The 72089-nt window shown below is 38.5% G+C and overlaps 3 protein-coding genes and 1 pseudogene across 6 annotated transcripts in view; 3 read left to right on the forward strand and 1 right to left on the reverse strand.

Annotated features, from left to right (window-relative positions):
* ntn1a (netrin 1a) overlaps window positions 1-2437 on the reverse strand; it is a 67890-nt gene extending 65453 nt beyond the window's left edge. The window contains exons 1-2 of the mRNA XM_008414585.2: window positions 2116-2437; window positions 957-2012 (exon numbers count right to left, since the gene is read on the reverse strand). Coding sequence (XP_008412807.1) covers window positions 957-1980 — 1024 coding nt within the window. The 5' untranslated portion in view covers window positions 1981-2012; window positions 2116-2437. The remainder of the gene's footprint in view (window positions 1-956; window positions 2013-2115) is intronic.
* Window positions 2438-7923: 5486 nt separating this feature from the next.
* On the forward strand, window positions 7924-36661 carry pik3r5 (phosphoinositide-3-kinase, regulatory subunit 5). Of its 3 annotated transcripts, none has more exons than XM_008414557.2 (18): window positions 7924-8228; window positions 20467-20582; window positions 23992-24107; window positions 24190-24258; window positions 24613-24751; window positions 25165-25234; window positions 26383-26560; window positions 26650-26815; window positions 27559-27627; window positions 27714-28573; window positions 29499-29624; window positions 31054-31185; window positions 31298-31391; window positions 31819-31895; window positions 32785-32878; window positions 34038-34120; window positions 35205-35320; window positions 35520-36661. In XM_008414557.2, the coding sequence occupies exons 2-18, from the start codon at window positions 20483-20485 to the stop codon at window positions 35668-35670; spliced, it is 2640 nt and encodes an 879-aa protein (XP_008412779.1). In that variant the 5' UTR covers window positions 7924-8228; window positions 20467-20482; the 3' UTR covers window positions 35671-36661. The 3 variants fall into 3 exon arrangements, with proteins under 3 accessions (XP_008412779.1, XP_008412797.1, XP_008412787.1); XM_008414575.2 differs by having other exon boundaries at window positions 7925-8228; window positions 26386-26560; XM_008414565.1 differs by lacking the exon at window positions 7924-8228 and adding an exon at window positions 8751-9241.
* Window positions 36662-39349: 2688 nt separating this feature from the next.
* pik3r6 (phosphoinositide-3-kinase regulatory subunit 6) lies at window positions 39350-67678 on the forward strand. 2 transcript variants are annotated; one of them, XM_008414537.1, is made up of 21 exons: window positions 39350-39488; window positions 51687-51762; window positions 51923-52027; window positions 52404-52495; window positions 52667-52735; window positions 53052-53184; window positions 54296-54365; window positions 54478-54676; window positions 55376-55523; window positions 56989-57075; window positions 57634-57874; window positions 58530-58817; window positions 60985-61084; window positions 61747-61869; window positions 62576-62683; window positions 62800-62902; window positions 63145-63212; window positions 63410-63500; window positions 63608-63669; window positions 64414-64520; window positions 64699-67678. In XM_008414537.1, exons 2-21 carry the CDS (start codon window positions 51723-51725, stop codon window positions 64853-64855), a joined length of 2391 nt encoding a protein of 796 aa, XP_008412759.1. In that variant the 5' UTR covers window positions 39350-39488; window positions 51687-51722; the 3' UTR covers window positions 64856-67678. The 2 variants fall into 2 exon arrangements, with proteins under 2 accessions (XP_008412759.1, XP_008412767.1); XM_008414545.1 differs by lacking the exon at window positions 39350-39488 and adding an exon at window positions 48601-48620.
* Window positions 67679-67808: 130 nt separating this feature from the next.
* LOC103467814 (uncharacterized protein C16orf45 homolog) overlaps window positions 67809-72089 on the forward strand; it is a 10185-nt pseudogene continuing 5904 nt past the window's right edge.

Consider the following 72089-nt stretch of genomic DNA (forward strand, 5'->3'; position numbering starts at 1 on the left):
ACTATAGATGAACCAATAAAGCAGAGATTGGATTAGGCCAGTTTTTGTTTGATTTGCTTTACTTAATGATTGGAAGGTCAGAAAGCTAAATGATAATAATAAAAAAAAGAACTTTGGGGTTTTTCTAATTCATTTTAATGGGTCAAACTGAAGAACTCTGTCCAATTTTGAATACAAACATATAAAGCAACAACGTGTACTGTGTTGCACTTTTTCTTAGCTGAAAAAAACCCTGAAGTATCACTGACTATAATTGCCTTGTTGTAAAAGAAAATATGCCTGATTCCCTAATTCTTTAGTTTTCCGCTGCTAGTACTTTGCCGTTTTTGCATGTTTTAGTTCTTTAAAAAAATAGAATGGTCAAAATTAGAATTGGAAAGTAAAACCTAAAAGAAAACCAGAAATTGATATCGTGAGGAAAAGACTGATTGTTGCATCACTAGATTATATGTTATGACTTTTTTGTGAGTGTGTGTTTGCATAAATTATTCTGAATTCTTAAGAGTCAAACCTTATTAATACTGACATTAAAGTCCATGATAAATATCTTAATAGTGAAGGGTTATATGCACATGTCACAGTAATCAGATTAGGGTATTATTTATTTATTTTCCTCAATAGATCAAATTAAAATTTGAAAAAAGTGTCTTTCTGGTTGGTGGTGGAAGATCTTGGTGAGGTAACTACTGTCGACGGTCCCGCTTCAAAACCTTGAAGCTTTCAAAATGCGCTTTTTAAAAAAAATAAATAAATAAGTGAGGTTTTGATGCATTTTTTCCCTCAAAAGCTTCTTTATTTCCCTGCACTTTTGTAATATTTCAACACTTGTTATTATTATTTCATAGATTATTAGTTAATATTATCATTGCTTCAGTCCTCCCCCCTCACAAGAGAAACTGAAAAATCGCTCCTCATCTGCCAGTCTCTCCAGGATGGAGGACCGCGGACGGACTCACCCACACACTCGTTGGCCTCCCGGGCTGTGGCTCTCTGCCACGGCCTGTCGTAGTGGAACGGCTTGCACCTGTCGCACTCCGGCCCCGCGGTGTTGTGCTTGCACTCGCACACCAGGTTCCCGTCCCGGTCCTTCACGCAGCGGGATGCGTGCCCGTTGCACTTGCACCGCCCGCCGACCTGCAGGTCCGACACGGCGTAGAAGTAGGAGTCGCGCGCCAGCTCCGAGTCGTCCTCGTTCTCGTCGCCGAACGTGTGCAGGCGGCTGAAGGTGACTTTGATGTCTGTAGCCGTGACCCAGTCCTGCAGCACCGGGGAGCTATCGAAGTCGTGTGCGGACGGGCGGCCGTCCAGCGTACTGAAGGCGATAAGGCCGCCGGTCAGCGGGTACATGTCGGTGTGGGAGTCCGTACAGACGGCCTCCTGCTCGTTCTGCTTGGTTATCGCGGCCCGGTTGGGCTTATTGTACATCTTCCTGCATTGAGCGGAGTAAAACTGAAAGGGCACCCAGGTTTTCCCGTAGTCCATGGATTTGTAGATAACCATGGATTCAGGACGGGGGGAGCAGAACTGCAGGCTCACATAAGTCACCTCAAACTTCTTTCCGAGGGACAGGCTCAGGGTGACGTTTTGTGGGAACTGGACGAAGTTCTCCGACTGCCAGCAGGTGAGATTGTGCGGGTTGTTCAGGTCCGTCAGGTACGCCGGCGGGTGGTACTTCTTGGGGTCGGAGGCATCGCAGGTGTGACAGTTCCGGGTCTTCTCGTCCCCCTTCTCTGCGGAGGTCACCACGCAGTAGCGGCTCGGCGTCCTGCCGCAGGTGCTGGACACCCTCACCTCCTTCCCGAAGGCGGCGTTGACAAAGTCCGGGATGCAGCGCCGCGGGTTGCCGTGTTCGTCGTAGCAGGGGTCCGGAGGGGAGGTCTGCGCCGCGAACAGGCTCATCCCGTAGCCGCCGAAGGCGCTCCGGCACAGCAGGGAGGCGGCGAGCAGTGCAGGCAGGACGGCATCCAGAGCCCTTATCATGGTCGGTCTGCTGGTCCCCAAAGTGTCTGTGGCTGGAGGAGAGAAGAGAGTCAGAAAATGAATGGAGGGGAATAAAACGCTTTTTTTAATAATAAATTGCACAATATTGAGGAAAACATATAAAGATCGCCTCACCTGGAAAGATTTAAAAAGATATCAGCTACTTTTCTTAATTCTCGCAAGCTTTTTTCTTCCAGCTGAACTTAAAGGAGTCGCTTGTGTCCTTATAGCGAGTCCCGCTCCTTCTGCCGGTCTTTTCAAAACTCCTTTCTCTCCCCCTGCCTGCCGCTCTTTCACTCCGAGATTCCAGCTTGGATCCCATGCATGAGGTCAGCGCATCCTGATGGAGTGAGGAGCTGAGGAGGGGGCGAGGCACCGGGCGGAACAACGACGTCCACTGGTGGTGCATCATCAGAAGACATCGGGGACGCGTCTTCGCCTCTGGAGGAAAACAGCTGGAACAAAATCAAAACGTTTTCTCACGGAAAGAAAAACCTCATTTGAATATGCGTTCTGATCAGCTTTGTGTGATACAATAAATCGTTGTATTTTGTTCTAAACTACATTTTTTTTTAGATAATTATAAAACCTCCCTTGAAAAGTCCCTTTAAATAGCCAACCAAGAGTCTCTTTAGTTACAACGTGTCCCTAATGTTTTATTTCTCTTATGCAAAATAAAAGCGCAGACTTTAGACACGCTTTGCACCTTCCATTTCTTGAGTGGCAGCTCTATAAAGTTCTGCTGCAGCTCCGCTAAACCTGTTGCATGCCGCCTCCAGACGTAACACCGCCATCTGGTGGCAGCCGAAGAAAACGCCACCTTCGAACTACAAGTAGGTGTGTTTTAGAGCCGAGTCCTGGCGGGGGAGACACAGCACAGTTTATTAAAGTACATTCAGACATTGGACGGGACTGAAAGGAGATGCTTTTGCATGTTTGAGGAGATAAGTTAAGACTCTCTTTCACATACTTTTTATGCATACATTGCATAAAAAGTCAGATAATTTTCTCCTAATTGACTGACATCAAATCAGTCTAAATCTATTCCGTTTTTAGGTCGATTAGGATTACCAAAAATAACCTCTCTCTGGAAAAGTTGCAGAATAATGAGAAGAAATGTAATGTATGCCCTTTAGATGTTTATGTACAGTTCCTTTGTGCTAAACTTGCCTTAAATTCAAATTGTTTAATCAAATGTTTTGTGTAACATTTCTTAATAACTTGTTGGAGTTTGGTCCAATCAGCCAGGCAGAACTAGCATGAACAAGTCAAGTTTATAGACGCACCTTTTCAGTTCTGACCACACATGTTCTACAGTCCTACAGAATGATGGACTCTCCAAAACTCTGACCTGAATGTTCTTAAGCCATTTTGTAACGTACTGCCTATAATTGTCTTTTCATGTGACACTATTTCAAGAAGTACATCAATCCCTACGGTAGCAAAACATCCCCACAGCATGATGCTGCTGCCTTGGTACTTTATGTCCTCTGGGTTACAAGTTCTTTTCTTCCCAATCTAATGCTAGTTATTATGGCCAAACACTTCAGTTTTGCTCCATTAGATAACGGAAAGTTTTCAAGTCCTGTAATATTAATGACTGTGGACATTGACAATGAAGTTTTGAATATTTCATAAAAAGCCTTTATGTCTGAGACCTTTTAATCTGACGCTGTTTTTTCTGAGACCTTTTGGTTTGAGGTCGTTTTTGCTGAGACTTTTTATTTTGCTGCCATTTGGTCAGAGGCCTGATGACCCTTTGGTCTCACATCTGAGGCCGTTTGTTCCAATGTGTGAGGATGTTTTCTTGAGACCTGAGGATGTCCTAAATGTGAACTGCACCGGCCCAACTTTACATATTGTGTTGAAACTTCAGCTCATGGAGATCATTTTTGTTTTGTACAATCAGGATTAGAAATTGTTCATAACTTGCCAAGAAATTTTCTCCCATGCAAAAGACTTTGTCTGGTTCTAAAGAAGTATTTGTTTTTGAACTGTCATATCAGGTTCTCAACAGATAAATTAGCCTGAATTTGAATATCCTCTCAGTTAAACCTTACATGTATATTAGAGCTCAATCAACCAATAAGAAATTTTTAGGATCCGAATAGTCTTAACATCAAACGCATCATCATTATGCGTTTTTTAAAGCCACGTGAGTGAAGTCTTCATGTCCTTGACTTCTACTTCTAAACTTCTCTGTTTCAGAGAAAACTTCTCTTTTCTTTTTTTTTTACGGTAAACCCTTCACAGAAATGAGAACAATATAAAAATTCACAATACATTTCTTTTTAATGATTACAAGTTCTGCTAGATCGATCTGTCAGGACAGCTCCACTGATGTGACAATTTATGATTTATTTTTATTTTACAACCTTGAAGTGCACGTTTTGTTCAGTGTCAGATTTTTTTTTCAACTTCCTTTTTGCTTTTTGCAGTCACTGTTGGTGCATCACTTTAAAATCTTTACAGGAACTTTGCTTTCTTTGGCTTTTACTTTTAGTTATGTTTTGACTTTTAAGATTCCTTCTTACTGATTTATATTGTGCTACAACAATCGCAAAAAAATGTACATGTTCACTAGTATTTCATGTTGTTTACTCAGCTGATTTCTTTGCAAGAATTATTTCAAGAATATATCTCAAAAGACGCATTTTATGGCTTCCTGGAAGTCTTTTTCTCTGAAACTTAATACATTAGGCCAACTGTAAAAAGTATATGTATGGACATAAATGCATATAAGTATACAATTTAGTTTCCATTTGCAAAAGAACTACAGCTTTTTTTTCAGCAAGACAATGACCCAAAGCTAAAACTCTACAGGAACAATATGAAGACATGATGGATTTAATTCAATTCAGTTCAAAAAATACTTTATTAGTCCAAAAAGGAAATTAATGAAAGCAATAAAACGGGGATAAAATAACCAAGGAAGTGGACACTTTTTAATATGCATTGTATGCAAATGAGTCTGAAGCCAAAATAAGGCATTTGTGAATACTAATAACGGATAAAACAAAAATATTCCAGCTAAAATGTTTTTCTTTTTAATTATTCCTCAGTAGAAGGTCATTTGAAGCATAGTCTTATGGAACAATGCTGGTTTTATAACAGTGGGTAATATTTGGAATAACAACATTAAACAGCAAAAGGTCATGTAAGAAAAACATGCTGGTGAGTCAGATAAGGATAAGAGGCTAAGAACACCGTGGAGGACGAATACAAAACAAAAGGAATAGACAGAAAGAAGCAGAAGACAAACCAAGTTTAACTATAGACAGACGCTGAAATTCGGCCTCCATTATCACACTTGTTGGGTTTCAGGTTCAGCCCTAGTAATCCAATCTTTCAATGACATTAGACATCGTTATGTAGTCATCTTTTCTTCAAATGAGAGGTTTCTTTTACATTATAAGCAACAAGGATTTTTTCCATTTGAATAAAAGACGGCTTGTTCCTTTTTCTATTTAAAGGTAAAGGTCATTTTATTTATATAGCACATTTTCAGCAACAAGACAATACAAAGTGCTTTACAGGAATTAAAAGGAAATACAAACAAAATAACAAACCAAAGGAAAGAAAAAGAATAAAAAGAATCTAATGTTGATCCAAAGTAAATAAACTAAATACTCCTATTCAGGGTTGGTAGATGAGTACAAGTAAATATCCTCTGGTCTGATTTCTTTTCTGGTTTGGAACAATAGGAGTCTAAACCGTAGTTGCTAAGTAGTTTTTCTGGATTTCAAGTTTGCTCTAATCTCTGTTCTGGGTTGCTAGATAAGTGTAAGTAAGTAAGTATTCTCTAGACTTTCTAAGTGTGCTCTAAATTTGTAAAAGTAATGAGTACTCCACAGTTTCTAAGCAATAATAAAAACTAAACATTCCTGTTCTAAAAGAATTTTTTTTTCTGGATTTTCTATTGAAACACATTTACTGTTTGTTTTAGACCAGAGGCTGTCAGAGGCTTTATGGGGCCAAGAGCATCATTTGATTTGGGGCCATTCCAACTACAATAAATCGCCTTAACTCAGCGAATACATCCTTTAAAAAACATTGTGGTGTTTAAAAGTTACTTGTAAATAAGAAACAAAAGCTAATACAATATCAGATTTCGGCATGAGTACAAATACATTTTTTCTATCTATTTTCAGCAAAAGTTTGCTTATTGTGAAGGACTGTTTTTCAACTAAAGAAACAGGTGAGATGACATCAATATCAGTATTATACAATGACTTTTGAATGTGTCATTTCCCCAACAATCTGTGCCAAAAAGTCCTGGAAAGGCGTCAGCTGGTATGACCGCCAAACCGTTTAGCATGACGTTGCCCTGAAAATGAAATGGACTCTTTCTTCCATATTCTGAAAAGCAATTGGAATCAGATGTATCGGATGTTAATGAATTCAGAATCCATGAAAGTTGAACCTCTGTTGTGCTTACTCGTGTTTGCATGGGTTACTGTAACTGCATTTAGAGCCCTGCAAGAGAAGGGGAATTCACAGAAGCCCTATTAGAATAATATGTAAACAATAAGCAAAGCAGCCAGGGAGGAAGTAGTGTTTTCCTGACAGAGGTGAACGCAGACAGAAAATGGAGTCAAATTGTTGAATTATCAACCTATTTATTGCAGGGTCACAGGAAGAATAATGCTGATAAGCAAGTGACATTACCGGAATATGATTTTGCAGCTGGTGAAAGGAGCAAACGATATAAGGTTACTTCCAATCAGCAGTAGTTCAGTGTGAGGATTTGCTTTCACAGGTTTTCCATCAGTGCTACTGTGATACCACTTAACAAATTACAGGAATCAAAAGTCAAAATGGCTTGAATTAAACTTCATGTTGTGTAATGTTCATGGTCATAATCAGAAAAACAAGGTATTCCCTTATTTGTTTTCCCCTTTTGCCTCCTTGTAACCACAAACTTCAATGTGTTTTTCTGGGATTTTATGTGATTGAACAACACACAAAGTAGCACACATTATGAAGTGGAAGGAAAATTATTCATGTTTTTTTCTTTTTAAGACTTTTTTTGTTCCAAATATTGATCTAAAAAGTGTGATGTGCATATTTATACAGCCCTCTTTACTCTGATACCTCTAAATATTACAGTGCATTTACCAATTGAAATCTAAATGGAGTCTATGACTACATAGACTCCATGTGGAGGTCACAGAGAACCAGTCATAAGACAGCAGTGATGCAAAATTGGAGTGTAAATCCCCACAGCATGATGCTGCCATGACCATGTTTTACTCTGGGTTTTACATGTAGACTAAAAAGACCTACACTTGCCTCATCTGAGCTTTTTTTTTCATATATTTGCATCCCTTGATTGACTTATAGCTAATCTCAAGCTATAAGTCGTTACGGATTTCTTCCAATGATGACGTTCTTCTTGCTCTGTTTCCATAAAGCCCAGATTTATGCATACATAAACAATTTCCCGCCTGAGTTATGAATCTGCAGTTCTTCATGTCCTAATGGAAACAACAACATTCATATTGTGAATAAACTGCATGTTGGCAGTATTTACCAACTGGATGACTTGTGAAACCAAACTAAGTGGATTTAGGCTGAACAGCAGGCTTATCAAATGTGTTCTTTTTTAAATATATAATTAACAGTTTTGTACAACTTTTTATTGGTTTATGACACAAAACCCTAGCAAACCTATGATTACAGAAAAAAACATGAAAAAGTTCAAGGCAGTAAAATACTTCTGGAAAGCACTGCATGATCAGAAAACTATGAACAAAGGAGTTCAAAGGCTTAAATGAAAATCACACAAAACAAATGACTTCCTTTCAGTGGGGTTTGTTCAACATCCCTGCAAAAATTCGCATGCAACCTTATGGAGACACACACACACACACACACACACACACACACACACACACAGCAGCAGCCTCCGTCATTGTGCTCACATGCACCTCGGTGGTACACTTCCTGTTTGCCTTGAGCCGCAAGTGCCTGTGAAGCGCAGAGCAGTCAGAAAAGCGGCGGATTGAGAGCATAACGGGCTGATCCCTCTCTGGTTTGACCTGAAACCTCTCGGCCCGGCCCGGCCCGGCCCAGGATGTGGCTCTTTGAGGCTGTTGAGTTGTGCAGCGGGCGGGTGAGTGAGTGAGTGAGTTAGTGAGTGAATGAATGGATGGAAGCGACGCCGATAAGGACACACTTTTTGCGCGGACTTATTTGATTCTTCAACTACACGCAGACGGCGATGGAGGCTGGGCAGTGAACAGCAGGTAAGGTGACGAATTTGTTGTCGCGACGGTTGAATGAAAAATGACAGCTTGTGTTTAATAGTGAACAGGATTTAAGTTTGGCTTCTGATTGCACACGATTTGCTGCAAAAAATATACTTAATGTTGGCTGCTGTCATCTTATTCCGTCTCATCAAGACGTTTTGAAAAGCCAGCGCTCCTCTGTTGTTTACTGTCAAAACATTAAGTGCCGCTAAAAGCCGTGTTGTTATGGGGAAACGCAGATACCCCCCACCCCCCTAAGTGCTACAACAATTTTAGAGACTTCTCCTTTTCTCCATTTATGATTCACACTTATCAAAGAGAGGAAGTCGAGATGATGTAGAAAAAAAGAAGCACGTGTAAGTTCATTGCCCGGAAGTTCTTGCGTGGCTTACCTGCAACAGGAAAGAGGAGCTGATGGGTGTCACAAGTGGGCATTTCTGGAAAAAAAATGTGACGATTGTCTTGTACCTTCCTGTTGCTGGGTGGCCTCAACTACCTGATATGTTCCACTGTTTGGGACATCAGTTAGACTTGCACTGACCGGCCACTTCATGAGGATACACCTGTTTGAATTGCCTTTGTTGCCACAAATTGTGAGTCAGACAATATTGTGGCAGGAATCAAAGCATCTAGTCTTGGTGAAGGCCACTTGCTGACATTAAGTGAAGGGCTGGGAATGAAGAAGAATGGATATTTCTTCCATCTAAAGAGGATTCTTTGAGATTGCGATAGTGCATGCATCGATTGCTGGGACGACTTTGGTGAAAATATAATTATTGTAGTGAAAAACAACACTACAGTAATTAGGACTGACTGCTTACTTTTTATATGTCTAAGCCTTCCAGGAGGACTTGCTATTTTTCAATATCAAGAGTATTCTAAAGGGGTGAAACTCTCTAACTGTGGTCCTCAAGAGTCTGATGTCCTCTATGTTTTTGGATGTATGGTTCCAGAAAAAGGGATTGCTTCATCTGAGTCGGCCTACAGGTGGAAGAGAGGAAGATCTGTGGGTAGGTTGTTCATGAGTGATGACATGATGGAGCAGGAGACACATGCATGAATTTTGGTTGTTTGGGCTGTTGTTGTCTATAAGAGGGAAGTGCTAAAAATCCCCACATATGTATCCCTTCTGACCTACAGTTCCTCTCTTGAAAAGTCATTGTTGAAAATTTGGACGTAGACCACAGAATCAGGCCGAGAACATGAAGTACCAATAAGAACGATTTTTATTTGTTGTTGCTGTTTGTGACAGAAAACGCAACAAACTAGGAAAGTTTACTGCCATTGACTTCAGTTTTAAAAAGTCTGGCACCATGAAAGTGGTTGTAAAGCTTAAAAGTTTACTGAGGTGGTTAGACATGTGAGAACCACAGTTTTAAATGTTTTCCTTCTTCAACAAATGGGAGGCTCGTTGACAGGCCTCTGTAGAACTTGATAAATTTGCCTAGGATTTAATTAAACTGTATATAACATGTACTAGAGTTTGAAGCCACTAGCATAGACCTGTTTTTCATTGAGCTGGCCATTTTTCATGTGTGCGGAATGAAACGATGCAAAACACTGTTAGATTGAGAAGAGGTGAAGGGAGAGCTTTCTTGGATAAAACACTATGAAATCTAGCTATAATTAATATTTTGTTGTCGAATATTCATTTGTTTCAAAATCCACATAACTGAGCTGTTTCATCTTCCCAAGCTGGTTCACAAGGTGGCACAGCAGCAGCATTGCTGACACATAAAGACTTAGCCTGTCCTGTTCTATGCAGAAAAGGTCTCCATAATCCTGCTGATGATCTATTAGATTTAGATGTACTGAAGCAGAGGCCCCTCTAATAGCTGCAGGTCACTGGTCGTTGGACAGCCCTGCTCTAATGTCTATAGGAAATGTAAAAAGGTCAGTAAAGCTCATGTGTGTGCAATAACAAAGAATTAAACATGCAGAATAGCATAAATCAACATTATCCATTTAAATCTCCTCTTCTGCCTGTTCTACCCTTTGTCACTGCTGAACTGATGCGTGGTGGGTGGTACCAACACCCAGTACTCCAGTAATACATCTCTGTTGGTTAATAAAGCTACAGGTCACTATGACTCATAATGAATTGAGTACTATTTGACAACAATTAACTGAGATAATTTAGAGAGTGAAGAATTTTGTGTCTTATTTCAGTACGATCCAGAGTAAACTGGTCACAGCCCGTGGTAACCTACCTTGTTGACTGCAGTTGATCAACAAAGAAATCATGATTCAAAATGACCAGGAATGGAATTAGGCTGCTTTGTATACATTTGCATGAGGCAGATCCCTGTTTACAAAACCATTAAGGTATTTTTTTTTAAAGAAAGTTTCCCCCAACATGGTGGCTACATGTTGCTCTAGCCTTAATGTAGATAGATAATGTTGATAATAGAAACAATCCTGCGCAGAATGGTATCCTTGTCATCAGCATAAAATGTTGATAATGTGACAACCCTCATTCTCACTTTATTGTTTTTCTGCTGCCGAAATGTGATAAAATTCATGCAGCTAATCAAGCCAATACAGGAAAGTAGACTCACATTAATAGATTTTGTAACTGTCTTCTACCATTCCTTTAGACCTCTGCTGAAGGACCTTGTTACCTGTTATTGATTGAGCTCTGAATAATGTGTTTGACATTGATGTTTTTGTCATGGAGTGTCATGAAAGTTGTTCAAAAGAGGTCGTCAAAGACATACAGTACGAACTTCCAAATAAATGTCAGAATGTAGTAAGCTGTTTGAGAGAACATATTGGTAAACCATGCTACATTTCTGTGTCCAAGTTTAACCGCAGTTTAACAACTTTCTCATCACTGTGGTTAAATACGTAACAAGTCTCAGTTCAAGACTTTACCATAATGCCCTCAAAAGTGCAAAGCTGCAAGTTACAGGAAGGAATTCTAAGAATTTTCTGAATTACACAATCAGCTTGGGTACAACCATCTTCCACTGTTGAGAAATAAAAACCGTAGGAGTCCCCTTGAGGCAGGACAGACAACGTTGCCGTAAATCCTGTTTGTGTGGAGGAGATTTTGACACAGATGGTGCGCTTTTTTTTTTTTTTTTTCCACCACAGATATCAGATTAGGCGAGAGAAGGAGGTTGCCACACCGATCCGACTGAGGTGAAGGCAGCATCCAAGTGCGGCACCGTGTTATTCACATAAATGCTTCCTGTTTGTCGCTACAACTGTGGTATCGGTGAAATCTTTCACGCTCACCTTTACGACACATACTGCTGTGGTCGGCGCCTCCGTCTGTGTGAACATGTGCATCTGTGCACATGCACTATGTACATCTGTTGCTATTAAAGAAAAGAATAAGCGGTGATGGAAGCGTACTAAATTTTTCTCCCGCATCACACCGAAACCACGACCATGTGTCTTTCTGACATGATTGTGTTTCTGCCATTTGTTTAATTTGTAAAGCTTATGCATATGAAGAGGACAGGTTGTCAATCCTGTTTTTTCCTCTGTCCTGTTTGGGATAAGGCAGTATTACTCAATATTCCTGGACATAACATTTGCATTTAAATTTTCATCTGTTTATCAGTGATTATAGAGGAAGTAAAGACATGTTATACAGAGTGGCTTTCTGTTCTCAGTGAAACAAGCACTCTTTATTGTCTGTGCTGTAAGTACAGAAGTGCTTTCACTGTAAAAGGAGAGACCTCTGCACACTTTCACATCCTATTATAAAATAAGCTTGACTCAAAGAAATAGGATAAGCTTATTTTTTAAAAAAACCAACCTGCTTAAAAAGGTTTCAGCATTTTTTTTTTACATTAAGCCTAAATAAAAATACCTCTTAAAAGCTTTTTTTAAGCTCTCGAGGAAAAAACATAAGATTACAGACAAGGTTATGGGTTGAGTTCAATGGTCTGTCCACTACTATTAACACTTTCTACTGTCTTAAATAAATAATTCTTCCTGTAGAATAATACACTTTAAAAAGTGTGGCAATCAATCTGGACGGATTAATATCCCATGATATTCGCTTCTTTAAGCTTCATTGTTGATGTCTTCTCATCTTCGCATGTCTTAACTCTGTATATTACATATCCTGGTTGACTGTATTGATTCCAGGAATCAAAGCACCTGCTTGTGTATTATGTGCATAATTATACATTCAGTTCATAAGACCAGGCTGTTTGTAAAATAGTTTTTAATGAGAACAAGTTGAAATTTCAGCAATATTTTGAGAAAAAAATATACAGTGAAAGTTACACCAATCGCCAACTGTGAGTTCATATCCGTGGGAATTAATTCAGCCCAGATTTGATGAATACATATACACTGGATTACTCTGTGTTGGTATGAATAAAAATGCTTTAAAAGAAACTTTTTTGTTGTATTTTCACAAACTGAGGACATAATTTAAAATTGAATCCTGCGTTTTAAAGGAGAACTATTCATTGTGGAATAGAGCTGCACAATAGATTAAACTGGAATTAATATACTTGCATTGCGAGTATATGCAATATTATAATCAATTTTATAAGGAGTGCTTGAATGCAATGTTTGGAATGATACTCTATTATTTTATTAGTGTCATTCATTAAAGATCTGCGTATGTGTACAAGGTTCAGACACTGGAGGCTGAATTCAGTTCTCTCACCTTCGTTTTCAGGGTTAATAATAACCAGAAGAGGTGATGGCAGTGGAACAGCTCTTTATTAGACAAACCTCACCGGGATGCGAAATGTTGTGTGTTTTCATGTTGTGGCATCTCATTGCAGTTTTCCAGTGCATTTGTTTGTAGCATCAAAATGCTACTTTCTTTTAAGACGCCGTTCACTCAGAGACGAGACTAGGTTTATCTGCGGAAACGAGTACCAGAGTGTAAAAATTTAAATCGTCAGTTTCTTTTTTCATTGTGTACATGCGAGGCACGTCTTTTTTGAAGTTATCTCCATCTCTCACTGTTTACTGGATGTGGTTCATTCTCATAACAAAAATGGCGCTGTTTGCGGTTTTTTTTTTTTGTAGCAGTGTTACAGTGCCACCTGTTGGCCCGGCATACTTACTACATTTATTTATTTATGTTTTTACGAAAATTTACCTTGTTGATCTCTGTCTTTCAGTCCCTTTACTCCATTCTAGTTAATAAAAATTCCCACAGTTAGCAGTTGTTATACAGAAGGGAAGCCCTTGATTACAGACAGGCTTTGGAGTTGGACTGGGTTTGTTTCCTAAAGCTGTAGGAAACCAGTTCACATCCAGCAGAGTGAGAAAGGGGCTTTAAGAGCTCTGTGGGCCGACAGCGGGGAAAAAAAAAAAAAAAAAAAGGCAGCGACACTTACTGTATAAAGATCTTGTCCTTCTAGGTCTGTGGGAGCATATCTAGGAGTGTGATCACACTGCAACAATAGAGAAGCACCTGCTTCCCCAGCAAAGGAGGGAAGTCGTCTTCCTGTTAGGAAGCAGTTGGTAATGGCATCAGTGGGAGATGTGGGAAGTCGCTTGCGAGGAGATGCAAGAAGATTCAATAGAAAGAATGAGAACGAGAGAATCACACCGGCTGGAAAAGTTCAGTTAGTCTGGAAAATACATGTCCTTATTATTATAAAGCACGAGAGAGTCAGAGACTTTACACTCATGCTCTGCTATTTGATGTGGGACTGTGTAACAGAGGATCCAGAAAGGATCTCACTTTTGCATCACCGCCTTTTATTCCTTTGTTGCGTTTTTATTCATGGCTGTAAGAGTGCGGTCTCACAACTTTGCCTTTAGCATTTTTGGCTGTATGGCAGACAAATTGTGATCTCCAACAATGCCAGGCTGCTACAGATTTGTTGGTAACATGGATCAGTTCTACGTTGTGAACCCACCATGTTTGTAACATCATTAATAGATCTAATAACAAAAAGCAATAACGTCAAACAATCCCTTGCAAAAACTGTGTAATCTTGATGTAAGTTGTGTGAAATTGGGCCAACATTGAGTTTTACACCCTTCATACCCTATACTATACCAAACAAGGATCACATTTGGACAGTGCACTTTTCAATCTTCAATCCATCACGCATAGTGTTTGCAAAATGGACACAACATTAACTGGACACATTGGACCTAATTGCAGCTGGACCAGATGTTTCAATTTGGTTTGGACCCATGTAAACATACTTTTATAGATACCAACATAACACAGGAAAATAAGAAGCAGTGTGAAAGGAGCTCAGAGAAATCCCAGTCATTTGAAAAGAAAATCTCAGACTCTATGTTAACTTTAAGGGGTTTGTGCTGCCTTGGACTTGCATTGAACTTTAGTAATTTTTTGCTTCATCTCTATTCAGCTCTGCTTGAATAGAGATGAAGCAAAACGGTGGATTTAAATCCGCTACTATTAAATTCTCTCTTCTTTCAACACTCAACCAAATATGTTGTCTTGTTTACATAATGCGATGTCAAAACGGATGGCTTTGATTGATTTGGCAGATGTTTGCATCTGTGAGGTGAAAAAAACAGTGGATATCAAGGCCAAGCATCTCCCATTTACCCAATGCCAAGAGCGATATTACGAAATTAATTTCAAAATCACAGTCCGTTCCACAGTTTTGCAACGCCCCTGGTAAACCTTAGCGAAATCTGTCACATCATAGGCAGCGACATGTTTTTGTCTGACTTCTGCAGAGTGTAGCTTGTAAAAAAGTGGAAGTGAGCTTGTTGACTGTCAGGGACGCACATCGTACATCCTCTTATGAAACGCCACAGACTCATACATTTGTAGGACCAAACTCTGTAAACAACCTTGTGATGACAGTGCTGTTTAGTCACCGATCCAGGTCATGTTCAGTAGGGTGGGTGTATTTGCTTTGAAAGTGACTAACAAAGACTTTGACTACTAATATGTCAATTATGTTGTTTTTTTTTAAAAATCTGTTTAAGAAGGCTTTCAAAGAAGTTGCAAAAAAAAAAAAAGTCTAGTTTACCCAGAATCATACTTTGGTGACTGTACTTTCACTACCCCATCCAAAAGCTTGTCATCTTCATTATTTTTCACATGTCCTCATTGAACCCCATCCTGGATGCAGGAGTCAGTAGAGCTGTAACTTATTAGTTCCTTCCACTCTCACCGGGCTCGTGTCCAGCTCCGTCCTGCCCTGACAATGACCGGAGCCCGGAGCAGAAGTGTCCGCCACGCTCGGCCGGTAGGCGCTGCTCAGAGCCATCCGGGACGAATCTCAGACACAATACAACTCGGGGAGGAGGGACAACGCAGAAAAAGTGCTGCTTTTCCATGCTGTTTCCATACACCGTCGACGGTATTGTTGCTGAACAGTTTTGCTGTAGGGAAAAAAAAAAGAAATAAAGAGTGCCGAGGGTGGGATAGTGTTGTTTCGGTTCTTGCGGCCTCTTGAACTTGAATTAGCAGACGCTTCCTGTCCTGCTTCTGCATTGAGGTCTGTGGCTGGGATGTTTTTACAGTACAGCAATAATCATCGTGTGAGAAACTAAAGACGGCTTCTGTGGAACGTCAGGCGTTATAATTAGGAATTACAGAGAATTTCAAACACGGCCCATTGTACACATTACAATTTTCATTTCGAGATTCATTATCAGAATGGGGAAGAATGTTGAAAACGGGAGCATCGCTCCATCTGAGCAACCATGAATTCGACATGGTTGTAAGAGGTTGATAAGCGAAGACAGTTTCACTGCTGTCTGATTCAGCTTTGTGTCCTTCAGCTGTTTGACATCTGTTAATAGTTCACAATAGCTACACAGTGTATGTAAAGCTCTTAATTTTATTCCAGATGAACCGGTTTAAACTTTGTGGTTTATTTTAGATCTTTGGTTTAGCTACACTTTGCCCCATAAAAACTGTTAGAATGTTAGGATTTCTATTTAAGAAATATAATAGTGCAACAGGATACAAAATATTTTTTCTACCCTTAATAATTGTCCTTGTCAAGAGATTTAGGTAAAAAAAAAGTCCAAATGATGACAGAGTTCACATTTCAAACTGTCTTTTTCTTATTATTTTTGCAATTAGCATGGGTAATGTATTTAGCAATTTAAAAGCAAAGTTGTTATGGAATGCAGAACCTTACTTGATACCAAAAGGTTATTAAAAAAATCCATTCTACAAACAGTTACAAATCTAATTATTGCAGAACAAAACACTTGAGATAAAACGGAGCACATTCTCCTTTCTAGTGAGAAAGTCTCACTGTCTGACTGTCTTGCAGTCTGAATGAACCACAAACATCAGCTGCCATGATGCAGAAAAAAAAAAACAGTTTGGTTTTTGATTGGTTCTTGCATCTCTCTGATTCTGCTGACTTTATTTTAAACATCTGACTAGAATGATAGAAGATATTATTAGAAGTGTTTGTGTCCTCCATGATCTGACACAGGAGCAGTTAGCAACAGTCAGCATCAGGTGACTGTTGTTCAAAGACGTGACACGGAACCACATCAGAACCCTGTTTGGGTCGTTTCCTTCAAATGACATTTTTAATGTCCCTTCCTTGTTGACTTGAAAGTCCAAGCTTAAATATTAAACACAAAGTTTGCCATTTGGACCCAACAGGCAAATACTACCAACCCACAAGTTTTGCACCTCTATAAGCCACCAATCTCCTTTGGCTATGTCAACACATTCATCTGCTGGAAACTTTCTAGTGAGACAGGGTTGTGCTTTATCTCTAAGTTAAAGGTTTTGAAAGTAATACTTGACATATGTTTAATTACTGGAGTCTTTACTTCGACATGTATTCATGAAGCATGGAATGGCTGAGGTGATTTTGGGATTTTAAAGTGGAGCCAGTACGTTCCCTAATACTGCACTCCATTTGGGCATCAATGATGAAATTTCTGTGTTCAGAAAAATACAAGGGGAAGAAAAGTCATGCACTGCTAATAGTAGTTAATATGGTTGTTGTTTTTTTTGAGGGGGGGGTTACCAAAAAAAAAAAAAAGAAAAAACAGATTTTCTGATTTGTAACAAAAACACATTTTCACTTGTTTTAATGTTGAGGTTGCTAGTCAAGATTCTTTTAATGCTTTGTGGATGAAAGCAAGACACAATATTACAATTTATTTTATTATTTGTTTTTTTTTTAGAATTTGTCCAAATGGGTTTTAATGGCACTAGAGGCCTTTTGTTAAAAGTAACTGGACAGGAAAAAGGGCAGAAAGAGAAAAGGGAAGATATGCAGCAATTGGCCCGTGGGCGGGAATTGAACCGTGTTCAACTGCATTGAGGACTGTAGCTTCTCCATATGGTGCACCTGCTCTACACTGAGCCACTGGACATAATACAGTTGTTGTTTTTTTTATTATTTGCTTAGACTTGTAAGGTGTTTGTGTGTAGATGATGAGAACCTGGCCGATCTCTTTTCTGTTTTCAGTTTTACTTGCCAGCTGATTGATCTGTTTTTCTCATATGATGATGTGCAGCGTTTCACCAGAGGCCAACCTGCATAGCGCACATGTGTATGTAAAGGTTTTATCTGGCCGAGTGGGAGTGTGTAGCTCGTGTGAGTAATTCATTAACAGTTTTCATTTTCCAGTCACGCTTTATGTCCTTTTCATGTAGTGTGGGGAATTTGTCAGTGTCAGGGGAAATTTTGAGAGCGCAGCTTGACACAATTGTTTTTCAACTGATCACTCATCTCTAAATCTGTCTCTGTGTGTCTTCACTCTGGCAACTATAGCACCAGATCACTCTGGTGCTATAACTTAGATTAAGAAAGAAAAATAAGACAAAGAGTCGTTCTCAAAACAGAGAATGACTCTTTTTTTTAATTAGTCAAAATAAAAAAAAAAAAACAGATGAGTTGTTTCACTTCTATAATCCATTGCCTTTAAAAGATTTTCTTCTGGCTTAAGGAAGTTTTTGTTCTGCTTCTTAGTTCTGGGCATTTTTTTAGAGTATTTATATAGAATGAATTGCTTTGGGAAAGTTTCTATGAGTCACCAGAAGAGTTAAAAATATACAGAAAAGTCACCAAATGCATCATTGGGTCTCTTACTCTTCAACTTAGAGTGGTGGATGTTAATCAAAAGGGCAGTATTGTGTAAAATCTACTTTTCTGACCTCTGTATCATGCTATACTTTTTTCCCCTCATCCAAAACATACCTGCAATGTTACTTTGATTCTTTCATGCATGTTTGAAAAGTCCTTTAATTTCAGCTGTGCAAACGCTTCGGGGAGCGAGTGACGCATTTAGGGAAAAGGTTCCTCCTAGGACCTGAAGTTTCCAGGCTTCTGAGCGTCTGCCGCACAGACCAGCTTGCGACTCAGTCAGCTCCTTCAGACTAGCCAGCAGCAATTGGCAAACACCTGGTGGAGCTGCTCATCTGCTGAGCTCTTTAGACCATCTACTTCTCAGTGAAACACTGGTTAAAACGTTGCCAAAGGTGCGATGTTGTGATGACTTTCTGACGGTTGAGGCCCAATTTCAAGGCCTTATAGTAGACAGTCAAATTTCTTCTAAGTCATATTTGATTTATACAGAATTTTTTTAAACAACTGAAAGTGACATAGTTACTTTATAGTGTCTTTATAAAATGACAGTCCCCTTAAAAATGTTCTGATAGTTTAACGACAGCTGACTTGTGTAATCACCACACAGATCAAATCCAAACTACATACACGTTTATGTATATTCATAAATGGAACTGAATCAGAATTTTATTATTATTTTTAAATCAGCTACACAAACCTACAAGATAAGGATCAGCTTTAAACAACAATAGATTGGCACCATGTCCTCTTAGACTTTCTGTCAGGTTTTAATTTTTAAAATCTAGTAATTCTCTGTGACTTTGTTCAGACCAAAGGAAGTCTCAAGTAGGCGTGGATTTTAGCTATTTGTGGGCAGTTGTGGTCGATAAACCCTATAAATAATATGGGTTAATAACTACTAAGTTTGCTGCAGCCTTAAAGGAGCCTAATGAGGGCTTTCAGTAATGCTATAATTAAAGACCTTTAAATACAGGCCTGAAAAAAAAAATATTTCCTTTATTTGCTTGTGACTTAAATATTTACTGACAGTCATTTTTCTCTTGTATTACTGTTAAGCCACTGCTTTATTTCTCCAGATATCTCTGTTGTGACCTTGTACAGACAAACACTGGTTCAGTGAAGTGAGCTATGATCTTAAAAATACAGTAGGAATTCCTAAAAAATCTTGTATTTTTCACCGTAATCTGTAATTTCAACATATCACACTGTACTTGCCATGGATTTCTGGTAAAAATTAGACATTTAACTTTGGTAACTTACTACTCTTTTCAATGACGTTGAAGATCCTCTATTGATCACAAATATTTAATACATTTTTGTGCCTGATCTGGCTAAAGGTCAACGTGAACCAAAGGGAATTTATACAAAATGAAACCCCTGCTGTTGCCACGAAATCAGTGGGCACTCGCGGTCTTCTAGCAAACGTCTGTTTTTACCCGACCTCTGTTCTCCCCTGAGATATATGGGTTGGTGTTTTTGGTTTGGATTTGGAAAGGCTGCAGCAGTCGAGCTGCCGCATTAAAGCCTCAGTTTATGGTTTCAGAGAGATGAGCAAGATTGAGAAATCACTGTTTCATATATAATGAGATGTGTTCATAACAGAACTGAAACAAGTTGCCACACCTGGGTTTTCCTCAGTTGGTGCATAGAAAAACAGACAGATGTAGTGATGGTATAGAAAGCAGAAAAAAAAGTGAAGTTCATCACATATGTGAGCCTTTGATGCTCTGGAAGTATATGCAGCTTCTCCGATATTTAGCAACAATTCACTTCTTCATTTTTTTTAAATGTGCAACACTATTTCATTTTTATCTTTTTAAAAGATTTGAAATAAGTTGCAGTAAGTTTAGTTACTACGCTGGAAAAGTTCAAATAAGTCAACTTAAAGCTATTTGGATTGCTTGAGGATGGCGTGGCCTTTGTAACTATAGCAACTAAACTTTTGAATAAAAAAAACCCATATACATTTGTTCTTCCTCTCACTGAGAAATAACACTTTATGGTTTGTGTATCAACACGGCCTCATTTTCATCTTTACCGGGTGCTGTGCCTTTATGCAAAGCGCTGACGATGGCACAGGAGCGTCTCCATGAAAAGGGAGAGGCTGTGTTTTTTAAGGTGACACGATCGATGACTGCGGTGACATTTACCAGATAATATTCCACTGAAAACATGAGTGGGCTTGGCGCTATTTATTTTGTTGGTTAATAAACGGCATTTCTTCTCATGCTTCTCGGCAGTACCTGAGTGGTGAAGATGCAGCACACCACATGCACAGAGGACCGCATCCAGCATGCCCTGGACCGCTGTCTGGACGGGCTGAGACAGAGTCCCACCGCGGAGCACCACTGGAACGGTAAGAATCCAGACACTAACAAATGTTTGTGGAGTTAGCTTTGGTTCAAGTGGGTTCGACAAGAACGTTTTGAACTGTTCCTGTAATGTAAACCACATTATGACTCTCAATATCCTTTTAGATTTTTTTTAAAAAGTAACTTGATTTCAGTTTTTTCTGGGAGATTGTTGAAATATGTGAAGCTACACGTGAAGGTTTGTGCAGTTGCACCTGGGCAATGCATGGGCTTGAAACAGGAGGACAAAGTGGGAAATTGACCTGTAACCAAGATGCATCTCCACCCACGCATGACTTTATTTTGTTATCTATGAAACTTGTGTCCTTACATTTAAATTTAAAGGCAAAATAGGGAAATTTAAATCTTAATATCATATTTGGGGAATTGAGTATTAAAAAAAATCCCAGATAGGCAAATATTATGTAAATAATTTTATAGAAAAATCTGTAAATCAGTGAATCTGCGTTATTGAACTATTAAAAAGCCGCATCCACTGTACTGAAGAGATAACCTCTTACAAAATATTGACTTTTTTTTTTGCCTGCCACCTTTCACTTTCATATCACAGCGAAAAAAACGTTCATCACGTTGTAAACTGAGCTGCCCATAGAAAACGATCAGAATATGTGTGGATTAAAATTTTTATAAAACTAAAATATTAACAAGACCTTATTTATGTCCTGAGATCTGATAAAAGTAGAACAACATGATTTTTCATGTCAAAGTGATGAAGGTCTATGTAGCTGCTGTCAGCCTGACTTTTTTAGTACAGTGTTGTCTATTTCTATGGGCCCCAGAAATGAGGGCAAGGTGGTTTAAGCTTGACTGTGTATTTATGTCTGAGTGTCTAATTTTTAAACATGCAAGAATATTGTTCCTAATTGTGGAGCAACATTCTATGAGCGGATATGTTAATTGAAAATCAACAATTTTTAGCCGTTTGTGTGGTGGAGTGTGTGATTCTCAGCCGGAAAAGCAACAGAGGCATCGTAGGTAACGTGAGTAAACAAAGCAGCTTTTATCTGCTTTCAGCGGTAAAGTTGGCATCTTCTCCATCGCTTATAGTCGACATGTTGTATGAAACGATGCTTCTCAAATGGCTGAAGTACCGCAATGGATATTTGGAGTGCCAAATGATTAATATTGATATTTCAGATGAAATATTCACAATACTGTGTATGAGCAAGTTTTCTAGAATGTAAAGCCAAAAGCAGAAAGAGCCGAAACGGATGACATGTCAAGCACTTTGAACTTGGCTTAGCTGGAAACGCAAAAGACGAGTGACGAGGAGAAAATTATGAGAATTTGCCACATGAACTGAGGGAACTGACGACCTTCAGCTGCTTCTGCTGTGTTTCACTTACCTCTGAGGTCGGGACTTTGATCTAGGAGTAAATGAAAACCCAGGCTGTTTTAACCCCAGTTTAAACTCTACAAACCAGTTTGGTTTTAGAACTGATATCTTTATTCAACGGGCCAATAAAGCCCGTTCAATCTTTCGTTCAAAACTGAACAATCTTTCAGTTTTGCACTTTGAAACACCAGTGCTGTATATGTATATAAAGCATTGAGATAACCATATTGGATTTTGAGTGTGTGGTTGGTTAGAAACCACAGACATTTCCCCCATTTATTGGACTTTTTTTGGCATTTACTTTTCAAAATTTAAACCTGGCCATTTTAACTTCTAAGTGAAAATAAGATGCATAATTACACTATATAGTCCTACCAATGAGGGAGTACATGCGCTAAGTAATGTTTGATTATATGACACAACACAACAAGAGTACAAAGTCAAACTCCCAGGGTGTTTTTGAAATGTGTGTCAAGATTGCAGTATAGAGGAAACTTGGTACATACTGTGGTGTTCGGGCCTTAGGCTGTTTTTAAAAGCGTTGTAGAAAATTTGTGGGATTGCGCTTCCGTTTCTCAGAAATTAAAAAGCTGTCCATTTTCTGAGTAATATTTACACCAGAACCTCAAGATTGACTCGTGCAAAAGGCAGCGGTTTGCTCCCTCTTAGCGCCCTACGCTATCGCCACAGGCATCCCAAGCAACAGCTCTCACTGCACATTAAACGCATAGATGTTTGAGCTTGTTGTTGCTGGCGGCGGCACTGTTGCTTTCAGATCTACCGAGCGGCGTATTATTGGGGGTTGGAGGAAGTAGCGTGAAATAGACAGCTGGGAGGAAGTGGTTGGCACACACCGCACTGAGTGAGGCGTCATGAGGTGGGAGTTACAGCGGTGCACAGCATAAAAAAAAAAAAACAGGCGGAGGATCACATCAACATTTTGTCGCACGTACGTCAACCAGTGACACAGAATGATACACTGCAGAAGTACATAGCAGGGTTTTTACCTCGATCGACCCAAATCTGATTGAAACTCAAGCTGAAGCTTGAGGTTTTTTCAGGGCATCCTTCTAAGGATGCTGTAAGCCTGCAACTGTGATTGCTTACTTGTTTGTACTGTTCGTGTAAAGTGCAAAAATGATCAGATTTAAAGCGTACCAGTATAATGTAAAGGTGGAAGCTTAATTTTTAAATTAGGCGCCCTGAAGAGCTGCCAGTAAATCGGGTGATTACGAAACAAATCCTTCAATGTTTTTTTTGCAGATGTCAGATAACCGTCTTAGGTATTTAGAGCAGAAAGTTCCCGATGTGTCATCTACTAGTATTTCTGCGTAACATCAGTAAACCAAGTTTTGTTGTTCCCTTGGAGTCTGAGCTCTACAGATACATGCACACTTGGGGAGTTGTTGTTGCAGAGGTACTTTCACCTTTCAGCTGGCTTTGTAAGTGTGAAACATATCAAGTGAGTGCGGTTTTAAACGGGGTAATCTTGATTCTCTGTTGTTGTTGTTTTCGACTTTCTGTTTCAAACTGTTGAAACACTTCAATTGCTCAGCCAAACAGAACATTTACTTGTTCGTTTATCAAGCACACGGTATTAAAGTTTTGTAAAGCTTTGCTGAGAGGGTCTATTCTAAAAGTTTTAACTGTCTTCTCGTCACTCCACAGATTTTATTGTAGCTCGTCTTTATTTTTGCAATTCGTTGTTGTAAATCTGTATGTTTAGACGGTAAACTTATTTACAATTTTTTGCAAAAGGAAACGCATCTTAGATTACAAATATAATACAAAGTATTCTGAATATGGTTTATTCTTTGTCATGCAAACTTTGCATTGGTCTTACAATTTATTACTCTGTTAAAAAAAACCTTTTTAATTATGGGTTTTATTTCCTCTTTCATCTTGCATTGCTCCTCTTTCTATTTCTATTAAGTCGTTTAAAATCAAGCACCCTATTTATGCCTACTGTATTTAAAAAAAAAAGATTGATCTGCTAACTCTGTCCCATTATAGCACATGTGTGTGTAAAGTGTGTGCTGCTCTCTGTCGCATTTCAGTGCTGATGTGCTCTGCGGGCCAGTCGATGAATCGCTGGAGCTTGGAGGAGCTCGTCAAAAGAGATCCTGAGAACTTCCTCATCCTTCTGCAGCAGATCATCAGGAAGACTAAAGAGGTGACCAGAGATCATTCACACTGCAGAATGATTTTAATCCAGTGGTCACTAAGCTTCTCTTTTTCCCTGTGTGTGAGTCCAGGCTCAGGAGCAGTGTCAGTATGAACTGGTGGCTCCCCTCGCCATCATGTTCACTTCCACTCTGCTGCAGGTACGGCCTCTCCAAACGCAAACGTCGTCGGCACAGCTGACCTTTTTTAGCCAAAGAAAAACGATTTACCGTTCGAAGCACACGTAGGAAAACTCTGTTCGTCAGGTCACCTTTTGTAGTTCCTCTGTTGAAACCATCAGGAGGTTCGTTTGAAGTGTCGCACGCAAGCTAGAAAAAAAAGGTTCAAAGTGATGCACCTACAGTCACTAATTACAACAAGCAGTGGAAATATAAGAAAGGAAAAATAAGAAATTGCACTTTTACATGCTAGTAATGTAGCTAATATGTTCATGTAGCCTATCCTGGAGCGCTAATTTTGTTTAGCTAAATTTCTCATTTATGTTTTGGTTGCAGACTCCATATTGTCCCCCAGACTCTGAGCTCCTGGAGGAAGCCTTGGAGGTGTTTTACAGCTTCCTCACTTGGCCGGAGCCGTACTGCAGTGTGTGCAGAGAGCTCCTCTCCATGCTGCAGATGGAGATCAAGGCACCTGGTACATACAAAGACACACCAGTTTCAGATTCTTTTCGTTTCTAATGGTTGCAGTTATTAGGAGAGCACTCCCCCTAGTGGCAAGTATAGGCTTTGCATTTAGGATGATGATTTTTGTGGACTGCAGCATCAGGGCGGGGACAGAATGATGTCCCAGCTTCGGGATTTGTGGGCACTTCTTCTTCTTCTGTGAAAGCGGATGTATCTGTAACCTCTACGGAACAAAAATCAGGAACAGTGGAGCAGTGAAGTTTACGGAAACCACCAATGGAAATGCCATCGGATAAACTGAATGAAATCATTTGAATAATCTGAATGAATGTCTGTTCGGTAATAAGTAGGTATACCTTGCAGGTGGTTGTACTGATCTCGACTGATTATTTTACATTTTTTTGTCTTTTGCTTTTCTCACAGGAATTTCCTTTCAGAGGCTGGTTAGAGAAGAGCAGGGTCTGAACAGCTCGGACTATACTTCAAAGACCATGTATGTTCACACTGTATAGTTCCTAACTGGAACTTAACATTCGCTACAGACTTTATAATGTAAAACAAATTCCTTCCGCTGTAGCATATCGAAAAATGTACATAAGAATCGATGGTGTTATTCTGACAGGCTTAAAATGTATTTTAGATGACAGACCAACAACAAAATCTGGCAAATTTCCACTTATCCATTTTTTTTGCAATGTTGTAAGTTGAACGTCCAGTCTCAGGTGTTTTACTGCCTCCAATAAGTAGTCTATCAACTCTGAATTCATTGTCTCTGCTGAATGAAATGTATCCCCATAACATGATGGTGCCAGTGCCACCATTCACCATCAAGGACGGTGTGCATTTTCCTCCATACTGTGTTTTGCATGCAAGTCAAATAGTTTGCATCTCCTTTGATCAGAACACTTTCTTCCCCTACACAACTTCTTATGGTTTTCTCCTTACCTCACCAGATTTGTTGAACACTCGGTTTGTAGACGCCATGTTTTTGATATTGTTTTAGACTTTTTTTCAAGGGTTATAAGAAGAGTTTTAAAAAAAAAACTCTCCCTGACCTGTATGCTGTGTTCTTTGGTCTTCATGATTCTTTTTGTTCTCTAATAAACTTCTGAAGCCTGAATTTAAGCTGATGTTAAATTCAACACAGATTGACTCTGTGTACTAATCAGGTTTCTTCTGAAGCCACTGGATTTTATTTGAGGCTATCAGACTAGGTTCATCTACTTCTTCCCACTTTTTGAGTGTTGATCTGTCACCTAAAATCCCAACAAGCTTGTGGGTTTAACATGACAAAATGTGAAACGCTCAACGGGTATGTATAATTTTGCAAAGGACTACTCATGTTCTGTCCAAATTAGAATATGATTTAGCTCTTCATCTTCTGCTTTCTAATTTCTCATGGTGCTTTATCTGATCTGATGTCACACTTTAACACAGTAAAACATGGAACTGCTGCCCAAACTGTTTCCTCCAACTACTTTAATAGTATTGTCTGTTTTTGGGAGAGCTGTTTTGATCTTGGAAATCCCCCCTTCTCACCCTTCTTCACACCGATAATCTCGTAACAACCGTGCAGCATCCTGTTTGCATCACTCACTGTGTGACACTAAACTCTGCCTGACTCCACCTCTCTGCCGCCAGCAGTACTGTGCTGCTGATGAACCCCGATGAGGTTCCTGCCGACTTTCTCGCCGTGGCCGAGCAGCTGAGTCGCATTCAGCACTCGCAGAAAGACACCTACATCACCCTGATTAAACACGCCTTCCAGTCCGCGCTGGGCACCAAGTATCCTCTGCAGATCATCCACAAGGCCCTGGAGGTACGCTCCCAAAGCTGGAGGCAAAGTGCTTTGTGTACAAGAAAACACGAGAAACAACACGCTTAATTTGAAATTTTTACTTTCTGTAGCCAAAAACTGTGAGCGAGCTGAAGGAGATTTTCTCCATGGTGAGCGACATCTTGGAGACGGCCGCCATGAGCGATCCGGGTACAGCTCGAAGTCACGTCATCCAGGAACTGGAGCGTTTGAGGAAGACATTTAAAATCCCTTCTTCTAATGGAAGGAGGTCTGATGGTAAGATGATGCTTAGCAATAAGCGAGAGGTTTAGGATATGACTAGAAGGATTGTTAACATTTTCCTAATCCAAGGAATCAATTCAAGATCCATGACAGAAAGAACTGGGCTCTTCAGAAGGATAAAACTGATTAACTTGGCTGTAGCAGGTTTAGCTTCCTGTTATTTGCTGAAATCTCACCCACTGTGTAAATGTAGCTGTCTGAATGAGCAGCTGGCATTCTTCTGTAGAAGCTTCTAACACCTTTCTGCACTTCCTGTGGCTTCATTTTAAAGATAAACACTTTATTTGAAGGGGTTTGTTTTGTTTATGACATTGCACTGTCATAAACAATGTTTTTTAATTGCAATTTATTTGCATAAAAGTCATTATTTACCAAATAATGGTAAGTTGACACTTCTAATGCAACTATTGATGCAAATTTGCATTAAAAGTGTCAGTATATACCAAATGACACTTCATGATGGTCATAAACATTCATGAAGACGCCTTCATGTTCATGACAGTTGCTATGTCATGTTTATGACAGTGTAATATCAGTTTCCACTGTGTTCATTCAGTGGAAAAATATCCAATCTTTGATTTTGGTCACACCGATTACCAACCTGGGCCAGATGAGTAAAGTCAGCTGATTCTAGTCATCAGCCAATTTCTCTGTGTATCTCCTGATCTAACGTAGAAAGATGTTATCTTTAGAGCTGGAATCTGACCGTAACCCACTTGTCCTTTGCTCATTTCCAGGAAACCTTCAGACTTTACCTTTACCCACAGCCAAAACGTACATGTTTCACTGGGAGAAGGATAACTTCGGTAAATTCGGCAGCTTAATACAGTTACAGTCTAGATGTGTTTATACCATTTCCCACAGCTGACGTGAACGTTTTTGACTCCAACAGATGTTCTCCACACCATTTTGGAGCTTGACGTGGATGAATTTGGCGCCTCTGAGGAGGCTGTGGAGGAAAAGGAGGACGACTCTGATGACCAGCAGGACGGGACCGAAGATGACGAGGAAGGTCGAGGAGTGGGCTCTGCTCTGGTTGTCGCAGACGACTTCAACGGCAGCCACCGCGTCTCTACCTTTTCCACCATCTCCTCCACCTCTACCACCTCCAAAGACTCCATGTTCTCCACCATGTCTCTGGCCTCCGAGTCCTACCCGCCCTCCCTCTTCTCTGTCACGTCTGGGATCGACAGCGACTACTTCGACGACTCCGACGACTACATCAGCTCCTCTCCTGTAGCTGAGAAGTATTCTCCGAAGTCGAGCAAGGTGTCGGCTCGCCTCAGCCAGCACCTCCACCGAATATTTAATAAACCCAAGAATCCCAGGATGCTCTCCAGGGCTAAGAGTTTGGGCAACTCTGAATCTAAAGACATTCTGGTGGTGCGGGAAACTCGCTCCAACTCTCTGCCCCAGCAGGTGAAACTGTTCAGCTCTGATTCTCTGCCAAGGATCCAAAGCCAAGCGCTACGACACATCTGCTTCCGAAGGCGGCCCATCCTGAGCAGCGATGAGGATAATAAGAGTACCACGTTAAGAGTGGTGGTGTTCGGTGCGGACCATGTAGCGGGGAAGGTGGCCCGGGCTTACAGCAGCCTGAGGAAGAAAGAGAGCACATGTCCTCGTCTCACAAGAGCCTTTAACCTGCAGTTCTACTTTGTGCCGGTCAAGAGGGACTCGGGAGTCGGTCATCGGAGGTCTTCCACTCCTTTGCTTCAAACTGGATCTCCGAAAGGATCGGGCGTTCCCTGGGTGAGTAGTAGAAAACTGATTACATTATTTTATGTCCTATATGGATTTCTTATCTGTTTATTTAAAAAAAAAAATAGATTGGGAAATTCCCTGATGTAAACACAGCACTTTTCTGTCCAGGGTCAGTCGGTTCCAGTTTCCAGATAAGAAACTGAAAACTACCAAGCATAAGATAAGATTAGAAAATGCCTATTATTAAATGTAAATATTGCGCAATGCAAATGTTAAAATAGTTTTCCAGGAAATTAGAATAACAATTTTTATTCATAGTTCATCAAAATGAACTTAAAACCCAAGTCAATGAAACACTTAAAGATGAGATGTTCTTGCACTGACAGTCTGGAGGAGTGAAAAGATTGAAATTGAATACAATATTTGGAAATATTTAATTACTTTATCTGGTAAGCCAGCCAGATTTCAACTGAAATTTCTTCTGTAAATTCAAAATTAACGTTATGGTTATATAGATATATGTTTTTTAATTGATCATAGATGAACTGAGAACTCTGAATTTCAGTCTTTTGTTTCTAACCTTTGTTACTGCTGCCTCAAAATCATACAAAATAAAGGAAGACAGGACACCAGAGTTTTTAATTTTAACTTTAAATTAAATCACAAATTAGCTCATGAAATATGTCAGTCAGTAAATCACTAGTGTGTAAATTGCAAACCTAAAAACCAAAACCCGAACATAAAGTGGTGAAGTTGGATTCAGGGATTTCTTCTCTGAGCCCATGACAGACTGAGCTGCTGTCTTTACCAGGCCCAAATGATCAAATATACCCAGGTCATTCAGTAACATAGCAACAGCAACACAGAGCAATAAACAGGCTGAAACAATAACAGGGTTTCACAACCTGCCTAGCTACTGATGCTGACATGGAATGTGAAAGTGAAGTAACACATGTTGTTTTTGCCTTATTAGGACCAGAACCACACAGGCACAGGCGACAGCACTAATGACATTGCACATCTCCTGGGCATGTTGGACCCGTGGTACGAAAGAAACACCCTCAGTCTCCTCAAGTTGCCTACCAGCGTCGTCTGCCAGGTACAGAAGGTCAACTTCCACTGGTTATTTTCTTTCTTCTTTTTGCATTCTGTGACCTGACTTTTGGCTACTGGAATTTATTTGAAGTGATAAATGCTGAGGTGTGCAGTGACTTCATGCCATGTTATAACTGCAAACCTTAATGTGTGTTGCTCTATAATAGAGCAACACAAAGTAGTGCATAATTGTGAAGTGGAAGAAAAGGCACACATGGTTTTCTGATTTTCTTTGGACACTTTTTCTCTCTTACCTATTAAAGTAACTGGAAAGTGTGTGACACAACTTCAAACTCACCATGGCTTTCCACCTAAATTAGAGTGGATCACGATGAGATTTCATAAAAGAAACAGCCAAGATGTCTATAGTAATTCGGATTAATTGTTCAGAAAGAAGAGTCTGTTGACAAGACCACTAAGGGTGAACTGCACAAATCTTGGCTTTGAAGAGATCCACTTAAAAAAAACAAAAACCCAGAAAAGTCCCATTTGTATTTTACTAACAAGCTATTTAGGGGACACAGTAAACAAGTGGAAAGTTATGCTTTGGTCAGATGAAACCAAAATTAAGTTTTTTGGTATTTATGGAGAAAGGTGTACACACACCAATGCATGTCACCCTCAACACATTATTCCCTCCATGAAACATGGTGGTGGCAGCACCATGATGATGGGATGCCTTTGATTGGGAGCTAAATGCCAGGCTGTTCAATTAGCCTAGACATACAGCCAGAGCTACAGTGAAACTGATTAGATATTCTACTCAATGTTAAAAAGGTTCTGTCAAAGTCCAGATCAATTGAGAACATGTTACAACCTGAAACTCCTGTTCATCGATGCTCTGGATGTTGCAAAAAAGAGGTGAAAATTTTGGTTTAGATGTACAAAGCTGGAAGAGAGATACAGGAAAACCTGTAAAATACATCTATTATTGCAGAAAGTAGAACAATGCATTGACTCAGTTCTCTTGCCAAGCCTGGCGGTTGGGGACTAGGGCAGTCATTCATCCAGCGGCCCGTCGTGTTTTTGATTTTAAAAATGTTTAAAGTTGACAGGAAATTTGAAAATATCACTTAATAATTATGTGCCATTAAAAGATTGGAAGATTAACACCTGAACACCAACTACAAAGTCTTAAAAAAATGCAAACATTTTAAAAAGACTTAAAAAAAAAATTAACAATGCTTAGCCTGGTGGGGGTACAAGCTACGCCTGGTGGCCCGCCAGGCTTATAATCCAGGCATTTTAATTCCACTGTTCTCTCACATAAAATCCCCCCAAAAAATGCATTAAATTGCAATAACATGACAAAAATAAAAAGTTCCTGGGTTATTACTTTTGGAATGTGACTTAGTGATGTCTGACGTCATGCTTCAACCTTGCTCGCACTGCCCTGCCTGGAACTTTACACTCATATTTAAATGTTGTTTCAGCAAACCTCAAAAACTGAGTCGGCCTCCTACGATAGCTCCTACGAGCAGCGCCTGCCCATCCTGGCCGACTTGGTGCTGTACTACTGCCGCTACGCAGCACGGCCGGCGCTCATCCAGCTTTATCAGGCCGAGGTAATTCGCTCTCACTCAGCTGTGATGCACACCCTTGTTTCTTTAAACATCCTCCTCAGTGACATGCTTCACCACCGTCCTCTGAGTGATTCTCACACTTCGGGTTTCGCAGATGATGCTGGCGTGTGGAGAGAGGAGGACCGAGGTGTTTGTTCACTCCCTGGAGCTGGGTCACACCGCAGGAACACGAGCCATCAAGGCCATGGGTGAGAGAGGCACGCAAGCAAGCGCATAACCTAGCAACCGCTACACATTTTCATGCAGTTAAATGCACCATCGGTTATAAATGAGCGGGGGCTGTATTCATAGAAGAGGAACATCTGCTTTTTGTATAACACCATGAACGTCACTTCTCCTTTCACCGCTTTAGTTACTGCTGCTTGCACTTCTGGTTTTTTATTTCCAAACAGAAGTAAATATTCAGGGAAAGCTGATCACACCCTTTGCTTTGCTGCTAATGTATGGGGGGGAAAATTCCAGTACCAAACATCGCATAAAAACATATTTTGGTTTAATAGGTACTGTAGTATATGTAATAATGGAATACGTTATGCTTTAATATATAACCAAACTGTTAGCGTGATGTTGGTTTAAACGTAGCTCCTTTTTTTTCTTCTTTTTTTTTTATTCCAGGTGCTGCCAGCAAACGCTTCGGCATTGATGGTGACAGAGAAGCAGTGCCTCTTACTCTGGAGGTGGTTTACAACAAGGTAAGGCAATCACAAGTTAAAACTGCATTCTGTAAAAACTGTAGTCTTATATGTGTTTTTTTTTCTGTTATAAAGCACACCACTATTTATTTTTTTACTCTTGCTGATTTTCCTCTTTTAATAAATTTGCTGCTTTCAGTTTCTGTCACTTTTACTAAACTAGCAAAATCGCATCCTCAAAACGAGCGCTCTGTCCTGAAAAAGGCCGTGCTCACATACTTTCAATGTTTTTGAAACATTTTTACTAGAGATGCACTGAGAAATCAGGCAGTGACCAGAATCAGCTTAGTTTGATCTTGTTTTTTAGCAACCACACCTAAAAGCTACCAGGTGACGCCGACGACAACACTCTTCTGTGCGGACGCTGTTACCGAGGGAGAAAAACTACTATCGCTAGTATCAATATATAAACAATAACAGGGAAGCCAAACAGAGTACAACAAAGTTGCTCTTTCTGTTGTTTAAACGTCTCAGTGTTATGGAATATGGTGGATTTGAAATGTTTCAAATATATTCTCTGTATTCCAGCCTGTAAAAGGTGCTAAGAAGAACCATTTTGAAAGGGCAATGTTTGATGTTATATTGATAAATTCATGCTGATCAGATGTGAAAAACACCAACGTTATATGCATGATCATTAAAACCGTGCCCACTAGTTGGGTATTTGTGATGCACATCTCTTTTGTTTTGAAAAGACAAAACTTTCTCACATTTCAAGCACAACTCCAGCTTGTGGTAAAAAAGAAATCTCTGTTTCACCCGTCCAATCCCTACATGTTGTGTCCATCACAACATGTAGTCAGATCTCTGTTTTATTGACTCCCATGCTGCACTGTCAGTGTTCACTGCTGTACAGTGTCTTTTTCATCCATCTTTCCTTCTCATTCAGGTGGTTGTTAGTGGAAGGAGCCAGTGGAAAAGAGAAACCAAAGTCTGTACTTCAATGAACTTGATCAAAGCATGCAAGAACCCTGAGGAACTAGGTAGACCACTATTTGATGCTCTAATGTATAGCTGCAGATTTTTGTGTATGTAATTTTGTGTTTATAACAGACAGAAGATTAAAGTTTTTTTTTATTAATAGCAGTATTGTTCAAAACCTTTGAGTCGCACACTGCTCTTTTCTTGCATCCTTCTATGTATAGTCTGGAACAATGGTTTTGCACGCTGTCTGAAGGACATTTTGTGTTTCTCATTGCGGTTTTGCTACTTTTTGCACTCATTTTCAGTCCAGTACAAATAATCATATTTAAGTTAATGCCATCGAGCCTTTGTTTGAATTGTTCCAGAAGACTTCTAAAAGTAAGAGATGAGCCAGTTTCATCCACTAATAATGGGTAACTTGGCAAAGGACCAAATTAGATATTTTGCAACCAGTAGTCTGTCAGAAAAACCCACTTTGTTAGAATTCCCTTAACTAAATATAGGACAAATAACAAAGATGCAACAGTCTGACATAATTTAAAGAGCATTTTTATACCAACAAGGGGATTTCCAAAGAGCTACCAGCTGAAAACTTGCACACAGATGTCTGTGAGGTCCTGGCAGCTTCAGGACTGACTGGTTAGTGGCATCAAGCCTTGCCGAGGTTATAAAACATTAATTTTCTATCACAGTCACTGCAGTTTAAATTTATGCAATGATACTCCAACAGTTTTCTCTAGCTGCATGAAGCAAAGAGTAGCGCATGTAATTGCAGGACCAGCAGATGGATGAAAGATGACTGCTTTAATTTTCCCTTGCTCACAATAAAGTCAGATTTGACTGGCTGGTTTATTCTAGAGTAGTTTCCTGTTGTTAGGGTGCCTAACCTCTGTACAGTTGATAAGCTGTGAGCCCGTTTGACTCGATGAGACTTATTAACAAACTCCTATTGGTTGGTTGTACTTGTGTTACTCCATAGTGACCAAATCTGGGAAAACGTTCCCATCAAACTGAGAAACTCAAATTAAAGATTTGATTTTTGTAGCATTTCCACAGCAGTGTTGCTTCTGCAACAAGAGATTAATTTGTAAAAAGGAGTGCAAGTATATTTGTTGTATATACTTGTCACTTTTTCACATATTCCCATGTCGAAGGCCTTGACGTGTGTGAAACTTCTGAGGAGAAAGTGCACTAAATGTTTACATAAATCTGTGTCAGATTCAAAGATGGAGTGTCTGCAGCTCACCATGACTGAGGTCCTGAAGAGACAGAACGGCAAAAGCAAGAAGGGCTACAACCAGGTAAGCTTGACGTGACATCAGCCCGTCTCTGTGGTCTGTGGTTTGAACGCTGTCGGGTAACGGTGTCGCAAACAACGTTGCAGCGCCGAGCCTACAAAGACGCAGACCTGAATTTGACTTTGATAGCATCGCATGCTCTGATTTCACAAATAAAACACAAATGAAAGCAGTTTTTCACACAAACGGCTCGATAGAGCAAAAAACCCACAACACAGAATATTTGTTTTTGCGCTTTTGCAAAAAAAAAAAGAAAAATGTTTTCCCAACATTACAGCTCAGTCTCTCACGCACTTAAGAGTTTTCAGTCATTTTAAAATGATGTGTGTAGGCAGGTTTCAATTTCTTATAATTAATTAAAGTACAGCAACTCTGTTTTCTGCACAGTGCCTTGCAAAAGCATTCATGTCTCTTAAAATTTTCCGCATTTTGTCTTATTAAACGACAAACTTCTATGCTTTTTATAGGAATTTTAAGAAATTTGTAATAATTGTGAATTGGGACAAAAATGATACATGGTTAAGTTTTTTTTCTTTTTACAAGAAATTATCTGGGAAGGAACAAGTGCATTTAGATTCATCCTCTGATACCCATAAATAAAAACCAGTTTAATCTATTGTCTTACCTCAAGCTATGTTCAAACAGTTTTGCAATTATGCCATACTATTTGAATAACCATCTACAGCTTCAATAGGAGAACCTATGACAGGACATCTATTGGCTGTGTGCTTCAAATCTGGCCATCATGGAAGTTTCCCATTGTTAAAAGAAAGCTAATGAGAAGTTCTTTGTGCAAATTTGCCACAAGCCATTTTACAGCTAGCGTGTGAAAAGAAACTGCTCAGCTAAGATGGAACCCAAATTTGACATTTTGTTCTGCATGTGAAACACTACGTCACAGTAAAAAACTAACATTGCTTGTATTTCTTTCACTGCACAGTTTAGCACAATTTTGTGTTGGTCCGTCACCTACAATCCAAATAAACCACCTTGAAGTTTGTGGTTCTGTAACGAGAAAAATGTGCAGGTTTCTAAGTGCTTTAACCAACCCGAAGATTTATTGCTTTTGTTTGGCTCGTCTTTGCAGCAGCTCACCGTGACTGAGGTGAAGGTGGACAAGGTGCAGGTCAGTGGAGCTGGAAACACGACGTTTGCTGTTTGTCTGGACCAGGATGAAAAGAAGATACTGCAAAGTGTCACCAGGTATGGAATCAAACGAGAAATCAATAAAACGGATTCCTTGATATAAATAACACCGCTACATGCTGAGAAATTAACTTCATTTTTCAGATAATTTCCCATCTGTTCTCATTGTATTGTCTCTTAGGGTGTGCCGTTTTCTTATCTGCTGACTCATGATCAAGTGTTTTCTAACTCTTGTGTGTCCTCCTGTCTCATCCAGATGTGAAATATCTGTGTGCTACAAGCCTGACAGTTCAGCTGACTGGAGGCTAAGAAAATCGCAGGCCTCTGCTCAGATCCAGCCTCTCAACCCAACCTTCTGCTCTCTGCTCTGCCTACCCATCGTAACCTTCAGCGGGGCTCTGCCCTGAAAACGTTCATCACTCGTTTCACTGGATTCTGCCGGGAAGATCTTCAGCACTGTTATTCATTGTAGACTTTGCACACACTGCAGGAGGAAAAGCACTCAGGACTTTTCGTTGTTTTTGCCTGTTTGATGTTGTTTTGTTTTTTTTTATTAGTTGGATTCAATCCAATATGGCTGACTTTGAATGCAGGTTTTGGAAACTGAGCATTTGCACAATGAACTCCAGGCTTGGCTGTCCTCTGATCACTCAAGTACTCTTAACTTATATTAAACCAAGAGTGTTTGGAGACATGAGGGGTTTTATCTGTGCAATGCAGGCCTTCGCTGTTATGAAAAAACTTTTTAAGTTTGACTGCTTTGTTCTCAGTTCCTTTTTTTTTTAGTTTGTTGACAGAACTGACTTTGACCATATTTCCATTAGAACGTACAATGATTGATCAGGGTAAATATTAAAATTATCAGGTAAGATGGGATTTACACTGGCATCACCGTGACGACATGTTTTCGTCAAGCCACATGACCATCGATTCTGAGCCGTTGCAGATTATTTGACAAAATCTGAGAAAGCACACTATAAGATGTACAACATGTAAAGTATTTGCTGTTAACATATTTCATGTACTATAACTTTTATTTGATTCTATTGTGTTTTTATGTGTATCATAATCTGATAATATTTCTCCCAAGGAGCTACTTCTGTCACAGTTTTAACCGCAGCTATAAATATGACCACTAGGCGTCTCTGTTGACTTTCCATTAAAGCTCCACTCTATGGCACATGTACACATAATTTGAACTCTGTAAGTACTGTAATATATCACAGGGGGAAAAAAATTACAATCCAACTTTAAGACGATAAAATGATCAAGAATAGAGATAGATACTATGGTGCTGCGAAATGCACTTACACGGACATCTTCCTATGTAACTGATTGCCGATAACTGCACTTTCTAAACATGTAATACAGCGTGTAACAATAAAATGTATTTTGTAATTTTTGGGAGTTTTTCTTTCTAATTGGAAAATAATGTATTTATTTGCGAGTGATATTGCACCCATCATAAAAACAGTCACATTTATTCAAAAGGAAAGCCCTTCGCACTTGCTGCTGTTTATTTCAAATGCCTTAGAAAAGTGGCTAATGGGAATATATATACATACAGGTAAATTACAAATCATTTCAGAACTTTGTCTCTATAATGTGGCACATTTAAGCATATAATCTGTATTTAACTGAAAAATATGTTGGAGGAAACGATGAATAAATTGCACTGACCTGCTTGCATAACTGTTCACATCTCTAACGCCTTAGTGCCTGGATTCATTTACAATGATATATTTTTAGCTTTTTTACCATCAAATTCTATATTAAGCAGAGATTTTTCAGTTTAATTATAGAACTTAGGATATATATACATTTTTTTCAATCACTTTGTACAATTAGGTATAATTAGGCCTAACTGACTCCTTAAGAGGCAGGTAAATATTTTTTATAGGCTACCTGTGGGTCAACAGGCACTACTGGTAGAAATATATCACCTTTTTGAGTGACAGTTTTGGATGCATTTACAATGGCAGTCTACAAGGGGTAAAACTAATACTTTCTTGAAGCCCCCTTTAAAGCCACACTTGATCAGTTTTCTAATGTCATGAACTTTTACCTCTTAATATACTGGAGGCTGTGGAGTCTGAGATGGAGCTCTGGGGTATTTTGTAACTTCTTTGAGTATTGCACAATATAACTGGTGGAACATCTTTTTCAGGACAGTAATGGACTAAGTTAAAGTGCTGCCAAGCCAAGTGTGGTAAATCCTCTGTGTTTCAGCTTCTGCTTTCTTATGCATTAAGCAGTAATTTTTCAGTTTCAGCAGACATGCGTTAGAAGCAGCTGCACTTCCTTCTAATGTGGTCTGGATTGCACTATATTTTAAGTGAAATCAGCTCAAATAAGGCTGTGATTTCTCTTTTTTTTTTGTTTTGTGCTTTTACAGTATTTTGTATTAAGGGTGTATATGCACTGCAAACATTGTAACTATGTAGGACCAAAATTGATACAGCTCACAAAAATGAGTTGAATTTTTTTAATATTATAACTACAACTGAATATATATACACACACAAAAATCTGACAAAAACAATTGAAAATCCTTTATAATTTAAAATAAACACATAATTATATGTAAAATTTATACACTGAAATTGTATTCACTGCTTTTAAAACATATCGAAGGGTGAGGCTAATAATGCTACAGACAAGGTGATTGATCAGCAGGTGCCCTGTGAAACGTCTCCAATCAAATCAGATTATGCTGCATATAATCTGCATATAATCTGCATCATAGTTCATCCGAACTATGATGTTATAGAACATCATAGTTCGGATGTTCTATAACATCCGAACTATGAAATAACTAAATACTGAATTAGTGTAGATTTTTTAAATTGATGTTAACTTTACATTTTTTATTGTGTTATTAATTTGTTATTTATCTTCTGATCAGAATGTCTTTTTTTTTATTTGGCACTGATTGGAGTCATGCAAGTTATCTAAGAATAACTTTGGTGATATCGAGCCCTCAGTCTAATATTTTGTTAAAATCAATAGTATTACATCATTATTGCATGAGTTATATTAGTATTGTTATTAATATAGTACTTTGCTCACTCACCAATGATACTCTAAATGCAAGCAATATCATTTTCTTCTAACAACCAGAAATATATTGTCTTATCCAGTTCCTCCCAGATTAACCTCAACATGCTGATTCAACAGATGAGTCACTTGGTTAAAAAAAGTGAGGATAAGAGTTTTATAATGAGTCACCTGCAACACGCAGAGCTTTTTCACTTGTTTCTAACTTTTCCTGAAGTGCCAAGCTCATGTCAGTGTATTTAATCTGTATTTTGATAGGACATGTTGATAATTCAGCTGGTGACTGACGTCACAAACAAAACAGAAATCTTTGGTGTTTGGTGCTCTCAAAGAACACTTGCACCTATGAAAATGTAAGACAGTCCAGTGAGTTAATAATGTGCAGGCAAAACCTATGGAAAAAAGATGCTTTGCTTCAAAAACTTTATATTTTGTTTTGACCATAGTAAAACAGACAGACATGACATGTAGGACAGGTGAACACAAACAATGGACTTTCCATTTCACCACTCTCCCCATCAATAAATAGCACAAAATACATCTGAAACCTCCAGCTTGCTAAATTAGTACAACCTAATACACTGTTTTGCACTGTTTTGTCTCTGCTCATAAATAAATAAAAAAACAAGTAAAAAAAAAAAAAAACACACAGCAGACTATTTAAAAAAAAAACTATACAAGAACCTGAAACACAGGACTTGGAGATTGATCCATTTAAATAATCACAAAGGATTTTTGTCATTACTTATTACAATTTCATTTAAATTCTTAGTCATATAAATATTCACCCAATTTACTTCTTGGATTGTGGCACTTTCTATTTTGAAAAGCAACCGACGTCGGTATTGTAAAATAAATTTTGTAAACCGAAATCAATTCAGAAAAAGAAATGCAAATATGCTATGCTATGCTACGAAGCGCCGCACGAGAAAATGTGCTGAGAAAATGAATGGCTTTTCTTCTGTATAATTTCGAACAGTCACAACGGCTTACTTTGGTCAGTGATTTGATTGGCTGTCATCCTGCTGTGGGCGTGGTTTAGTGTCAGCTCAGCGTTAGCCTGTCAGTTGGAGCGAGATGAGCAGAGCAAAGTGTCACTGACAGAAATTTTCGCACTAAAGTAAGCTGCTGTAAAACAAATGGAGCTGTTTAAGCAACTTCACTCTAGGTAAGTGCTCACAAACTCTGAAATATATTACGTAAGACTTATTGCTTTCTTTAGAAAGCTGTTTAGGGCTTACTTTCCCCCTCAAATTGTCGACGAATGTACATTTTAGCCTCTTATTTTAGGGGAGAATGCCCCTTTTTTTCCACTTTTACACAAAAGTAAAAAAAAAAAAAAACTCAGCTTTTTTCTGTTTAGTGTGAATATTCGACGAAGTTTGACCAATTTAGCTGCCATTCATTTCATGTTGTTGTTTGTCTTGCTGCCCGGATAAGATGAAATGTGACATTTTAATCTTGATAGCGTAACTTTATTGAAGTAACCGCACTTCGCAGATAAAGTCTTACAGTAGTTTACAGCAGCGCCTGATAGAAATGCCTCTGCAGAGATGCAGACGCCGAGGCTCGTGTTGCACTCTGATTGTAAATGCCTCCCCTCGTCACCGTTTTACTATTAAAACGTATTAAAAGATTTTCCAACCCTGTGGCCTTTGATACGGAAAGAAACAGGGGCGGCGGGCTCATTTTTTCCCTCTTGAGACGATAATAATGACTGTAAAAAGAGTGCTTGGCATCACCAAATCCCCTGTTGTGTCTGCTGGACCCTGAGTGCACCGCTGTTTATTTCCCGCAGCTTCCTTGTTTTAGATCTGAGCTTCCTGGTGCCGTTTAGGAGATTTAAGGGGATCCAGGATAGCTTAATGAGTGCAAGTGATTTATTTGTTCATAAAATAGACCAGGGTTTCTTCGTGATGAGCTGTCAGTGTTGTTCTCAATACAGACGTTTGCATTCTGCCAAACATATTAATTTATCTCCATAATCTGGTTCCACTTATGTCAAACTATTGGGTGAGGCTTTTCGATCTGTAGTTAGACTCATAACAATAGCTACATTTTTAGCAGGTTATGTCATCCAATTATATTTTTAGACAGTGATTAATGGGAAGAGGTAAAACATTTGCTAACATTTAAATACTCTGTCAAAACAGAGTAACTAGTTGACATGATGTCAAGTGTAATCATGGCTGCAAAGATCCTCTTCTGCTGTAAATATCACATGACTGTTTGAAATTACCTCTGACCTCGTAAATTACTCGAATGCAATTTTTTGCTGGATGGGGCAACAGGTGAGTGCAGCAAATGCAAAATATGTTCATCAATAAAACATGTAAGGTAAAAAGCCAGGATTAAATATGAGCTTGTCATTAATCACAACATGGGCTGTCTTATATTACACCAACAAAAGCAATGCTATTTCCAAATCTAAATTTGATAAGTTACATAATTTTCTTTTTCAGGACAAAAATAGTTGTCTCATCAGTCAGTCCACATAGTATTTTCTCAAAAGAATTTAATATAGTCCAGTTGTCTTTTGGCAAATGTGAGGTGGGGCTTTATGTTCTTTTAGGTCAGCTATGGTAGCCAAAAATGGTAGCCATTTTTGCCAAGAGTCTTTGTTATTGTTGAATGTGGAACACTGACCTTAATGGAGGTGAATGAGGCCTGAAGAGCCTGATGTTGCCCTGGAATCTAGACCTGCAACTCCTGGGAAGATTCATCATATTGAATGATGAATCTTCTCCATATTGACGTTGACACCGTTGTTCTCAGCAGTTCAGGAGCCTTAAATGTCTTTGTGTCCCTTCCAGATAGATAGATGTCCCTTACGTTGTTTCTCTGTTGTTTTTGAGGTTTTATTTTTAGGCTGGGGCATGATGTGTTGCTCTCTGAGACTTTTTTGCCAAGGTCTTCATCAAACGGCTTGTGCTTGTGATTTTTGGGTTACACAAGTATGACTGCAATCAGGCCTGGATTTGGCTCGTAAAACTGAACCAAAATTGTTGTTAGTCACTGGCAAATTGTAATTTAACAAGGGGGTAGTTATCATATCACAGAAACATTTATCCCTAAGCCCCTTCCAGTTTTTTTTGTTTGTTTGATTATCTGAAATGTCTAAGTGAGATAAAACGAAAAGCAGAGGAAATCTGTAATATATAAGCACAAATCTAAAGCTTTATAAATGTGGAGTAAGATTAACAGTATACCCAAACTAATATTTTCTCTTTCATTTACTCTGGAACCATCATTCCGTCAGGAGATATACCTAGTGAGCAGGACTACTCAAGCATTTCATACAGACAGTATACTTTTTGCATATCCTCCTTGTGCCGAACTCTGATCTGTAGTGACCGTGTTTCCCTTTCTGTTTTAACTGCCACTGCTATTTGTCACCATGCTGTGCTTGTAGATGTAGCTAACATAGGCCTTAAATGTGCACATTCACGTTTTGCACATTTTTATACTTCCATGTTGGTCTCTACTGCTTCTATAAATAATCCAAGTGCTTTAAAAACAGTAGGTAACTTATAAAGCATGTTTTCTTACATATTTTCTTGTCGCTATAACTTGAGACTGATAATCTGTGAAAAAAATGAAGCTCCTCTACCTCCTCCTACTATCTGCAGAAATACACCGCTGCCGATCAGAAAGGAGGAATGTCTTGGGACTGTCAACCAAGCGCTTTTCACACCCTTCACCGCACAAGGCATATGAGAGCTAATAGTGGAGAAAAAAAACCTAACCTCACAGGAAAGCTGTCTCTCCGCTGCCACCAGTAACCATGTTTACTAGTCTGAGGATTCATGGTGGGCTCCACTATGGGGGGGAGCTGTAGCGCAACAGAAAGCAAAGAAGAGATTGTGAGCAGTGTGTATACAAGTGTGATTGACAGTCCTAAGACAATCCTGGATGTGTTTGGTTGTTTCTGACGGAGTATTTCTGCACATGGCAGTAGTTTTCTCAGGGAGAATGTGAAGGCCAAATTTTTTTTCAAAAAATTATCTGTTTGTTATGATACTGTCTGGACATAGTGACAGTTTTAACAAATATGAAAAAAACATATGTTTTTTTTAATTTTTTATAAAAGTTACCCACACCAGCTTTAATTTTGTTGGTGTCTGGAAAACAAGCCTTTGCAAAAACCTGCCAATTATTAGGTCAAAATTAGCAATCACTGCCCCGTTACCTAGCAACTCACCTGGAGCTGCTCAGCTGGTTTTATTGCTATATGTGCTGTACAATGGCTGCTGGAAAAGACAAGTTTTTCATTGTTGGCCCACCAGGCAAAATTAAAGACCATCAAAGATTTACAGTGGTACATTCTCTACAGCCATTTTCACGGGTATAAAGTGAAAGTGTAAACGTTGAGTTGAAGCTCGGGGCCAGCAACAGCTTATTTGGATTTAAAGTGACAGGAGACCTCATTCTGAAAGGAGCTCAAAATAGGAAGAACAAATCAAATTCTCATTATCTAAGAAAAATGATTCTTGGATAATGATTTTTTATAACCTAGTTGTTCTCAAACCAGATCGTCAAGTAGCCTTGTCCTTCATGTTTTAGACATGTCTCTGTTCTAAACTGATACAAATGATTGCATGACCTCCTCTGTAGCCATTAAATTCTGCAGAAGCCTGTTAATTGGAAACAAGGAGACACCTAAAGCAAGCAGGATGGGAGAATTTGAGGAACATGTTAGGGAACCACTGGAATAAGCCCATAAAACCTTCTTAAACTCTTCAGGGAAGCGCAATTGATCACCTTTAAAACAGAGTGTAAATTATCAGTGCAGTTCAGTCGTGTAGCTAAACTGAAACCAACACAAAGTGCCTCAAAATATGTCGTCAATATTTCCCAATTGAAACATTCTTACATGAGTTTACTCTTTGACATGCTGCTCTTGTTGCTTTTTTAAAATTGAATTCAGAATTTTCCCACAGTTCAGAAATTTTCTGAATAAAAATCTAGAAAATCAAATTTTATTATAAATTTGACTTTTACAGAATGAAATATGTATTTGATCACCCACCAATTTACAATAATTCTGCTGGTTGATATTAGTTTGTCTTTAAGAAGTCCTCCTATCATCCATTCATTACCTGCATCAATTACACCTGTTTGGAATTGTTACCTGTATAAAAAACACCTGCCCATGTAAATCAGACTCTCTACCTGTAACCTCTCTGCTTCTCATTTTGGTAAGTGCTTTGGACGCGATTTTCTGATAAATGGTCAGAACCTGATTGTATTGAAGGATGGCGCCATGTATGGCAAGATTTTGGGCAATAACCTCATTCCCTCAGTGAGTCATGGGTCATGGTAAAACTCTGAAATTTGTGGTGTATCAAATAGTTACTTCCCCCTCTCTGTTCTTCTTATCTTTGCATTTTCTTGCAAATGTAGCTAGACTAAATATAGATAATATAAATAATATAGAATGTTTCTTAAGGTAAGACTTTGTTTGTCTACTCACTGCAGGTTTAGTTGTACTCAGACTGGACAGAAAAAAAAAGTTCTCAGAAAACATGCAGAAATGGTCACATTTAAAAAGGTGTGAAAAGTATTTAAAAAGCACACTCAGCTCAGTGTGCATCTTCAACAGGGAAAGTTGTACAGACTTTATTTTTTCAGTTTGAGTTATCAGAAACAAAAGTGTGCATTTCTCGGCATTGTCACGTACTTGTGGGCTCCTTGGAAAGCAGAGGCAGCAGCCAGCTGCAGTAAACTCTTTAGTGGTTAGTGAGCATAACAAAGTTTACTTCAACTACTTACCTTTATCTTAAAAAGTGTGTGCTGTGGTGGTAAATACAAATTAGATTTGCTCTTCCTCGCTGGAAACTGTTGCTGCAATTGCAGTTTCCAGTGATTACAAATGTTTTGTCAGAGAAATATAGAAGACGTGTTACATTATAAATTTAAGTTGTATAAAAAAAAGAAGAAAATACTACAGGAAATTTTGCATTGAGAAGAACACTGATAACAGGAGTATGTAAACAGCTGATTTTCATCTGTAGTCTGGTTGAGAAACAGTACTTTGAAAATCTTTGCAGACCAAGGAGCTGTTAGCTAAACCTGTAACAAAATATGAAATAATTGTTATAGAGCCAGCTGCTTTTCAGAAGAGAACTGAGCTAATTTTGTTTTCAGCAGAAAAGTCGTTCATGCATGTTTCAGAAATCCTTTTATATCCCATGGCAACCATTGAGGTGTGAAATACTCCTGGGGGAGACCGAGGCAGAGCTGCAGTTTCCTCACAGAGCCCCCATCACTGTACTGTTCATTCACATCACTGTTATATTCACTGTACTACCCCATTCAGCTCGTCCAGAGTAGCCAGCAGCAATTAGGCTAGTCTGGTGGAACTGCACCTCTGCTGAGCTCATTAAACAAGGTACGATGCGATGCTGGTTAAAACGCTGTTAAAGGGTTAATAGAGGAATGATGTGATGACTTCCTGAAGGCAGAGTTTCAGAAAGAGCAGAGCAAACTGAGGCTCAGTTTCAAGGCGCTAAATTACAAAGTCAAATATTTTAAATCATATTTGACATACAGCATTTTTATGACAACTGAAGGTAGCATAGTTACTTGATTGAACTATAAAACATACAAAACGTAATACATAATATGTATAATTTTACTTTTTCTAAAAATGTCGTTTCATGTGTTGAAGAAAGTTGGCTCTAATTTAAATAAATGTTTACGAGTTTTCTTGTTAAATAATGTCATAACACATATTATTCAGGTTTATTATGAAGCAGAAAATTACATAAACATTATTTCTACAAAAATGACCAGTAGCCCAAGGTGAGTAGAGAAGCCAAAAATTATACCCAGGTTAAAATGGTACTGTTTTAAAATGTCTTTGCTCAAGTATAAGTACAAAGTAGCTATGCAAATAATTACTAAAATAAGAGTAAAAATGTATATTTAGTAAAGATTACACATTTTCAGTTCATAGAATGTGATTTAATATTTTAAAATGATTTAATCAGACATAATATGCAAATTCTAAAGATTAAAAAAAATGAATAAATACAAAGGCATACCATTACCGCAAAAAAAAAAAAAAAAAAAAAATTGAGTAGAAGAAACCTTTTTATAAATATTTTTTCTTCAAAGTCAAACTAAGGGGAACAATTCTTACAGTAGATAATATACAGCAGGTTAATATACCCCCAGTGATAATATACATGGTTTGTGACAACAAGCTCAGCAAACAAGAAATAACTTTAAATTGATGAATTTTGAACATACAGTAAGCCACACTTTAACATAAACTGTAGTTGTCTCATGTAAGCCTGGTTAAAGCAAGCTTGTCCTTCCTTCAGTAAAGTTACTCACTGCAGGAGTAAGAATAATGATACTTTATAATAATATTACTCAAGTAAGAACTAAGTTAGGAGTAACGAAGGGGTCGGTAGGAGTAGAACAACTCCTAAAAGTTTTTTTTTTTTCCAAAAGTACTGAAGTAAATGTAACTTTACTTGACTAAAGTAAAGTTCTATTAACTGAGTAAAGTTTTTCAGTGCTTGCTGAGTTTACAGTAAGGCATAACTAGTTTCTACCCACCTCTGCCTGTATCTGACGTCAGTATGTACCAGGAAATATTAGTTGTTTTTCTCAAACATGCAAAAGAATGTAGCTTCCGCTCCTATTACGAATAATTAATGATCACTCTTGGCAGGAAGGATAAAAACAAAAATTTTAATTTTCCTAAAAAAATCTGAACCAGCTAAAATAGAGTTTAGCAGGTAAAAAAATGACAACATTCTGAGATTGGTACTTGGCTACAGCATTTGGCTGTGCATTTTCAGGTTTGCATCCGTGCATAAAGCTCTGTTTGTAGCTACAGGTGTAACAGTGTTTAGAACTGTAGTTATAGTCATCCAGGGCAGATGTTAGTGCTAGGTAACATCTGTCCTGATCACTCACTTCTTTCCACCACGTGTTAACGTACTGCATCAAGTGGCCCCATCTGCAAAGCCCTAATGGATCTGCTGCCCCCTCATCTAAACATGCACACATATTAACCCTAACCAAAACTCAATTCACACCAGAAATTGTCCCCGCAAGGAGCAATGGTCCCCACAACCCCACATTGTGGACAGAAATAGGTCACCACAAGGATATTAGAATCTGGTTCATGCACACATGCACACACCATCACTGGTGGAGGACAGCTTCCTATAATTGTCCAGTATAGTAATACAGGAACTCTCTTTGATTGATATCCTCTGCAGCTCGTACCACATCTACATGAAGTCTGTTTTTGCAATGTTTTTCTGTCTCTTTGTCTCTGTGGATGTTTGCTGCAAAGATGACAGGCATGTATGTGACTGTGCTGCTCTTCACCATCACCACATAGATTGTTTCTTTCCTTATTAAAAGAGTATCAACTTTCACTCTCAGCCCATAAATTTCACACATACTTTCCTGTCAGGAAGCCTAAGGGCCGTCTCTCCAGGCCTGTTTTTCAAGTTTTCCTTGGCATCTGTCAAAGGTGCAAACGTCAAAGACCAGTCCAGGTCTGGATGTCAGTGTCGGTGAATCCCATCAGTGGAAGACACTGCAGGGGATTTCCAATGAAACAACCTATAAATACAGTTCCACCCTCCCTCCCCCGTCCACCTTAAAAAACACCACTTCTTTATTGCTCTATGAACGCACTTCCACACAGCTCTGCCGGGGCCTTCCTGTTTTCTGAGATGTCTGCAGCGTGCCGGAACGGAAATGAACTCCCCTGTTTTCTGTTTGGTCTCATTGTTCAGGCTGACCACTGAGGCACACGGTGACGGCTGCCTGTGCAGGAGAACGAGCAGATAGATGGTTGTTGCGGGGCCGAAACGTACGTCAGGAACTGATTCACATTCACCGCAAACAATCAACAGTCGTAGGGGGAAGTTTGTTTCACTGGTTTGGGGATTTGGCATCTCTAACAGTGCTTTTAGTTGTCTTTGTATTCGCTGGCAGCTTTGTGGGCCATTCAACTGATTCTACCCACAATTCTGGTAACAAGAACTGTAGGATGACAGTTTATTAACACGTCATCCAGGTTGCTGCATGCAGAGCACCAGTCTAATAAAAGAGTTAGCTTTCCGCAGTTTGGAGAGAGTAGGTGCAAATGTCCAGCTGGGTGAAAAGTTTAGCTTTCTGTGTTGGCTGAAGCCACATTTTTCACTATTTCAGTTACATTTGTATAATTTCTCTTTCCTTCCGTTTTGCTGCTAAAATACAGAGAGCTTTGTGTTGATGCAGAAAGCTATGTCTGCCACGTAAATATCTCCACATACTCTGGCTTTTTAAGGCAGTGTTAATGCATTTCCTGCTCTGTGTATGAGTAACGAGGTTAGTTTAGGATTAGGGAAATACTTTGTGTAAGAATTGCACACAGGATCATTTGGATTTAAAAACAAAAGTTCCATTCAAAGCAGTCAACGTTGGTGGTCGCTTGGTGTCTAATTTGGCCCTTGAAAAGCTGTGAATTACGAGTGGGATCTATTTTTAAATCTGTCTTCACCAAAGCTCCGTCTCTGTTTCAAATTCAGCATCTTTTGGCCTCCATCTAAATATAGAGCGTCATCTGCCCACTCATTTAGAGAGAAAGGAAGTGCTGTGCGTGTCAGTTTCTGCACTGGATTAGAACTTTTTTTTTTTTTTTTAAATAGACACACAGTGCATGTTCACGAAATCAATGATGCATGTGCATTCTTCACCTGATTTATTGGATTCAATATGCAAGTAGTAAATGGAGAAAAAGGAAAAAGTAACATTTAGTTACGAGATGCATAGAGAAAAAGTGAGAGCCAACAGCAAACAGAGTTTCAAGACGACGTAAATCAACTTATGGCACCCGGAAACCTGTGGTCAGATAGGTTGCATTCACGTCCTAAAAGAGTGATGCTAACCATGTGCCAGTCTGCAGCTTTTCTTACACAATGCAAAGGCAAAGTATTTCTTTTGTTCTCAAATGAACAATAAGTTGACTGTTTGAAGGAGAACAATGAAATAAAGGCAGCATGCCAGTTTGCAAAGGTTTGGAAAGGTGAAATACACAGGCAAGTGTGCTTTACAATACTTAACCACAAACGCAGCCACTCCTACATACTTGCTCTTGGAACTCTGATAGTTCTCATCTCCTTCTAATGAACCCACACGTCTTGTTAAAAGAGGAAATAAAGTCACTAGTGCGCAGACTCTACCATTCATTCTCACTACGCCTCTGTTTGGCTTACATGTTGCTTTCAGTCCAGGATGTGTATTGTGTGAATGAATGGCTTGTGTATAGTCCAGATGGATCAGGGTAAGTTAGAGTTTATTATCATTATCACCAACTGATTGGCTCAGATCTTGGTTGCTTTGGTGCCTCATGTGTTGCTGCTGTTCAGAAACTAGATCTAATAATTTGCTTTTGCAGCCTATTGCTAGTCTTGGTGTTTTTATCAGTTTTTGAAGTCAACGTGCTTCATTTTTTATTTTGTAGACTTGTACAGTATATTATTATTGGTAATCTTATTTGTTTTATATATTATTTTTTTATTATTTTAAGAACTTTTTGTGTGAACCTTTATATCTCTTTTTACTGTTGGACCTGAATTTCCCCATTGTGAACTATAAAGGCTGTTTCTATTCTTAATTATACTATGTTTGGATACATTTAAATGCTTTTAGAGTTCATTTTCATGTATAAAACTTGTGGGATAAGGAATTTTATTTTTGGAACGTTGTAGTAAATTTAATTCAGTTCAACCTGTATATTATAATTATCTTTGGATATAAATGTATTATGGAAGACTACACCACAAAATATCTCTTAGCTGCATTCATATTAAGAACAAACATACAAGACCTGCGATTAGTACTATCCTGATAAGGTAGATCTTTATTGCAACACAAAGCATGTAAAGTTGTGTTGTGGGTGTTTGAGTTGTGACTCACGGACATGTGTGGGTCTCGGAACGAATGAAGTACTTAAAGTAGGCACAATGTTTTTATTTATAGAGTCCATTTTAGCACCTTTGTAGAGGAAGAGGAGCCACTATCCTGTTGTGCGTGTGAAGGTGTTTGTGTGGGTGGACGTTACCTATTGTCCTTATTTAGATATGAAACACTTTGGAGTGCGTTGAGACGTAAAATGGCTTTTAGTACTGTGGAAGGTTTTGTGAAATTTAGAAAAATAAATCTTTTAAAGAACCCATTTACTTTCAGTGAAACACCTATTAGACTAAGGAGCAAACAACAGTTTTATAACATTGAGTTACTAGTGTTAGTGAGCAAGTTATAAACGTCAGCCAATTTTGGAAAAAGTGGTTTTTAGTGAAAGTCTCTTGACATCAAATCAATTGCAACTAACTTTGTTTTAAAAAGTCTATACTTTATCACAATCATTACTAGAACAATTATTTATTCAAGGATACTCATTTACCCATTTTCCCCAGATCGATACAAATGGACCTATTCACATTTCCACAAATTGTTGCAGCTGAGAAATAGAAACCCGTAGTAACTTGATGTCAGTAAAATATTACCAAAACAACAAAAATTATACAAGCTGTTGCTGAATTCATCTGCATGGATCAGATCCTTATTTACACTGCAAAAAATGTATTTTGTACGTTTCAGATCCATATTTGTACTGACACACAGTTTATTTTAGTATAAAATGATCTTTAATTTGTTCCTCAGTAGCAAGATTTATTTCAACAGCAATTAGCAGAAAAATGGAAGCACACAGTGGCACACTAACGATAAGCAACTATAATAAAACACAGAAATTACATGACTGACTCAAAGGTACATACTTCCATAAAGGGTGTTGAGACCTATCCAGAGTTTATCTTGTCTACTGTTTTAAGCTCTTAAAGCTTTTGTTGTCTTTTAGAGTCATTGTATTTCAGATCACAATTACCATTACATTATCACTTGTTATGTGCAGTCCTTGGATAATTGGTTGGGTATACTATTCCAACTACGATTAATTAATAATTGGTCATCCAGTAATATGATTGGACAGTTAATTGGCCTAGTATTCCCCTCAAAACCTACACCTTTTCTGAAATACTAATAGTTGAGGGGCAGACTGGTTGGTAGGTTGTGAAGACAGGAAAAAAGAAAGAGAAAATCATGAGTTGAGAACAACGTATTAGCAGTAAGCATGTACATTTAGAATCTGTACAGTTTGAACATCAGATTGTTTCCAAGTTTCACCCACTTGACCCAATCTGTCACTTTCAAATGAAATCCTTGAACCCCTAAAGCTGCAGGCTATTATTAAAAAGTGAAAGTTGTAGCAGCAGAACATTTGCTCTCAAGAGTGAAGCAAGTTTAACATTGCTATGGAGAATAAACCTACAAAGACAAGTCAAATGTCTTCTATAGAACCATTTATTCTCACATCAGACAAGCAAATGAGCTGTTTGGCCACCATGAATTGACAGATTCAAGGTTAGATTTTTAAATGCAGGAACACAATACACCACTGTCAAGCACTTTGGTGGTGGCAGCATTATGTTAGTTAACCGTCTTGTTCCCTGTCAGTGGTACTGGTGCATTGTACATAAATAATGGAATAAAGAAGGAGGAAGGCTACCTCCTATTTCAGGATGACACAGTTTCTAGATGCATCAAAAATATTTTATGAATGAATTAACACTCATCTTCTGGAATAGACTTTCCAACAACAACATAAAAAAAATACAATATAAAACATTGAATGATTAAAGCCCAGATTGGCTGACAAAAGTCAACCACTTCATATGAAACTATGAATTTTGATGAACATGTTGAAACAACCAACCAAAATGTTTGTTATTACAAAAAAAAATGGTTCAGATTCAACTATTTGAGAAACCAAGTACAACCAAATGATATTTAATTGTCTGTTTGTATTTTTGCCTAGACATTTAATCATCATTTTAACACTTTGTTAATTAGAGAATAACCAGAGTCAAATTTTTGGTTTGGAAAGTCATTGCTGTTCTAAATGGTGTAATATCACACTTCAAAAAGAACGGTTTTGAATTGTGAATGTAAAACCAAAATAGTAAGAGATTCATGCCCATCCTGTGTGGGTCTAAACTTCCACCCAAAACTACAGCTAACCACTCAAGGAAGAAGCAAAAACCTTATATGTATGTCATGCAGAGGCAGATGCATGGAAATACTGAGAATCTTAATAGCCCAAATAATTACCACAGAATTGAGCTTTTAATAGCTGCACTCATCAATTCTATGTAGTCATACACTCTTAAGTGAGCAACCAAAGGGAAAGAACAGATCACCAATCCAAATGAGGCCGTTTCTCAGAGCACTTGGTGTGTTTTCACAGATATGACAGAACAGAGGTAACACTTCACATTTATTTTTGCAGCTGATTGGACCAAAATGTACGTGAGTCCTGACCAACATGGCCCACTGGGATAGTTCGAGTAGCATGGAGCCAACAGGTAAATCATCAGGTTTTAGCAGAATTTTTTTTTCTTTTTCAGATACTAAACGCATAAATATTTATGTGAATGTTTTTTGAGCAACTAAAATTTATTATTACAAGAAAGAAGTGTGTTATTATAGTTAGCTTTTGTCCTAATGTTTGGTCTTGGTTGCCAGGCGACTGCTCCCCTACAGTTCCTGAGTCAGAACTGTACCGAAGCCTCCAGGCTGTGCTGCCCCGTTGTACCGACCAGCAGCAAGGCCCAGACTGGTGTAACAAAGGTGGGCTCTATTCCAGTAAAATGAAAATAATCAGCAAATTCATGCTGTAACTACTTATTATAAGTTCGAACACAGATCTGGTCTTTATTGTTTTTCATTGGGTTTCGGCATATGAGCATGTCAGGATGCCGCCTGCTGAGGACTTTGGTTTCTGTCTTGTTTTCTCCCATAAACAATTCCACCTCATAAACCTTTCCTCTGTGAACAGACATTTAGTGCAGCCAGTGTGACTCTTCCTGTAAATTATAGCCCTGTCTGTGGTGTGAAAGCTGTTGTGTTGTTAGTCATCAGACCAACTTAGATCACTGCTATCATAGATAGAAGTGATATACAGTCACCATGTTTTTTAGTCCTTGCATTTTGTGTGTGTGTGCAGGAATGCTGAGATGGACACTTCACAAGAAGGTTCAAAACAATCCTGCCAACAGCTTGTCTCTGCTGTGGGTGCTGATAAAGGAGCTGGAAAAGGTACTGTTCTCCAATTCCTGTTTAAACTGAAATACTTCACCCTGGGTTAGTATTTGTTTCTAAAATTTATTTTCAAACGGAAAGGAAACTTTAGTCACCCTGAGGTCAACAAGGAGATAGATTTATTTTAGTCACATCATGCATACGTCATCTGTGCATGTTTCTCTTCAGGCGGAAAGATGGGACTCTCGCAAATCCATCATTCCTCTGCTCCATACACTGATGCACGCCATCATTCAGGTAGTTACTCTGCGAAAAGCTCCGACAGACTTCCTTGTTCCTACTTTTCCACAATGTTGTTGATCACTTCTTTGTTGCCTGGATGCATTTGATGTTTGGAGTTTTTTTGCACTGAGCCAGAGGAATGTTTTTAATTCCTGGAAATAACACCAACAAGGAAGATAAAATGTTGGCATTTAGTCCATGGCAAAGTTTATTTCCTCATATTTTAGCGCTGGCACTGTGATACTTATCATTTACCGACCTTGAAAGTAGCTTTTTGTATTCCCACTCTACTCATTAACCCACGATTTTTATTTATGATTTGTCATTTTAGACGGCCTACATCCCAGATGAACTGTACAAGCGTGTGTATGACTTCTGTAAGCGGCTACTGACCTATCCTCAGCCTTATTGCACCGTGGGCCTGGGCTACACAAGACAAATAAAAACTGAACGCTTCATCCCAGGTAGTGAGCCTCTTCTTGTGCAAATATCACTGATAGTTCAGCTCATAAATCAAATTCTGCTCAGAACACTGTCCATATTTTAGTTGCAACACATCTGAAATAAACTCTAAACTCATATAATGTCAAATGATGAAAAAACATCTATTGCAAAGCAGAATGGTGATGGCAGAATTCAAAACTTTCCCCTTATTTAATTTCATTAATTGTACTGACTGAAGGTGTTGGATCATTTTTCAAAATGAGTAATGAATAATGACCCACAAACTGCTCTGAGTGATCAGTTTTTGTTTATGTTAGGAGCATAGACAACGTCACACTATGAGAATCGGAGAGCAGTAACTGCAAAACAGGGGTTCACTATTTTAAAACGTGGCCACAATGATTACAGAGGTGAAATTTTAATTGTCTTTATTGGCTTTTATTAGCATTTAACACATTATTGCAATAAAGATTAGTGAACACTAATCTTTATTGCAATAAAAGATTATTGCAATAATAATCTTTTATTGCAATAAGCATGCGTCGTTCTCTGCATGCTTTCTCTAAAGAATATGGATCCACTTGTAAAATTTCCAAATGACTGCAAACATTTTCAATTCCAGTATGATTAATGACAGACAGAATCTGAAAGCTGAAAATGACAGAACTGTTATTTACTGTTGTTGTTTCTGTCTCACACTCTTCTGCTGCTTCAATAAACTGCATACAAGTCGAAACATGTTATAGAAAATTATTTTTTTTATTATTTCATCTCTGTGCTTCCTCTACCCGTCAGTCACACTGAAGACAGCTAACTTTTACTGTCTTCCTCATTCACAAGTGTTACATTTACCTTTTGAAATAAGACACCTTAAGTTACTAGGAGACATTATTGAATAGACGCAGCTTTCAATGATTTGTTTGTAAAACTGATTAAATGAAAAAAGGAGTCAAGGCTGGAGACACACACCTAATTATAGTGACTTCTTTACAAGTGAAACAACCTCTGTGATAAATATTGTTCATCAAAGCAGATAAAGATGAATTAGATTTGCTTCAGCGCTGGAGTTGTACTTTAATTTGACATGCTGAGAGGGTTGATGATGTCATTAAATGCTCGTTTGATCAACAGGCCTGATGTACCAGAGGATGATCACAGCAGAGCAGAAGCTAAAAAACGAGCACTATCCTTTTCAGGAGAGGTGACTTATCATTTAGTAATAATTGACTCCACAAAACCTGCACTACATTTTCAATGAAACCAATATTCTGTTGGCATACTAACTTTATGACTCCGTTTTAAATTATCTGCAGGGTTTTTGTGTTAGCCGATCCAGAGGTCTTCTCTGGTTCCTTGATACCTGCTGTAGTGGAGGACTTTGAGGTGTCTGCTTCGGGTTCGGCTGGATTCCAGAGTCCGCTGGAACACATGCGCAATGTGGTTCAGCACACCATACAGGCGGCGTTAGGACCACAGCATTGCCACGGTCCAAAACTGGCTCAGGCACTCAGGGTCAGTGACTTTACATCTGTTTAAATGTTGTCCGTTTTTGCCTTTTTTTCTCAGTTCCTTTTTCTCTCTGCTGTTGTCTTGTGTATTTTGTGCACTCACTCCTGTTCTGTTTAAGTGACTTTGCAGCTTTGCTTTCTGACTTTACAGCTTATTAAATATTTAGTTTGAGCCTCTGCTGTGATGCAGAAAGTTGAGTCACTTTAGTAGCTGAAAAATAAAGTGAAACCAGAAAAAAAAGTTTTTTTATTTTTAAAAAGTAACCAAGAAAAACCTCTTAAAGTTCGAAATGAATACACAGCATTCTGCTATTGACATGATCTGCAGCTTTATGTAGTGTAAAACAATAAAGCATGGCGCTTGATTCTGTTTGTTTGTTGCCTCTGGAAGATCATGCGGGTTAAAACCGCTTGTTATGCAGGGTTCACTATAAAGATCAAGTTTGCTTCCTATGAGTGGAAATGCTACCTGAAATGACTGAGGTTAGTGATTGCTCCAACAGGTCAGATTACATATTCTGGTGACGTGTGTTGTGTCAGAGCTGCATCTCCTAACACAATGCCTCAGCAAGACACATTTAATAGCAGACAAATGAACATTTTGACTAATCAACGTTTTACTATGAATCCATCCTATGCATGCTTAGTTTCCCTTTTCCACCTCTCTGTTTATTAAAGGCCATTTGTTTTTGTTGTGGAACAGGACATGGGCCAAGAAGTGGAGCCATACTTTCAGGAAGTGTTGGCAACTCTGGAGCAGTGCGTGGAGGAGGGCTACAGAGGAGAAGGGGGGATGCTGAACAGCCGTCTGCAGCAGCTGTACAGCGAGATTGTCTCTGACTCTGATGCAGGTATGAGCTCCCTGGCACAAAGCTGCGTAGAAGCAAGGTGCAGCTTTTCTATCAACACTGCACTCTGCACTCTCATCCATCTGGCCTCACTGGTTTTGCAAACATCCATGAATGCCAAAAACACTTTACAGCTAACAGGAATAAAGACAGAAATTAGAAGCTGACAAAAGGCAGTGGTTGTGTAATCTAAAATTCCAACAAACTTGACAGTTATCAATACTTTATACTAAAACCCTGATATCCTGGTAAGGTTACAGGTCCTGTAAATGAGCAACCATTGTGATAACCTGTGTTAAACTGCTTTGAAATACTTGACATGGTTAGCTGTATGATATTACTGTATGCTTATTTTTGCATTTCCTTTATTAGTAGGAATTAAAAATTAGACCGTCTAAATGGAGAAAACGTTTTTTTTTTTCATTTCATTTTCATTTAACCTTTATTTATCAGAGCTACAAACTCGGTGTTCTGGTCTGTACATCAGCAGAACAAGATTAAAAACAAGAGGCAATTTCAGCAATCACATGGCATCTGGTAACAGCATTTGAGTCTAGCAAAATAAATCACAGAAATCACCTACAACCAAAGGTCTCCTTGTTCTTCAAGAACCACTGAAAACTGTTCAGTGAAAACAATCCTCACACTCTAGATCCTTCTGCAATTAGTTCCAGTAACGCTTAGCAGCATATTTAAAAACTTTCTTTCTAAGTTCTGTGTGGGCCTTTGGTGCACCCAGAGAAATAACATCCTAGGAATGCAGACTGTAACCACTTGAACTTTTCCTTTGGATATGAAGGAAAGAAAAAAGGTAAACTGTAGTTTTCATTTTTCCACTACTACGACGTGGAATCTACATTTTTGTTTTTAGGTGGCAAGCTTTGGGTGGTGTTACTCCTCTCTGCTGGGTGTAACATTACCTGATTTAGAAGCCTGTGTTATTTGATGATCTTCAAACACTTTCTAAGCTGTGTACTGTCTGTAACCAGGCTCCCCAGACTATACAAATAAATTCATATACTTTACTGATTTTTTTAATTTTATTTACTTTGTGGTGACTTCCAGGTGGAACATGAGGGGCCATATTTAGCACATACCAAAACTCTACAACCTTTACGTTTGTGGTAATAATGGTATCACTGTTAGTCAGTTTGCCTAAGGTAATCAAGTTCATTTTGTGGACATTAGGCATGTTTTTGTGTTGAAAGGCTGCTGCAGAGATCAAACACATCGTGACTTCCTCCATGTCCAAATCTGTTCAGTCAGCTGTGTGTATTATTAGCATTTCTGGATATCTATTTCCATTCTTCCCCCGGGGCTCTTATCAAGTCAGCGACACATCCAGTGAACCTCCACTGAGATCTTTCCGGTCGGAAGACAGAAGGATGGACAACAGGGGAAATTGTGGATGTTGGGTACTGCTTTGTTTTAGTTGTTATTGTTACATCTTCCTCTATGTGTGCTGCAGAGCCTTTGTGTGGAGGACCCATGTGCGACTGCCCGATTCCCAACCCTGAGATGAGCTTCTACCTGTGGACAGAAGATCTGGATATCTGTGAGTGACTCATGCATTGTGGGGGAAAGTAGTGAAAAAACTTAATCCATCTCATCTCACAAATCCATCGAGCTTACAAATGTGACACCATTTAAAGGGAATAGGTTGGGCTTCTTAACAGCAAAATATTTCTTTCCAACATGCATTGTTACAACAACGAAACCAACAACTGGTCTGCTAAAATTATGTAAATCTTTTAAATACTTTCTAACAGTGCATAGCGTCAGTTAATTACTGTGAAGGCTGAAATTACTGCAATATGAGACCATTTGATGCTGTTATTATTAAACTGTGAGGATTTATTGATCTGTTCAACAGAGTTGGCCTAAATCTGTAACTAGGACATGTTTTATAGCGTTCTTTATATTCTCAGAACTTAAGCGACTAATTATCATCTGACTGAAGGTTAATGTCTGATGAAATGCGTTAATATGCAAAGTTTCTGGTCCTAATAACACATAATTTGAAAAAACTGCTTGAATATGTTTGCAAAACTCATGTCTCAGTAAGTTAACAGAGAAAACTGTTTACCACAGTGCTTTTGTTTTGCTTTAACAGGGCGGGAGCTGTCAAAGTGGTTCCGATCCAGCAGCATGTCAGAACACTTCTCCTCCTTCAGCCAGGAACAGGAGGACTTTGAGCTCGGCGAATCACCTTTCACTCCAGCGGACATGCCTCGCTTCTCTATTATGTCCAACGACAGTGGCATTGAAAAGGACTTGCCCCTCAGTTCGGATTTTTCTCCATCAACTTTACTGGACAACCCTTGTATCGTTCCAGCGTGGGAACAGTGCAAAAAGTAAATTATGATTTAAGATATTGATCCTCAAACACAAAAAGAAAATGTACAGAATTATATAATATAAATTTAGATGTTAAGGTTTTAGGACCAGGTACAAGCCCGTTGAGGCTCATCAGTTTTAAAACTAGATAAATAAAACACTTTCTATCCAGTTATGTATCATGTCAAAAAGCAGACAGTGTTTGTATTACTCATAAATTAGTTCCCTGTTGAGCAAATTTTAGGATGATTCAGTTTCTGCTATACTCAGGCAGTATTTGACACGCTTTGAATGTTGTAAACAGAAGAGTTCATGGCGGGGTCAGTTATTGTAGCACCCATGTTCTGTGGTTGTGGAACAAGCCCAAAGCACTTGCTTTCCACCTCCAAGCTTGACAAATGCAGGTATGCTTCATCTGGCTTTCACCAACATGGCATGGTTCGGTATGACTCAACATTTCCACTTTGGTCTTGTCTGCCTGGGGGATGTTTTTCCGCCAGTCAACTTTCAAGCCAAGCTGAGATGTTATTTTTAACAAAAAGATAGTTTCCTCTTCTCGCCAGCCTTTAGAGCAGGCCATTAAACATTTCACTTTCCATATTCAGTTTGTCAGTGTTGTGATGTAGGCCCATCCCGGTCAGAATGTGAATTGTGCCTCCTCTTTCCGCCCAGTGAGCAAGACTCGAGTAGGCTGTCACGGCGAGGAGGTATCAAACTGAAACCGACGGCTAAGGACGGTATGGCGCTCATGCAAGACACGCTGGAGGACAACTCAAGTGCAGCAGGTGGAGGAGGTCCAGGGAAGGGAGGAAGGAGAGCGGCCACTCTGCAGAGGCGAGCGGGGATGAGCATGATGGAGAACCACTTCCCCAAGCAGCAGCGACACTTTATCGCAAAGATTGTAGTTATGGGAGATGACAGAGTTGTGGGTCGCCTGGCTAAGGCTTATTACTTCTACAGGTAAGTGTGTCAAATAAAATGTTTTTTTTAACAAATGAGTTAACAACTGTGGAACTGTTGATTGCTGTCCCATTGAATGTGCAGCCATATTCATGGTAATATTAGTGATAAAGCGTAATTATCTTTTATTTTACAGTGGTGTGAAAAATGATGGTCTCAATTTCCTGATCTTAATTTATTTGCATATTTGTCACACTTTAGTGTTTCAGAACAACAAGCCAACCTAAATAGTTAAAGAAAACGCACGTAAACACAAAATGCAGTTTTTAAACTATATGTATTCTTCATTATTGAAATATTAAGATCACAAAAGTTTGATATCACCTCAAGGTCACATTTCCATTTAAAACAAAACAAAAAAAAATAATCAAAAATCAAAACAAAAACAATAATAATAAAAAAAACTGAACAGGAACAAAGAGGTACTATTGTGAAGAAACATTATTTGTACATAACCAAAAGGAAATTAGATACCTAATAGAAACTTCCTGCAAAATGAACCAACTCTTAACTACGAGTGTTAGAATAATAACACAGGATACCTGTACTGACCACTGGATTGTAAACTGGCTCGTCTGTAAATGGACTGGGAATATTAATCTTTCCATCTGATAGACTTAATTTCTTTCCATTCTTCCAGAGTGAGAGATTCAGGACAAAATGCAGTTTTTAAACAAATTTGTTTATGATTGAGGGAGGAAAAAGTCCAAACCTATATGGTCCTGTGTAAAAAAAAAAAAAAAAAAAAAAAACGATATCCCCCAAAGCCTAATAACCAGTTGAGCCACCCTTAGCAGCAACAACGGAAATGAAGCATTTGCAACAGCCTGCAGTGAATCTTTTACAGCTGTGGGGGAATTTTGGCCCACTCATCTTTGCAGACTTGTCATTCAGCCACATTGAAGGGTTTTCGAGCATGAATAACTTTTTTTTAAGGTCATACAGCCGCATCTCAGTAGGATCTGGGTCAGGACTTTGACTAGGCCACTCCAAAGTCTTAATTTTGTCTTCGGTCTTCAGCCACTCGGATGTGGTGTATTTTGGATCATTTTCCTGCCATATGGCCGTACTTTCTCTTTCACAATTTTTTTGGTTCACAGCAGAATTTATGGTTCCACTTATCACAGCAAGTCTTCCAGGTCCTGAAGCAGCAAAACAGAACCATACCATCACGCCACCATATTTGTATGTTTTTTTTTTCTTTATGCATCACCACAGCTCCAGGTTGTCACCATTTGTGAAAACGGCTCTCACTGTTGATTCACTGCAGTCCCAAATGTTTAGAATTGGCTTTGTAACACTTTCCAGACTGATAGATCTCAATTATTTTCTTTCTCATTTGTCCCTGAACTTCTTTAGATTGCTGCTTGATGTCTAGGTTTTCAGAATCTTTTGGTGTACTTCACTTTGTCAGCCAGGTCCTATTTGAGTGACGTCTTGATTGAGAACTGGTGCATCAGTAATCGCACCTAGATGTGGCTAGAGACAATGATACACCACACAATGTTTTAACAGGGAGAGGTCAATCACTTTTATAAACAGGGCCATGTAACCAACTACTTGACTATAATTAAATTTGGTTTTTCTGAAACAGGTAAGTGTGAAAACATGCAAAAAAATTGGAAATCAGGAAGGATTGGAAACCATTTTTGACTCCACTGTATTACACTGTGATGGAGTGGTTTTTGTTTATGCATTAAAACTATGTTAAACAGCTGCCATGATGAAACATATTACCATATCTATATAAGGTATTGCAGCAGAAGAACTTCATAGCCTCAAAACTTCAAAAAGGGCAGCAAACGTTATATGTGTTAAGTTTCTGCCTGCTTTAGCAGTTGATGTAACAGCTTGCTCTAGATTAAGAAACAAATGTGGTTTTCTAAAGATACATGACATCAGACACAACATGTCATCTTTTGACCCTAAGTGGACGGCAGTACATCCTAAGATGAATTGGTGATACATCACTGAAATATTCAAAAAGACTTTACAAAACTCAGTCTGAACTCAAATGTTTTCCTGCTTTCGGCTTCTGACTTGAGAAATAAACAGAAGTTCTTTGACTGCAAATGTAACTTCCTGAAATGCAACACGTGCTTCACCACAGTTGTCAGAACTATGCGAGCCTGACGCTTCTGGTGAATCTATTCTGTGGCCTTTACAGAAAGAGAGAAGCACGGCGGCTTTTTCTTACAATGAGAGTCAGTCTCCAGTTCTACTACATTCCTGTTTGCCCTGGTCAGCTGCCAGTCTCTCCTGTTACGGTAAGGCAACCTCCCTGGGTGAAATCCAGCCCACTTACATAAGTAAATAAACATGCCGGGATTGTGAAACATGGGGCAAATCCTAATTGTGGGTAATTACTACAGTCAGACTTATTATGTAGTTGTTGAAATCACTTGGACATAATTTTCTTTAAAAAAAAAACCTTCAATGCATGTCTCACTGTAAGTCGTGGAGATTTATGTTTCAGACTAGGTTCACAGTTTTTATTGTTGCAATGTTTTGTTTTTGTTTTTTTTAACGCTGAACTCTTGGTTTGATCCACTGAGTCTAGTCTTTTGTTCTATAAATAATGGTAACCATATATGAAATGCTACATAAACGCAACTAAATTAACCACTTTCAGTGATGCTGTAAACCAGCTTGCTATGACATACTTTGAGTGTTTATTGTCAGCAAACGTGGAAATAAAAAAAAAAATCTTACATTGCTCTACATTATTTTGTCATTTTAGGTTATGTTAGGTCGTGGCCTACTCTCCTACTATCTCTGTTGTTTTGTAGCTCTGCTTTCCTACAACCTTTTTTGTTGCTTAGCACGGATACCTTCCTCTTTTTTTTTATGCAGAACATTTCAAACTTCAAGCTCTTTTTTTAATGATAGTTGTTTGAGGGATTTTTAGTTTCACGTTCCTTATTTGTAGGTAAACCTCAATCAGTCCACGGGGGATTCCTGCACTCTTGGTTCCTACTTGAGCAACGTGGATCCATGGTACAACAGCAACATCAACAGTTTGGGAGGCATGATTCATAAACTGGCTAAATTGGTATGACATCTTAAAATGTATCTTTAGAAACTAGACTACCTAAGTATTCACTTATGTCCTTACTTGGTGTTGCCAGATCCTTTATGTGACTCACCTTACATATATATGTCTTATGCAAATATCACTGTATTATCCTATGTTTAGCTTGTCAGCATTGCAGCTGTTCTCTTCTTGAGCTCAAACACAGGAAGTTGCTTTGCAACATTTCTGCCAGGGAAAAAAACTGTGCTGAATTTACCAAAACCACAAGTAAAGAATCTGTAAGCACTGTTGAAACTGTCCCAACTGTATTCTTATACAGGAAACAGAAAAATCATTGCATGGCGTGGGGGGGAATGTAAATGACAATACATGTGAGTTGGTGTGTCAGGAGGCCTAGAAATCCTCTGGATGTTAATCCATACATGCTCTTGTCTGGATTTTTTGTCATTTTTAACCATAGCCTCTCATACATTTTCCCAAATATCCTCCTCAGTAAAAGCCAGGATCAAATTAAAACAGAGAGGAGCGTCCTTGGTCTGTAGAGACATTTAGAAGTGATTTGATTGACATTTTTTATTTTATTTTCATTAATAAAAAAAGTATCTAATTCTTACTTTATATGCTCTTTTGTGTCACTCGCAGTGTTTTCATAGCACATTAGTATCCTGAGTGTGACCAGGCCCAACATCAGGTGGATTAATCTTTCATGATTTTTCTCTTTCAGCAAGAAATGAATCCAGAGAGACCCAAAGACCCATTCATCTCTGATGTCATTGCTTACTATGTCCGCAGCGGCCAGCAGCCTGTCTACTTCAACATCTATTTTGTAAAGGTAAAGATGTGTAGCTCTTTTTATGCCGTTTTTCTAAAATGTAGATTTATTTTTAAGAAAGAAAAGCATCTTCTGTATATATTTTACAGTCTTAATAAAGTTTCCTTTTCTGTTAGATTACATTCCACAGCATGACAAAGGATCCAGTGGAAGATGTGTTCCTCACTAACCTGGAAATAGAGTTCCCAGAGTTCAAACATATTGCAGCTTCAATGAAAGGTGACTTGACAACACATTGGGTGTTTGCTATTGCTTTCCCTCAGATATTTTACACAGTGTACCTGCAGGTTCAATCCATTGTGAGCTACTCCTAGTCACCAAATCGTAATCACAAATATGAAAAGCTAAAAAATAAAAACTAAACCAGACTCCAGCTGCACGATCTTCTCTTTGTTCTTGTTTTTGACGTACCACAAACCCTGATCCTCTGATGTAACTACATAATTCATATTTTCAAACAGATAAACATAAGAGGAGCTCGGGCTTGGGGGAAGTCTGTGGAGTTGTTATCTCTATGAATTACAAAAAGGTGAGTCGTACTTTTTTTACATCCAGCTTTTCCTCATAACATTCCACTGACAGGAATCTTTGCCAGATGCCTTACCAAATACCAAAAAGTGCCAGTAAATTTCTATCTTTGCTAATCTTTGTGTTCTGGCATTTGCTTCTATTTGTGGCCTCTGACACTTACTTGTTGTTCTTGTGTGTTTCTTCTGTGGCGTCCAGATGACGTTGAGTGGGCGGGATGTTGATGTAGGAATTTCAGCGCGAACAACAGGCGCTCAGATTAATGCCATTCCCTCCAGCGAAGCAGAAGGTTCAGCTTTTTTTGTACATAAGGCTTAATCACAAATACCAGCTTTTTCATTTTCTGATTCGTCTCATTCGTCTGCTGTGAATAATCTCTTATCTTTCCGTTTGTAGATCTGAACTGTTTGACTCTAACATTGAACGAAGCTCCATCAAAGACAAAAGGCTCGAGTGGGGTGAGTCAGGACAGAACCACCGAAGTGACGAGCACCAAACTAAAATAAACTGCCTTGCAAAAGCATTCATGCATGAAAACTAAAACATTAGTTTGGATTTTTTTTATAAATGGTATACTTAAAAGTGTGGTGTGCATTTAGGTTGATTCTGATAGCCATAAATAAAATACTTTGATTGTCACCTAATTATTAAAAATAGCCCGTCTGTGTGTCAGTATAAATCCAGATGTTCTGTGAAAGTTAGAGAACAATAGTGAACAAAGGGCATCATGAAGACAAAGGAACACGACAGGCCAACTAGAAAGTTGTGAAGAAGTTTAAATAAGAGTTGGATTATAAATGATACACCCCGTTTGTGTCTGAACGAGTTTCAGGTTTTTTTTTACAAAGAAAGATCTGGGCAGGCAAATTAGAGTGTAGATGTCCAAAACTGGTAAAGACATTTTAAATAGCAGCTGTAAAAGCAGTGAAAGTGCAACAGCACAAACAGTCACTCAGTGGGATGAATTCAAACTTTTTTCACATTTGAAAAATTTGAAATGCATTTAGCATTGTTTTTCTTCCATTTCACAATTGTGTTTTGCTTGGTCACATGAAAAATCACAATTAAATACACAGAAGTTTGTGGTAATGCCACAATATGTTCAAGGTTTTGAGGAATATGATAGTTTTATGTGCACTTGTATATAAACATTTCGTGAAGCACCTAATGTGCATTTTTAAAAAATTATTTTATTTGAACAGGAATCAAAGATTCGAACAAGCAACATTAAGATTCGTACCTTGGAGAGGCGATCGTTTACTCTCACCCTGGACAAAGACAGTCGGAGGATTTACAAACACGTGCAGAGGTAACGATTTGAACTGTTGCACACCTTTGAATGAAGGTCAGCCATGATTGCTGGGTTTAAATGCGTGACATTAAATCTTGATGCAGCTTACTCTGAAGCCTTAAGAACATTCCGCACACTGGTGCTACAACTTTACGCAGTTCAAACTGACCTACTATTTTGAACATTTTCATTGTAGCGTCGAGATCTCTCCTTGTCTGGATCCTGGCTACTGCGTGCAGAAATCCATGGGGTCCAAATTCTGCACCGATGGAGCTAAAGATGCTGGACTGAGCAAATACATGAGCAAAACTCTTCCTCTGCCAGTCAACACATTTGCTGGCATTATCAACTGATGTGTCAAAGCTGTCCTCACTTTGCTTAGTGAGCGGGAATGATGGTCGTCTTCCCAAACGGATCTTCAAAGAACGACAGCAAAAGAAAGAAAACGGTTATCTTTCAGACCTAACGAGCTGCTCCTGGACCCAAAGTGTTTCACGTCTGCCACTTTGCTCTTACTGACATTGATTGAGAAAGACTTTTTTTTCAATTCAGAAGTAACTTAAGCACCACATATGATCAAATTCTGCAAGTGACTGCCTCATCAAGTCCACTGGTTTTACAGTGTTAAGAAGTTTCATCACGCTGCAAGATGGGATTGACCTACATCAGCATTGTGCTCTTCATGAAAAACCTGCTGTGCACACTTTGGTGATCACAGATATTCATTATATTTAACTGTGCCTAATACCAATGATCAATATTGTCCAGAGAGACCAGCATAGAAAATTAAGTAAGCAAATATACATTGATCAGCCACAATAAAACCACTTGTATTTAGCAGTTCAGGGTGCGGCCATCATGCATTGTGCTTGTTCTACAAATGGGAACCTGAGTTTGCATCTTGGGGAGCATTTTCAGCAGTCCTGTTTAGTCCACTTTTTATTCAACCTCTAGTTTGTTTGCAGAGAAAATCTGGTTTGTTTAGCAAGGAACCCATCAAAACTCGAATGCAGAGCAAAAAAAAAAATAAATAAACCAGACATTCAACGTGATCGTGATGAGAAAATAATCATTTCAGTCATCAGACTTGAGACTTCACTTGAACTTGGAATGAAGAAATGAGACATAACTTGGACTTAAGGAAACACGATCTAACATCTGTGTTTGGCACCTTGGCATTTTTCTTGGTATTCTAAACAGTGTTAGCCATAGTAAAACATGTCCTTCTATTTACTATGGCATCATGACGGTTCTTTAAGTACCAACGTTAATCAGTTTCCATTACCTGTCAGAGGTTTAGCTTTGTGGCTGATCAGTGTTTGTATTTCAGAGCAAGAAAAAAATGTATCGGTTAATAATTTGGAAGTCGTAACAACAAATCTGCGGGGAACATGCTTCGTGAAGGCATCACACAATGCAGAAGATTTGAAGAGCTGATCTTAACGCTTACTTTACTCCTATTTACACACTACCTTCAAACCTTCTTCCTGACCCACACAGACACACGCGATTATACAAGAATGCCCTCTGAGCTGACCTGCCACCTGCTGGAACATCGATCTTACTGCTCTGATCTGATGCTCAGGATCTTTGTTACTGCTACCATTCAGACATCTAGTCCTGTCTCATCTGTTACATAATGTACACTCGTTTCAATGTGAAATTACTGACATTAACCTTTATTTTGATTGTAGACATTTTCCAGAATCACCTGACATAACATGGTGCAACTAGAAGCATGAGCATCGTCAGGAATTACTCAGGACAGAAGCAACTATTAATTATAATCAAATTAATAGTTGGGAAGGTGCTGTTAGGCCTCTGATTTACCCTCTTATAAGGCAATATGCACTAACTACAGGGACAGTTTTTCAGGGTTGCATACTTGCTATTACGCAACACAGACATGTTATAACATGTGCATAGATACAAGTAAAACATCTTGCAGCATTGAAGTGGACCTGCTATACATTAAATGGTATATTTTAGTGTTAAAATTTTATGTTGCACTAAATTAGCATTTTTAAAGCTGTGTAAAGTATATATTTAAAGTATAAAATAAGACTTGTAATTACTGTGAAATATTCTATTAATGCATAATCACCATTTGATATCTCTCAGCGTAGCAAGGGAGGATTGTGATCTGACACAACTACTGGTTTTGTTCTTTTTTCATGGCAAATGTAAAAGTGAAGCGAAGGTTGTATTTAAAGGTTAGTTACCTGCAGCAGTAAGATGTTTGACGTCTAGGTTTGACACTGAAACTGAAGCCAACGGCTCGTTAAAGAGGTGCTAAGACCTAAACGGACTTCTAGCGTCTTAAAACGACTCCAGTCTCAAAAATGCCAGAGCAATTTAAGTAAACTGGGTTAGTTATTTATACTGATGCTGATGATTAAATATAGAGGAAACAGTGGTAGGAAGTGCTACACCGCCATCAATGAACTACTGAGTACAGGACATGTAAGCTGTTAATGATGAAGGCCTACCTGATATGAAGCAGATTTATGGCAGATTAAAATTTGTTTTCGTTCATTTTTATACTTCTGTACTTTGAAATGAATTATTTTGGGTTTTTACTGTTACATTTTCAAGATCATCGTTTGTGCACTTCCTCCTACTTTGAATCATTGGCGTCTGAGTAGATAATGGCTCAGTACAGGATTATGATGTGATGAAAACATTAAAGTGTTTCCATTGACTGCTGTAGTATTTTTGAGATTGGAAGTTTTTTTTTAGATGGTACAAATCTGCTTTGCTCTTGGTTTCTCTCAGCTTACTAAACTTAGATACCAATATTTGTATATTACAGGTAGCATATTAACATCTTTCCATTTTTAACAGCTTCACTTTAAAAAAAAAAAGGTCAACTATCCCTTTAAGTTACTGTTTAATGTATTTGTTTTTACTGGTTAAAATCAAGTATAATTTGCACCCTGATGAGTATGATTTCTGTCGCTAAAGACCTCAGGAACTGGAAGTGGTGTGTGTTTAAATGAATGAGATTCATTAACCAATTAGGTGCATGTATATGTGTATCTGCTGAACTGGCAGGGGATTAATCATGGGTTTGAAATTCATGATGTATTTTGCACATTGTTTCCTCCTTATGTTATGAATATGTGTTGCATTCAGACTTTGGGAATGTTATTGTCTAAATAAATGATTTGGTTTTCTAAAAAAAAAACAAAAAAGAAAAGCTACGTTCATGTATTCATTTATTGGGGAAAAAGTTGGCTGCTGTAATTCTCTCCAGAGGTCGCCAGATGGCGCTGTTTGTTTGAAACACGTTGACGCATTAGCATTCTCCTACCAGAGCTGGAGGGAACCTCAGGAACATCTTGCCGCCTTTGCCTCCGTGCGTTAGTGACTGACTGCTGATGACTCACAAATACATCAACAATCCGCCTGCAAGTCCCTCCCCTGTAGTTCTCTGCTGCTGCCCTGCCGCTGCTACCGGAGAGCAGCTGCAGCACCGATGGAGAAGAAGCAAGGATCCGCTCACCAGTATGGTTCACTGGAGCACACCACATGGAGCGGAGACGCCAAAAAAACAGGTCATTGTTTTAAACTTATCCTTCTGTCCCTGTTGACGGGGCTGAATCTGACCTTTGTGTACATATAAAGGTGTCACATTGAATAGCACTGCTGACTCCTAAAGCATTACTGTAAAATGCAATTTAACAAGTACTGAATAGTTGAATATTGGCTTTAGTGTAATTGTATAGCATTGTTGTTTCAGCATTTCCTAGTTTGTTTGGGAAGGTTTAGTAGTTTTTTGCTTCTTTTGCGGAGAGACATCTTTTTTTTAAATTCATAGTACAATTGATAGTTGTTTTTTTTCTAACAGCTGCAGCTCTGGAAATGTCAAGAATCCGCAGGTGTCTTTTGAGTCAGTTTACAGATCATCTGCCTGTTTATCTGGCCTTTATAGTCCAGCCACTTGGTTTGTAAAACAATAAGTTACGCTTCTTGTGGGGATATATAAACATTCTTGTCTCATTTTGCTTATTGCTAAACCATTTGTGTTAATTCAACTTTTGTACTTTTTTGACAAATTCAACAAAAAGCCACTTCACTTGGGAGGTTTTCAGACAACAACGGTGAACAAGCAGCTTTGAGAATACAGAGAAGCAAACTAAACCTTTTATGACTTGCATGCAAAATGTATAGGAAAAAAAAACTAAAACTGCGCATCACTTTGAATATACCATCGCCATGGTGATGCAAAGTGGTAACAGCATCATCCTTCGGGAATGTTTCTTTTTTTTTTCTCTCAGTAGAGTCAGAGTTGACAGGAAGATGGATGGAGCTAAAGAGACGGCAATATCGGAAGAGAACCTGTTAGAGGTTGTAAAAACCTTTAGACTGGGCCGGAGTTTCACCTTCCAACAGGACAGTGATGCCAAATATACAATCAGAGTTAGAATGAAATGGTTGATGACTGAGCTTGAGTTATTTAGAAAGAAAAAGAAAAAAGAGGACAAGTAATTTAGGGGCTGAGCACAAATAACTTGTGAAATATGTCGGATTTTATTTCCATTTATCTATAATTTTTCTTATACACAAATATGCATTACTTTGTGTTGGTTTGTGACAAAATCTCCCCCAGTTACCCTGGCATTTGTTATTTAATGAAACAAAATATAATAGACTTCAAGGGGTCTAACTGCTTTAGTACAGCCCTATAAAACAATGCAGATTATATTTATCATGACTTTCCATTTGCAAGCTTTTATTTGTTCATACACCTCATGTTAGTCCTATGAGTCCTAAATGTTTTATGTTGTGCTGTTTTTTGAAGAAAAGCATAAAATTCTTCCTGTCAACAAGTTGTAACTAAATCATATTCATAAACTTAAAAAAAACAAAGTTTTCTATTGCAGTTTAACATTGTTGATCAGTAAAGTGTTATCACTTCATGCTCTTTTTATATAGTATATATATATATATATATATTTTTTTTTTTTTATTTATTTATTTATTGCATTGATTATCCTATTTTCCTCTTATTTTTCTTATTTTCCCCATCCAGTAATTTTTTTCAAAGTACAGCCATGTAAAAGAGAGCTATAGAGTTCTGAAAATGATTTCATTTGGCCTCACCAGAGTCACTGATATTTGCAGGAGTTTGCATTAAGAATGGAGCTACGGGGTGACATTATAGAGGAAAAATAAAAGGAAATGGTAAAGGGAGAGAGAGTGAGGATGAAGCAGCGAGTATTTCTGAAAGGTCTGGTGATGACTCATAACTACTCAGTGACAGTATTACCTGGTCTCCAGAGCCTCTGCAGTACAGCATGCTGTCTCCAGTAGTATACGTCAGTAAGTATAATGTGTGTGACACCAGGATTTCTGATGCATGTGCTTATGTAGTCTTTATAATAAACTAGCATGTTTATCATCTCTACATTGGAAAATTATGTTTTTGAAGGAGCAAGAGACCCGATTATTTTCTCTCTCAGATGGCCCATGTGTGTAAATTTCATTCATTGCCTTTTCTGCATGCATAATCTTATTTTATTTATTGACACACTAACGATATAATTGTGTCATTTTCAATAAAATCTATTCTAAAATTCACTAAAGCTGCTTATCCAATATTGTATCTTATCTTCAGTTTAGCTATATCAGTCTGAATCAAATGAAAAAAAGTCTTATTTTTCATGAAAACGTACAGATCCAGTAGGTTGTGAAATGATGACAAAAATATTTTTCAAATAATCTGAAATGTTGGCTAGTGACTATCAGAGAACATCCAATTTCAAGTCATCTTCTCTCCTGTACTTTGACTGGGCCACGTATTTTGTCCTTCATAAATACCCGCTGTCAGTCTGGTAAAGATCATTTGATCATCAGCTCAATAACATTTAAGCTGCGTGTTTCTAATCTAAGACGGTGAAGGGGAATCCTTACAACAACTTGGTTTTTCAGTGGCCTACAATCTGTTTGTTGGATCACATTTTTCATTCTCACAGCCCAACATTTGTGTGTCATGGACTGCAGCTGTAAATTACAAGAATGAAGACTCCATTCCAGCAAATATTTGCCAGTTTACTCTAATGCTTATCATGAAGTACGGTTAATGCATTGTTCAGAGCTTCTGCTGTGGCAGCCTTGAGTCCCACAGATCTAATTTCACTGAGTATTGCACACTCCTGTTCTGCCTTTTTACTACAAAGCAGTACCTTTGCTGCACTTTAAACCCCAGTTGTACCTGGATCAAGGCTCGGTGTGACTTGAATAGAGATGACATACTAGAGCTATGCTGAACAGTGAGATGTGTAAATAAAAAGGTATTAAGGGCTCGAGAGAGTCAGAAAGTGAGGTGATATTGGTGTTACTTGTTGGGGTCCTTCTTTACAGCCGGCTAGCCGGAGCTGCTCGATGAATCAGTTCACACACAGGAAGACATGGTTTCCTGAAATTGCTCAGTCTGGGCTTTTGTCACGAGCCTGTAAGCATCTAGCATGAATTTCTTTATCAAAAGGTGCTGAAAAATGTATAAAATCTAAGGGGAGATGATAAAATATAAACATTAATAGATACTGATAATGATTGTAAAGTAAATATAAATACCGTAGTAACCATTGTTAAAAGTGAGGCACAGTTTTTTAAACCAATGCTTTTTTAAAAAATTTGATTTTAGTAACAAATGTGACAGGAGTAACTGTGGCATAATCTTTCTTTACAAAAAATGTTGTTCAGAGCCGAGGGAGGGAAAGTTTTTTTCTCTTTTGACTCTCGAATGGTTGTTAATCTGTAGCCTCAGAAATGAATGTTTTCTGTGTTAATAAATCCTTTTGCATAGTATTTTTATGAGAAGCCTTATTCTTTCCTTTCGTTTTTACGCATTTAGTCTGTTATGAAAGCAGGCCTTGTTACTTTTGTCTAATATTTTAATCAAACTTTTCATTTTTATTTAAAAAAACAAATTAGCAGAACCCTGCTAGCAAATCTACTAGCCATAACCAAACTCAGTAACCAAAATTCCTCAGGTTGCCGTTCAAATAAATAGAACAGCATGGCTGATAGATGAGCTGATGCAGTTCCTCCTCTGTTTTTTTTTTCTCTTTGTATTTGTCCTGTTTTTAAAAAGACAAACCACCATTCTGTCAATCAAAGCAAAGTTCTGAGCAGGAAGGAGCCAGTGAGAGTGAGAGCTGAGCAGCGAAAAGGAGAAGAAGTGGGAACCTGATCTCACAACATGGCAGTCGACTCTATTCACTACAATCGCTCATAGAGTTGATTCTTGTGAGCATGATCCTTCACTAAGTGTGAATGAACAGTTTAAAGTACAGAATGCAGGCTGTTTTGATCGGCATCCATTTTGATATTTTTTCCATCATAAATGGTTCAATCTGTGATTGGTGCAGGCTGCAGCAGAGCCTGGTTTGCCCTTTTACACTAGAAGAAAAAACTCCTCCTTCATGATCAAACTTTGATTTGATCTCCACTACCCGTCCTTATAATAACCACTCATTTCGGTCAGTATGTATTAATACAGAAGAGCACTCAGTGTATAAAAATGGGCGTCTGTACAAATTATTGTAATTCACAACTTAGTATTAACGGAGAACCTTTGAA

Source organism: Poecilia reticulata, linkage group LG1 (genome assembly GCF_000633615.1).
Source record: "Poecilia reticulata strain Guanapo linkage group LG1, Guppy_female_1.0+MT, whole genome shotgun sequence".
Classification (NCBI taxonomy): Eukaryota; Metazoa; Chordata; class Actinopteri; order Cyprinodontiformes; family Poeciliidae; genus Poecilia; species Poecilia reticulata.

Coding starts and splice junctions, on each gene's coding strand:
- pik3r5 (XM_008414557.2), top strand. CDS start 20,483: ATGCAGCACACCACATGCACAGAGGACCGCATCCAGCATGCCCTGGAC. Junction 24,259..24,612: donor TCACTTCCACTCTGCTGCAG/GTACGGCCTCTC, acceptor TTTTGGTTGCAG/ACTCCATATTGTCCCCCAGA. Junction 31,392..31,818: donor ACGAGCCATCAAGGCCATGG/GTGAGAGAGGCA, acceptor TTTTTATTCCAG/GTGCTGCCAGCAAACGCTTC.
- pik3r6 (XM_008414537.1), top strand. CDS start 51,723: ATGGCCCACTGGGATAGTTCGAGTAGCATGGAGCCAACAG. Junction 57,076..57,633: donor GACAGAAGATCTGGATATCT/GTGAGTGACTCA, acceptor TTGCTTTAACAG/GGCGGGAGCTGTCAAAGTGG. Junction 63,501..63,607: donor TCCCTCCAGCGAAGCAGAAG/GTTCAGCTTTTT, acceptor TTCCGTTTGTAG/ATCTGAACTGTTTGACTCTA.